Genomic DNA, 72,089 nt, shown 5'->3' on the forward strand with positions numbered 1-72,089 from the left:
TCCCGACCAGATGTTGCGAATGTCACTTAGGTGGGAGTGGCTCAACGCGCGTTAGACGTTAGGAATCAAAGCAAACCACGAAAATAAAATTAAAATTCATTTTATGAGATAAAAATTAACCCAAAGCAAGGCCATATCTATTTATACATTCATTCATTAAAATGCTTTACAATCAGTTCAAGGCACTACTGGCCCACAAAACAAAGCTACAAAACATCTGAGCGGCACAGCCACTAAACACCTACTATGAAAAACTTCTACAGGATCCTTTCTCCAAGACTCACATGTTAGGCATGCAAGCCCGCTGTCCGTCCTTCAGATCAAAACTATCACTCTACAATCATGGGAATAAAAATGGAATGAGCTAACAACCCAGTCAGCAGATCTACACCTTTGTGAAACTGTTAACTGTTAATCTTACTGTCTGCTTAAAATGAAATGATTTATGATTTATGCACTGCATGTTCTTGATTATTGAACTATATTTATCTTTATACTGTGAGAGTATTAAAGAGCATAATAAGATGAACTTTCTTGATATCTCTATAAATTAGTAGGCACTGTTAACTGCTATAACCATTTATAACGTAGTGAGAGCTAGAGAAGCCTACTCCTGAAATAGAAGTTCCATCGATCAGGTCAAGTCAATCCTGTAGCATGGAACCTCTACCCTCATTCAAGAGGGAGGACAATGACAAGTAGGTATCCCACTTCGTAATGTCCTCACACACACACATGTCCCCAGCGCGTTTTGAGGATATTCGATAGGTAGTGGCCTTGCATGACACGATCATCTCCTTATGCCCTTCTGGCGAGAGAGCGTTACACTATCATTGGGTGTCCCAATGCGTAGTGCCCATAACATTTGGGGGGAACGACCCACCCTATTATCCAGTTTCACTTCCCGACCCCATTCCTATCATTGAGGTCGAGGTATAGTCAATCAGTTGCCGGCAAAGTAGTATCCAACCACCAATGGGTGTCCCATTGTGTGGTGGTCAGTGGCACAATATCTCACAGTATAAAATAGCAACACATTACCCACTACCAATGGGTGGCCCATTGCGTAGTGGTCAGAGTCAGTATCAGTTTCATAGTTACAGTATAACAATATCCACTACCAATGGGTGACCCATTGCGTAGTGGTCAGTATCATCTCGGCTTATCAGTATCACAGAATGATAGTATCAGTATCACAAAATAACAATATCAATTTCATAGCTCACATTTTCTGCAATTTCAGGCAGTGACGTCCGATCATAAATACGGTCATAACTTTTGATTCGTTTAGAATTTAGAGATGGTTCCAAAACTAATTTTACACTAGACACGTGCATTTTTCAAATGGTGGTGGTTTAAAAGCAATTGGACCCCATTTTACCCTGCAAAAGTGTAATGCAATGGGGGGTTCACTATCTGTTTCCTACCATGCACTTAAGATAATGACATGTCTCACTTAACGCAGTTCTAACTTTCAATTCATAAGGAATTTCAAAGTGGTCCCAAAACCAAAGGTCGAATATAAATACATATATTTCTAACAAGGGTAGTTTAAAATCATTTGGACTCCATTTGGCTACTCAAAAGTTACCGAAAACCAAAGTGATGCTTTTGAGCTTTAGTAAAATCTGTCCACAGTGACATACCTTCACAACCAATGTCATAACTTTCAATCTAGAAGGAATTTCGAAATGTATTCAATATTGATTTCAAGCATACTCGGAAATCTTTCAAATGGCAGTGGTTAGGAAAAAACGGACTCCATTTGACTTAGACATACATAGGCACATTTCCATAGATTTTTGTGAGCAATATACCCATTCTTAACATCAAAACTAACCATACAACAGAGGCATCAGTTTAGTAGACTGATACATAAAATCATTGTACACATTTGTTCTTTATCACATATTTCGTGCTTGTAGGCATTCAATTTCATGCTTCTATAAACTTGATGCAGGGGTGGTAGATCCACTTACTCAATCAACAATGATGCATTCAATTCCTTTTTTACAATCCTCCTCAAGCTTCTTACAAGGCTCCAACAGTGAGATAGCAGTGAGCTTCTAATGACTCTTAACTGTTTACTCTTAGGGAGAGAGAGAGAGAGAGAGAGAGAGAGAGAGATAGAGAGAGAAAAAATGAATGGCGTGATGGGGAAGAGGGCTTAAGTACCCTATTAGTTGGGTGGCAGTCTAAGGCTGGACAAATGGCAAGCACCACACATGCACAAGGATAAGTGGTGTGTGTGGCAGCATGCATCTGGCAAGTGGCAGTGACACGCACGGCGCTAGTCCATTTTGCTCTATCTTACTGCCGCTTGTGAAAATTCCTCTTCTTCTTCTTATACACTCACAGAGTTGCCTCTTTCTCCCCCTTTCATGCTCTACGTTACACCCGCGGCATTGCTCCTTTTCTCTCTTCACAGATGGCGATGCCCCTCTCTTCATAGACGGCAACGCCCTAGAGGGTGCTGACCTTTCACCTCTTCACGAGTGGTGCTGACCTTTCACGCGCGACGTTGGTCTTCTCTCTCTTCACACACATCATTACCTTTCATGGACGGCGATACTCCCTTGACACGCACGGCGGTAAGCTTCCCCTTTTACTGTGGCACGTGCATCATTCCTATCAAACTCATGCTGCCGTATGTGCTTCCGTGGCCGAGAAATCATGGTCCTTACATCATCCCCCCCTTAAAAAAAATATTATGTCCTCAAAATCGTAACTTAGTTAACTAAACAAATGGGGGTGCTTATCCCGGATTTTATCCTCTCATTCCCAAGTCGATCTTCTTGTGAATGATACTGCCATAGAACCCGGACCAGGGGAATCTCTTTATTACGCAATACTTGAACCCTCATGTCCAATACCTCAATTGGTTGTTCAACATAAGTCAAATCTTCCCTGATCGGGATCGGTTCATACTTCAAAACATGGGACGGGTCAGGCTGATACTTTTTCAATAGTGACACATGAAATACATCATGAATATGGGTCAACTTAGGCGGCAAGGCCAGTTGATATGCCACGACTACAATTCTTTCTAAAATCTCAAAAGGTCCAATAAATCGTGGACTCAGTTTCCCTTTCATAATGCCCTTAGTTCGTGATACCTTCAAAAAGATCATATCGCTTACTTCAAATTCGAGATCTCTTCTCCGATTGTCAGTATAACTCTTCGGCCAACTCTGAGTTGTCTTAAGCCTTTCCCGAATTAAAACAATCTTCTTCGATGTTATCTGGACAATCTCTGGCCCTAGCAGTCTCCTTTCACCAAGTTCCTCCCAACATATGGGTGATCTGCACTTCCTCCCATACAATGCATCAAAAGGTGTCATCTGGATACTGGCCTGGAAACTGTTGTTATAAGAAAATTCTATCAGAGGCAAATGATCATCCCAATTCCCTTTAAAATCTGTAATACAGGCCCTCAACATATCTTCTAGGATCTGAATAGTCCTTTCTGAATGTCCATTAGTCTGAGGGTGGAAAGCAGTTCTGAAAGTAAGTTCGGCTCCCAAAGCTGACTACAGAGTGTTCCAAAATCTTGAAGTAAATCTAGGATCTCTATCAGACACAATACTAACAGGTACTCCATGCAGTCTTATTATCTCTTTGATGTATAGCTGGGCTAATATGTCCAGAGTATAGGTGGTGCAGACTAGTAAGAAATGAGCGATTTTAGTTAGCCGGTCCACAATGACCCAAACATTATCGTGCCTAATGCCCAATTTAGGCAGGCCAGACACAAACTCCATGGCGATGTGTTCCTACTTCTACTCTAGTATTAGTAAGGGTTGTAACAGTCTGGCAGGCTTCTGATGTTCAGCTTTCACTTGCTGACAAATCAAGCATTTGGAAACAAACTGTGCCTACTTGTCTCTTCATATTGTTCCACCAGAAGACCTTCTTTAGATCCTGATACATTTTCATACTCCCTGGATGCACCGTGTAATGGGAGCAATGAGAGTGGTGCAACGAGAGTGGTGCACTTCTTCCAAAATGACCTTTTTTACATTCTCGTTGCTAGGAACACATACCCTATTTTTAAATCTTAACATTCCTTCACTGCGTATAGAAAAATCCTCCATTTCTTGCAATTTCATTTCCTCGGAAATTTTCATGAGTTAAGGATCTTCCTTTTGTGCCACTTGGATTCGCTGAAAGAGTTGGGGCTCCATCCTTATATATGAAATTGTCCCCACGTTATTACTAATGGACAGAGTTGGGTGCCATTCTAGTGTATTTTCTAATAATTTCATCTCTTGGACCATCATGTGAGCTACTAACACCACAGGTTTCCTACTCAAGGCATCTGCTACGATGTTTGTTTTACTCGGGTGGTAATTAATGGTACAATCATAATCATTCAGCAGATCCATCCATCTTTTTTGCCTCATGTTCAACAATTTTTGAGAGAATAAGTACTTAAGGCTCTTATGGTCAGTAAAGACCTTAAATTGGGTCCCATAGAGGTAATGCCTCCAAATTTCTAGGGCAAAGACCACAACTGCTAATTCCAAATCATGGGTGGGGTATTTTTGTTCATATGGCTTTAACTGCTTAAAGGCATAAGCTATGACCTTGCCCTGCTACATTAACACACACGCAAGCCCTTTGAGCGAGGCATCAGTGTAGACTACAAAATCTTCATTCCCCTCAGCAAAGTCAATATCGGGGCCATAGTCTCTTTTTCAGTTCTTGAAACTTCTCTTGCAGTCATCTGACCATACAAAATTTACTTCCTTCTGGGTTAGGCGAGTCGAGGGAAGTGCTATCTTTGAAAAACCTCTACAAAACGTCTATAGGACCTTGCTAGACCTAGAAAACTACAGATTTCAGACACATTTGTTGGTCTTCCCCACTTAATTACGGCCTCAATTTTACAAGGGTCAACGACAACTCCGTCCTTGGAAACAATATGCTCCAGGAAAGCTACGCTTGGGAGCCAGAATTCACTCTTACTTAGCTTGACATATAGTTTTTTAGATTTTAAGGTCTAGAGGACCATCCTTAGGTGTTGTTCATACTCATTCAAACTCTTCGAATACACCAGGATATCATCGATAAAAACCACTACAAAGTCATCCAGGAAGGGTCTAAAAACTTGGTTCAACAAATTCATAAAGACAGCTAATGCGTTGGTTAACCCAAACGGCATCACCAAGAATTCGTAATGCCACACCAGGTTCTAAATGCAGTCTTGGGAACATCATCTTCCAGTAGCTGATGGTGACTCGACCGGAGGTCAATTTTAGAAAATACTTGGGCCTCTTGAAGTTGATCAAATAAGTCATCAATTCTGGGCAAGGGATACTTATTCTTTATCATCACATGATTTAGCTATCTATAATCAATGCATAGCTTCAAAGACCCATCTTTGTTCTTTACAAACAAAATTGGTGCACCCCATGGTGATACACTAGGCCGGATGAACCCTTTATTTAATAATTTCTGCAATTGCTCTTTTAATTCTTTTAACTTAGCTTGGGTCATCCTATAAGGGGCTTTAGAAAAGAGAGCAGTACCAGGGGTTACTTCTATTTCAAACTTGATCTTTCTCACCCGTGGCAGAGAAGTTAATTTTTCTGGAAAGACCATTGGATATTCTCTTACCACCGGTATTTCTTCTAACTTGGACTGGACATCCCGATTTTCTACTATATATACCAAGTATCCCACACATCTTTTAGCCAACAGATGGGAAGCCCGAACGGCTGAGATGATGTGAGGGGAAGCATATTTGATACCCATAAAACTCAACTCTAGTTGATTCGGCCATCTAAAAGTTATAGTCTTGTCATAGCAGCTTACGGTGGCATAGTGGGTGGACAACCAATCCATACATAAGATAATGTCAAAGTCTTGGATATCTAGGAGTATCAGGTTTGTAGGTAACATATGCCCCTCAAGTATAACCCCACAATGTTTTTACATTGTCAGTTTCTATAGATTCTCCCATGTGTGTGCATACTACCAAAGTTCAATCAAGTAATGCAGGTTTAGCATTCAGGTGGCATGCAACGTGTGGTGCAAGAAAAGAACGCGAAGATCCTGGATCAATTAAAATTCTTGCTTCAATACCACACACATAAAGTGTACCTCGAATCACAGAGGTCGACGCTTTAGCTTCTTGCTCTGTCAGGGCGAAGACCCGACCTTGTGTCCTTGGTCGGTCCTCAGGTCCTTTGACTGGGCAGTCTTTAACAAGATGGCATGGCTTGCCACACCGAAAATAGACCCTGGTCTTCTTGAAGCACTCCGTTGCCGTATGATTACTTAGACCACAGTGAGGGCAAACTGGGAACCGATTGCCCCGTACATCACTTGAAAAAGTCCTCTGAATCTTGATACTGCCCTAGTCATTCCTACCCTTCAATTCTCTTCTTGGAGGTGGTCAGGTTTTCCTCTTAAATTTCTAAACTGCGTGACACCCAATCTCCCTTCTTTCCTCAAGCAAAAATCTTCGCAATCCCTTTCTATTTTTAGGGCAAGATCTTCAGTGGAGAGAAAGTCTTGAGATTTGCTGAAATGATCCTTCCTCGTATATCGGGTCTTAGACCCCTCTCAAATTTACTTGCTTTTCACACCTCAGTATCAATAATATGCGGCGCATATCTTGAGAGTTCAACAAATTTTGCTGCGTATTGGTCCACAGACATCTTTCCCTGTTGCAGCTCTATGAATTCCACTTCTTTTCTTTCCCTTACAGAGTGAGAAAAATACTTTTCGTAAAAAGCCTCCAGAAAATCTACAGTTCCTGATCTCTCCCAAGACTGCTTTACTGAGCTCCACCAGTGCTCAGCTTCTCCTTCAAGCATGAAAGTGTCCAGTCTCACTTTCTGTTCATCTTTACAATTTAAGACTTCAAAGATCTTCTCCACATGTCTTCTCCATCTCTCTACTTTTTCTACTCCCCCTTGTCCCACAAAGGTCGGAGGTGCCAGTCTCCTAAACCTCTCTATCAAGCCACTATCACTCTGGTTAGTGGTAGGGGTAGATGGGGTAGGCATCGATTCCCATTTCATTTGTGTCATGCCCCTAGAGTTCTAAAGAATTCACCGAAGGCCTCGGTGTTCTCGTTGCTTGAACTCGCATTGTTGGCACGAGTCCTCCGCATCTTCAACCTAAAACACAAGCACCTAGTCACAAGCGTATTTAAGAACTATCCTAAAAAGACACTTTTAAAACTTTCTAAGCCAAGAATCCTATCCTGTCTGCTTTGATACCATAACTATCACGACCCCTCCCATGGCCCCTACCGTACCCTATCGGAGGGCGACAAAGTATGAGATCGCGACCAGAGGTTGCGAACGTCACTCAGATGGGAGTGACTCAACGCGTGTTAGAAGTGTGGACTCAAAACAAACCACGAAAATAAAACTAAAATTCATTTCATTGGACAAAAATTAACCTAAAGCAAAGCCATATCTATTTATACATTCATTCATCAAAATTCTTTACAATCAGTTTAAGGCACTACTGGCCCACAAAACAGAGCTACAAAAACATCTCAGCGGCATAGCCACTAAACACCTACTATGAAAAACTTTTGTAGGATCCTTTCTCCAAGACTCCAAGCTTCACACGTTTAGCACGCAAGCCCGCTGTCCGTCCTTCAGATTAAGACTATCACTCTACAATCATGGGAATAAAAATGGAATGAGCTAACAGCCCAGTAAGCAGATCTACACCCTTGTATTTCAACTCTATAAAAGGTGATAGCAGTTAACAATGCTCACTAATTTATTGAGATATCAAGAAAGTTCCTCTTATTATGCTCTTTAATACTCTCACTGTATAAAGATAAACACAGTTCAATAATCAAGAACATGCAATGCTTAAATCATAAATCATTTCATTTTAAGCAGACAATAAGATTAACAGTTCACAGTTTCACGTAGTGAGAACTAGAGAAGGCCACTTCTGAAATAGAAGTTACATCGATCAGGTCAGGCCAATCTTGTAGCATGGAACCTCTACCCTTGTTAAGGAGGGAGGACAACGACAAGTGGGTGTCCCACATCGTAATGTCCTTACACCCACACACGTCCCCAGCGCGCTTTGGGGATATTCGATGTGTCCCAATGCGTTACACTACCATTGGGTGTCCCAATGCGTAGTGCCGATAACATTTTAAGGGGGGGAGAGGGGAGCAACGCATCCTATTATCTAGTTTCACTTCCCGACCCCATTCTTATCATTGGGGTCGAGATACAGTTAATAAGTTGCTGGCAAAGTAGTATCCAACCACCAATGGGTGTCCCATTGCGTGGTGGTTAGTGGCACAGTATCGCACAGTATAAAACAGTAACACATTACCCACTACCAATAGGTGACCCATTACATAGTGGTCAGAGTCAGTATCAGTTTCATAGTCCAGTATAACAGTATCCACTACCAATGGGTGACCCATTGCATAGTGGTCAGTATGCAAGTTGGTTTATCAGTATCACAAAATGACAGTATCAGTATCACAGAATGACAGTATCAGTATCACAACACACATTTCCTGCAATTTCAAACAGTGACGTCCGATCATAAATAGAGTCATAACTTTCAATTTGTTTAGAATTCGGAGATGGTTCTCAAACTAGTTTTACACTAGACACACACATCTTTCAAATGGGGGTGGTTTGAAAGCAATTGGACCCGTTTGGCCCTTCAAAAGTGTACTGCAATATGGGTTCACCATCCTTTTCCTGCTATGCACCTGAGATAGTGACATGTCTCACTTAACGCAGTTGTAACTTTCAAATCATAAGGCATTTCAAAGTGGTTCCAAAACCAAAATTCGAGTATAAATGCATATCTTTCCAACAAGGGCAGTTTGAAATCATTTGGATTTCATTTAGTTACTCAAAAGTTCTTGACAACCAAAGTGATGGCTTTGAGCTTTAGTAAAATCTATTCACAGTGACATACCTTCACAACGAATGACATATCTTTCAATCTAGGAGGAGTTTTGAAATGTATTCAACATGTGATTTCAAGCATACTCAGAGATCTTTCAAATAGTAGTAGTTTAGGAGAAAACATACTCTATTTGATTTAGACATACATATGCATGTTTTTATAGATTTTTGTGAGCAATAACGCATTCTTAACATCAAAACTAACCATACAACAGAGGCATTAGTTAAGTAGACATGTACATAAAATCGTTATACACATTTATTCTTTATCACATATTTCATGCTTGTAGGGATTTAATTTCATGCTTCCATAAACTTGATGAAGGAGTGGTAGATCCACTTAGTCAATCAACAATGATGCGTTCAATTTCTCTGTTACAATCCTCCTCAAGCTTCTTACAAGGCTCAAACAGTGAGATAGCAGTGAGCTTCTAATGGCTCTAACTGTTGGCTCTTAAAGAGAGAGAGAGAGTGAAAATAAATGGTGTGAGGGAGAAGAGAGCTTAATACCTTGTTGGCTGGGTGGCAGTCCAAGGCTGGATAAGTGGCAAGCACCACACATGCACAAGGATAAGTGGCGTATGTGGCAACATGCATCTGGCAAGTGGTAGTGACACGCACGACGCTAGTCCATTTTGCTCCATCTTACTGTCGCTTGTGAAAATTCTTCTTCTTCTTCTTCTTCTTATACACTCACGGAGCTGCCTCTTTCTCCCCCTTTCACGTGCAGCGTTACGCTCGCGCGTTGCTTCTTTTCTCTCTTCACACACGGTGATGCCCCTCTCTTCACAGACGAAATGCCCCAAACGGTGCTGACCATTCACCTCTTCACGAGCAACGCTGGTATTCTCTCTCTTCACACGCAGCGATACCTTTCGTGGACATCGATACTCCCTTGACACGCACAGCGGTAAGCTTCCCCTTTTACTGCCGCGCGCGCTTCGTTCCTATCAAACTCCTACCGTCGTATGTGCTTCTGTGGCCAGGAAATCGTGGTCCTTACACTTTTAATATTGAAAACCCTCTAATTGATCGTCTCGACACCGAGATGTCTATCTATGAAAAAACAGAAAAAGTTTTTAAGTCTCAAAAATAGTGCATCTTGCAACACATTATCTAGACCGTCCATTTTCATGATTTACATATGTTTATAGATTTACTCGATTTTAACCATTTGTAGGGTTTAAAATTCTATAATTAGATATGAAAATAGATTTTCAGATAATCCAAAGACGTGTTTTATACAAAAATTACATGTTATGATAAAATTTGGAGGTGCACCTTAATTAGATTGTTTAAGGTTGCAACCTTATGGAAACCACATCCCATATATAATATTATGTTTTATATATATTAAATGTGGGTGCGGTTTGTATAGAGCCGAGGCTCTAAACACTCAAATTAGAGCCCACCTTCAAATAGTGTCCAGAAATATGATTTTAATCCTGGAAAGTTTTGTGATAGCCTCAAATTATATTTTCATCTTTAGTTATAAAATTTAAATCTTCAAAAATAGTGTAGATCAAGTAGGTCTATGAAAACATGAAAATCTTGAAAAATGACAGTCCAACAATGCATTACATGATGCACTATTCCAAAACTTGAAATCCATTTTTTTCTCATGTCCATGTCCATGTATCTTGATGTCGAGATGATCAATTTGATGATATTTGGGTATCAAAACAACCTCTTCTAGTGAAAATTTTTATGTGGGCTCTAATTTGATTTTTTAGAGCCTAGGCTCTATATAAGCTTTTCCCCTTATATATTTATATTTAAATTATTAATATATATTTGTATTACATTAATACATTTTAGCATATAATAATAATATTTTAATTACATTTAAATAGTATTTACTTAAGGGTGCACTTGGCATACGGATGCATCCGTAACTGTAGAGGTAAGGTGCGCCTTCAAATTTTATCATGGTATATAATTTTGATGTAAAATGTTATTAGGATTATCTCAAAATCTATTTTTCTATGTAATTATAAAATTTTAAATTTAAAAAATGGTTAAAATCAAGTAGATCTATAAACATATGAAAATCTTGAAAATGGACGGTGTAGATAATATGTTGTAAAATGCACTATTTCTGAGACTTAAAATCTTTTTAAATGTCATGGTCATACATCTTGATGTTGAGATGATCAATCAAAGGGTTTTTCAACATTAAAACTACTTTTTCTGATGGATTTTTGAGGTGCATCCGTAGTTCTACATTATAAGGTTGCAACCTTATATAAACTTTTTCTTTTAATTAAATATAACTATATATTCGAATAGGTTGTCGACACAAGTACCTAGAACTTCTTTAACATTTGAGCAAGTTATCAAACACATAGACTTAGAACTTCTTTATGAGATCCTCTTTCTTCCCGACGAAGAAGAACTTTCAATTTTCAAGTGTACCTTCCCATTATCAAGCCGGCATTAAAATGGATTAGATGAGTTGGCCAACTCCTAAAAACCTCTCCTTAGGAAAAAAAAAAAAAAGAGGTGCCATTGTTAAAAAATTAAACCTATCTTAGAAACTAGCCAAGGCCGGTAACCACTAAACCGGTAAGTTCAACCGGCATAATTGGACATGTCCAGGTCGGTCCAAAAATTATTTAAAAATAAAAAAATACAAAAATATAAAAAACATATTTAAAACATGATTAAACAAAACACATACAAAACCCATTCCACTCTTTGCCAAAATGATAAAAAATATATTAAAAAACACCTTACGAACCATTTTCATATTTTTTGACATTTTTATATATATATTTTTAATTTTCTTTTTGAAAGTATCTTGCCGAACCACCAAATCCGGCCAAAAACCGATTCAGCGAGTGCCTGATTCGAGTTTGACCGGCCTGAGTTTGCAAAACACTGGGGTGCTCCATCAATTTGCAGGCGTAATTGTACACGATTTAAAAATAAATGAAATGTGTCATGTTCAAAAGGACAAACTAAAAAGGATAGGGAAAAGGAGATGGAGCTGAAATCTTTAAAAAAAAAAAAAACAATTCTGAGAAAATTAATGGAGAGAAACATACATGGTTGATGCGTGATGTCTGAGAGAGACTGAACACAACAGAGAGAGAGAGTGTTCAATTGGTCAATGGAGTTCCTAAACCCACCCCTGTTCTTGTTTCTCTGTTTCCTTCTCTCTTCTTCCTACCCATTATGCTCTGCAACTCCCCACCTTTCAGTTTCTAATGAAGCAGCCATTGATTACCAGGGATTCCTGAATTGGGCTAGAGAAGACGAGTTGTTTGAATGGATTAAGAGGGTTAGGAGACATATACATATGAACCCTGAGCTTGCTTTCAATGAGTACAAAACCAGTAAATTTATCAGAGAAGAGCTTGATGAAATGGGAATCGAATATTCATGGCCTTATGCTAAGACAGGGATAGTTGCAACTATTGGGTCAGGGGGGCGCCCCATTTTAGCGCTTAGAGCTGACATGGATGCTCTTCCTATCCAGGTACTCTCCTCTCGTACACATCATAACACACTCTTGTGTATGAATGAAATAATAACAGAGAGAGAGAGAGAGAGAGAGAGAGAGAGAGAGAGAGAGAGAGAGAGAGAGAGAGAGAGAGACTCTTGTGTATGAATGAAATAATAACAGAGAGAGAGAGAGCAATCCTCTGAGCGAAGGTCTCTCCATCACTTTCTGGACAAGAAATAATTTATATGAATAATAAACTGACTTTTTGATCGATTTATGTTGCAAAACTATTGGTTTTGGCCTTTTTAACCTTCTTTTTACAAAATAAAGGGTAATCATTAGTGCTTACTATTCTCCAAAATGAAGGGTAATCATTAGTGCTGACTATTCTTGAAAAGTGTTTGTGTCCAATGCTTTGTGACAAACATGAAGGCTTTGGGCTTTAGTGGGTTTTCCCCCACTCTAGAGAGAACTTGAGTGTAGTATCCTTTAGAATTCCTAGGTTTATAATTATCAGAAGATAAAAGAGAATCAGATTCATATCCATTGATGAAATGGTAAGTTTCCTGCCTAACCCAGCTTACCTCCAAATTATTTAAATAAATAGATGAAAAAATAAAATCCATGGTATTTTTTATCCGCTTTACATAGTTTATGATCAAAGAAGTGGATTTTTTTGACTTTTCAAGGTTTGGGCTTCTTTTCTTTCAGTTTACCATGTTCCTATAATTTCACTGTTAGTTTCCTTTGTGATTTAGCAGCATATACTGTTTCTCAACAAACTAATGTAGTTGCACCCTTTTGAATAGTTATCTTTTATAACCTACTTAATATTTAAAAGCCTTTTTTCTTTTTTCCCCTTATATTTAGGTTTTGATCATTTTCTGCTGTGATTTCTGATTAGGTTTTGATTGTTTTGGTCAGGAGCTGGTGGACTGGGAGTATAAGAGCAGATTGGATGGCAAAATGCATGCATGTGGTCATGATGCTCATGTAACTATGGTTCTTGGGGCAGCTAAACTACTTCAGAAGGCAAAGGATCAATTAAAGGTTAATCGTTAAAATCCTCTTCTTATATTCAATTCTGAACAAGTTAATCAAATCAACATTGTTTGATTACTGTTTTTCAATTACTCATACAAGACTTGGTTTTTTGCCATAAAAGTTGTTAGACTAGTCTCTTTTCTGCTCAATTCTTTTCTGAATCCCAGTACTTAAAATTAGAAACTTACAGGTATTTTTCCTGTTGTTTCTTAATGGGATTAGGACATCATATGTCATGTGCCTTCTTTATAATCTTCTATAGAATCAGAAGAGGTAAGTGTGCTGATCCTGTTTATGCATGATTTAATAAATGAATGGAACATCCATATCTTTCCAACACTCATGATAAGATTAGTGAACACGCAGGAAACATTATTAGGACCCACCCTCATAAGGTTTTGAGGAAGAATGGTAAACTCTTGTCTCTTTCATTTCCCACTTTTTGGATACGTAAAGGAGCCCATTTTTGGAATGTATGAGGATACCCTTGAACAAATCATCAATGCCAAAAATAATAATTTATCTACTTACATCAAAGGCATGTTAAGTAATCCTAAGCCTCCCCCTCAAGCTGACATAGTGACATGGTAACATGGGAATCTTGTCTTTGTTATGAGAGAATTTCTTCCATGTGATTTAGCCTTGGTCATAATCTGCCACTTCGTTAGAAATGTATATATATTTTACAAGGATTTCATCATCATGAATCATATCTTTTTTATAGTGGTGATCCACACCCAGATGTTTGGTCTTCCCATGCTCTAAGAGATTATTTGAGATCTTGATAGCACTTTGGTTATGCCAGCAGTGCACCATCTTTGTTGGCATCTCCAGGTGAATTCACATTTTTTATAATAGATTGGATAAGGATGTAACTTCAAGAAGCTGCAAGGGGCATATCTATACCATGTTCCGGTGCTTGATTTGTCTACAGTTCTCAACTTTTTGCTACTCCATGATACAAGATTCTTTGTAAGAATCTCCAAAGGTGGCATCAGATCTTCTATCATTAGGACAACATGCTAGTCAGCATCAGAGAAATGTGTTAGTTCTAGGCCACCTTGTGGGACATACAGAAGATCAGAGTTAAGTGTTCCAGTAATGTACCTCAATATTCTCTTTTCAGCCTCAAGGTGCGTTTTTTGGATTTTGCATATGTTGACACATTGTATTGACTTCATGAGCAATGTATGGTATTATGAAGGGCAAGTTTTCGAAGCCCTCTAACTAGATTTCTCTATTGAGTAGTGTTTGGAAGCAACTCCCCTTCATTGACTAGTAATTTTAGATTCACTTGGGCTGGGGTTCCTATTGGTTGTCAGTCCAACATGCTGAATTTCTCAAGTAACTCCATTGCATATTTTGTTGAGCTAGAATCAAACCTATTTAGAATCTATGTACTTTGCCAAGGAAATGTTTAACCTTCCACGGTCCTTTAGTCCAAAGGATGTTTGCAATTTTGCTTTTAGATTCTCAATATCCAATTTTTTTTTGGGTAAATCAGTGACTCAATATCCAACTTGTTGCTTCCAGTATTGATCTTGTCATCTACGTACAAGAGTGTGAGGGTTATACCTAAGCTCCCTTTGTTGATGAAAGAGAGATATTTGCATAATTTTAAATGAACCCCTCCATTTTGATGACTCGTAAGAATCTGTCAAACCATACTCTTGGAGCTTGTTTCAGTCCATATAATGCTTTCCTAGGTTGACATATATTTCGAGGGAGTTTGTTGTCAACAAAACTTGAATGTTGTGCAATACTAACTTCTTTCTATAATGTTCCATGGAGAAATGTATTTTTGACATCCATTTGATTGAGCTCTCATCCATTCATGATCCCGAGAGCAAGAATAGCTGTTATGGTTGTAGCTTTGACAGGGAACAAAATTTCTTCATAGTCTAATCCATACTCTTGATTGTATCATTTGGCCACTATGTGTATTTTCAATCTCTCTACCCTTCCATCTTGTTTAAGTCACCAGGTTTTTATTTTGAGGTAGTGAACGACCTACCATGTTTGACTTCGATGAAAAGCACCAATTCCTTCCTCCATAACTTTTTTCCATTGCTGATCTTTAATTGCTTCTTTGTATGATGTTATTTCTTTTACTTTTCCCTTAAAATTCCATGCTTATTCAAGAAATTAGTAAAGGAGGCATATTAATCCATTGAATAACGTTAGCTTGGATTTCAAGTATAGTCTGATCTCCTGAGATGGGGAGTTGTGAGGAGATCATACAATGTTATCTGAGATAGGAACTTGTCGAAGATCTTGACTCCCTATGTGTCTGTTTTGATATTTAAATCAAATAGGAGTAGGACGAGGAGATCACTTTCGTCGTGCATGGCTTGCATTGGAAGAAACTGTTAAGGCATCCAAATCAAACCTCTCAATTGGAGATGCACTTGCCTCATTACGCAATGGTTGCAGTCCTTGTAATCAGAAGAAGTTGAAGAGGCGGTGAAGCACTTGTCTTTACATGTTCTCCCCCTTGCACAGACACATCTATACTTTGAAATCGATCATGTTAATATTATAACAAGAGTAGTATGGGTTAGCCTCACCAAAGGTAACATAGCGAGAAGTAATCACTCAACTTTGTTGCGGGAATATAACATCTATTAGCCTCATGTCAGGACTGTAACAAATGAGTACTCCTTGCTATGCTTTGGATAGAAATTTATTGCAAGAATTGATATGTACAAAACGTGTGCAACCACATACAGAAATCGAGAGTAGTCAACAATGATTCCATAAAGGTTATAATAAGGGAGTGGCTTTTGAAAGTATTGGTGAAGGATGGTGAGTAATAACGTCGTCTGCTGTTAGGAAAGGCTCTCCCAGCAAGAAAGAAGAGATATGAGCATCAAGCATCATAGATAATGCAGTCTCCACAATGTATCGATTTTTTTGTTCAATAAGTATATGTACATGAAAATTGATGCTGAATTCTATTATAATTCAGAAACTGTTGAAAAAACGTCATGTGACCTATATTCTTCCCTATGGTCAGATCTGGAAACTTTAATGTGTTTCCTAAAGTAATCTCCAACCGTGGGCTGAAATATTTTAAAACAATCCAAAACTTTTGCCTAATAAAGAAGGTCCAAGTATATCTACTGCAGTCATCAGTAAAAGAGGCATAATAACAATAACCATACATAGAATCACAGTGTAAGGTCCCAAAACATGAGAATGTATTAAGTCAAAAGCTTCATGTGTAATATTTTCATCATGGCCATCACAAAAGAAGCTCAGTTGTGCAGGCTTGCCCAATTGACAACTAATACATGATGAACTAAACCAAATGGTACTAAATGAAATTGGGCCCTCATTTTCCAAGTTCTTGTACCTTCAAGCTAGGATTCCAAGTTATCGATGCCAAAATTCCATGGAAGACTTAGTTGAGAGATCACATTGGGTGGCCATTGTAAGAGTAAAAACATGTTAATTCTCCCAAACTTAAAGCCCTTTTTTCTACACCCATTGAGCAATCAGCTTCCCATATCGTGATCCTTAACAACAGAAAGATTTGGAAAGAATTCAGATTTGCATTTAAGGTCAGATGTAAGTTCACATACAAATATTAAATTCCTTTTAATTTTGGGAATTGCAAGAACATTCCGTATTTGCAAGCACATTCCATATTTAAGAAGTTGATCTTGAAGCTCTTACTTTGAAGGCAGATGCAAGAGCAAATATATCGTTTTCTAATTTTACCTCTCGTAATTATGAAAGATAGGTCTCAAATATTCAAAGAAAGGATAAGGATGTTGTTAGGTAAGAGAACTAACAATCATTTTGTCTCTATTAGGTACAACCTTCTATGTGATTGCTAGATCATCACAAATGGCCTTAAGAAATAGATGAAGACCCATACTTACAGTTTTGTAGGTCCATATGGGGTTGCGCTTCTCTGGCCTTTGATTTTCAGCAAATAGTTTCCTAAAGCAACCCAAATGTCTTGAGCAGTTGAGTGATCAGCGACATCCATCAGTACGTCTGAGGATGTGGAAGCAAATAGCAAACTAACCACAAGCTGATCTTGCCTTATACATGTTTCATATTCTAGATTAAGTTATCGTGCTTCTTAGGTTTGGTCAGTCATTGATTTTTCTAAGAGATACGATGGATGATGAGGCCCCAGACCCATCAAGAAATCCAACAATATTTTGGCTATGCGTAACTCGGAAAAACTGGTTTTGTCATAGAAAATAGTTTGAGTTGTTCAATTGGATAGGAGGGCAGTCACATTTGATGATACCATGATGGATAACAGAAAGATGACAAGAATTCTAGGGTTTGTGCAAGAAGGGATAAAGAGAATTTCAACTGGTTAGGGGTTTCAAGGTTTCAAATAGACAAAGAAGATATTTAGAGAGAGAAAGAGGGAACTTAGAAGTGAGGGATTGTATATGTTAGGAATCAAGCCCCTTAGTCCTACATCATGTGAGCCGTGAGATAAAATGGCTAATCTAAAGCAAGGTTTCTCTCTCTAACTCACACATCATCATCATTATCATTCGAGCCCATGAATCCTAGTCCGCCAGGGTCGGCTACATGAATCTTAGTCCGCCATTTTGCTCTATCAAGGGCCATTACCCTCAATGAGATCATAAGTCTTCATATCTCTTCTTACTACTTCCAACCATATCCTTTCGAGCCTATCCCTTGCTTTTTTTGAGCCTTCCACTTGAAGCAACTCGTATCTCCTAATAGGCCGCCTATATCTACTTTCTCTCCTCTTATCACCTATTGGAGCCACACCTAAGTTCTCTGGAATGTATTCATTTCAAATTCTATTCCAATTTGTCTTGCCACTCATCCATCTCAACATCCTCATCTCAACTACCTATAGGTATGTTGTTTCTTGACCGCCCAACATTCCACCCTATAAAGTAAAGCTAATCGCACAGCTGCCCCAAAGAAGTTTCCCTTCAGCTTCATTGATCTGCGGTGGTCTCATAAAACTCTGGTTGCACATCTCCACTTTGTCCACCCAGCTCTAATTCTATGTGCGACATCTTCCTCAATCTCTCCATATTCCTGGATTATCGACCCAAAAGATATCAAAAGTATACTCTTTTTGGTATTTCTTGGCTGTCAATTTTAACTACTCCTTCTAACTCACACCTAAAGTGACAATTATTATATAGTTTGCACAATTATATCAATAGACCGTCTAAGAAACTCTATGTTCAAAAAGAAAAATGAAAAACGACTTATGTGGCATATTTTTAAACTTTGTTACGACAAATTTCAGAATATGTTTTTATTTTTCTATTTTCGCATATCTTTTCATAACATGAAAGTTTTCTCTAATATTTATCTCTACAAACTACAAAGTTTCTATATAAATACTTGTATAAACATGTAAAGCCGTATTGGCTTTTTGGCCCAAATTATTGGGATACCTTAGACATGTTCACCCATCGCAGGGTTCACCCACATGAATAGCTTTATGTTTCACCCACATGAAAAAAACAAGATATTATCATTGGGAAAACCCATTACGTGAATTTGTAAATATTGAAGAAGTCAGCACAGTTAGGACTCAACAATCAAGAGAAACAACCTGGTAAGAACATGAGTAGAAGTTAAAATGTCGAATGGCTCCTTCCTGTCACTATAAACCACATGGAAAACCATGTCGGTTAGGGCATGCATAGATGCTTATCATATGCCAATACACTTGGTAAATGATAGCGACAAGACTTTTTATGCAAATTATTGATACTCCTGGAGATAAATAATCACAGCCACAAGCACCAAACACATGGTGGCACTGGAGATGAAGTTTAACAATGAGGAGTTGACAAGGACACATGACTGGGGTACCAAAATGTTGGAATGGCAGTCAATCTCTATACGGGACACGGAAAAGCAGTTGGAGATACAACTGCTTTTCACATCTAAAACTGCTTTATCCTAATAGATCCTGTTAATTATTCTATATTTAATCAAACCAGATGATCATGAACAATATAATGGCAGTAAATGTTTTCGAGCGGATGCAGTTGCGTGTCCGACAAAAATGGACAGCATAAGACGCACCAACACTGACATGGTGACAGTGCATCTTCTGCTGCCTGTTTCAATTGGACGGCACAAAAGGCTACAGCTACATGCAAATGCAGATGTGCTGGATCCCCGTTTTATACTGAACTGGCTCCTACCAATTAAAACTGATGACATATAAAACATCCATGAAATTCAGCACGTAAAGGGATTCCAGATGACTCTGGGAAACATGGATCAATAAGAAGTTGGGCATTCAAAGAAAGCAGTAGTTTACTTGTGTCACATCTGGTCCTTTTTCAGGTTCAACACCCAATGACAACGCTTTCTCCTGACGCCTACTTTCTAGAGCGGCTTCTTTCTCAGCAGCCTCTCGGGCTGCCTCGGCCAAGGTTTCTTCTTCTTCCTTATTTCTCTCAGCTTCGGCAGCCTCTCTTTCCAATCTTTCTTGCTCTTCTTTTCTTTGGCGCTCCCTAGCCTGAGGCTCAAGAAGATATCAACATCATACGCAGCAATGAAAATTATGTTTGTAAAATAATATATGTCGAGAGAGGAGAGAGACAAAAAATAGTTAAAAAGACACAGCATACTTGGTCAGCTTCGTGCTGCACGATATGCAGCATCCTGCTCTTCCCTTAAACTTCTGTTGTGTCTCCTTTCTTCTTCCTCAATCCTAGCGGCAACAAGCACTGTGCCACTCTCTTCAACTACTTTCTAAAGAATGGGAATAAATTCCTCTATGGATTTTGTTCCCTCAATCTACATAGCCAACGCACATTATAAGAATCTATCATCTGAAAAAACAGAATAACAGGGTATCTGCATGTGTGAAATAATTGGAGTATTAGACCATGGTGCAGTTACTCTCTTCTCGACATGGATAGCAAATGATAAGTCATTTGATCTTGACAACTTGATATCACTCTAAGATACATATGTTTCCAGACTAACAGTGAATGCAGAAATATCCTTCTTTTTCCTTTTTTTCTTTTGTTTGCTTGGAAACATCAGAAATGTCTATTTTTTGACTAGTAAGGTTTTGTTATTGGTGTGAGTATCGAAACTGATACTTTGGATCATTATATGTACAAATTAATGCCAGCCCCATGCTTCAAGCTGCATTTCATCTTGAATTTCCCACATCCAAGAGTGGAAATGTTGCTTGCATAGAAAGTGCTCACATGGATGTTGCACAACAAATTGTTGTCACAATCAATTCCACAACCATAAGCTTTACTTTTCATTTTTAATCAGTATCCTTAACATATGTATTTTGCCAAGAAGTAACTAAAAGATACTATTTTCAATATATGGGGTTGATAATCCACAAGAATGGAGAGATTGAGGAAGATGTCGCATATAAAATTATAGTAGGGTGGGCAAAGTGGAGATGTGCTTCTAGAGTTTTATGTGATCACCACATATTAATGAAACTAAAGGACAAGTTTTATGGGATGGATGTAAGGCCAGCCATGTTTGATGCGTCGGAATGTTAGGTGGTCAAGAAGCAACATATCCATAAAATGAGTGTAGCTGAGATGGATGCGTGACAAGACAAGAAAGGATAAAATTCAGAATGAATACATCCGAGGGAACTTAAGGTAGCTCCATTTGGCGATAAGATGAGTGAAAGTGATTTTGGTGGGCTGGCCATGTATAGTGTCGACCTAGAACAATACCAGTGAGAAGGGGCAATTTGGTCTAAGTGAAAGGCTCTAAAAGGGCAAGTGCAAGACCCAAAAAGACATGGATAGTGAGAAGAGATATGATGACTTGTGGTCTAATTGAGGAGATGGCCCTTGATAGAGTGGAATGGTGGAACAAGATTCGTGTCGCCAACACCAAATAGTTGGGATAATGCTTAGATGATGTGCATTATTGCAGCTGTCTTACCCAAACATTGATACGAATGTCCATTTTCACACATACCGTTTAGATATGCTGCCTAAAAATTAAGACATTAGACAAGTCCACACATAAATAAAATCAAAATAAAGAAAAAGAAACCACTGATATGTTAAAAAAGAGCATGTCCACTATGCTCTCATGGGAGCAAATTGTACATTTGCTCCCTCGGCCCCATCCATGATTCGTTGAAATGAATGGTGGATCGAGCTTTGATTCAAAAACAATAAAACCAATACTACCAGTTACCTCATTGTAAATAAAAATTTAGGGAAAGCATACCTACACAACTGCGAACACCATACACCTACACTCCTGCCCTTCTCTCTCTCTCTCACACGCACACATCACCCACAACACCATTTATGCCCTCTCTTCTCTTCATCATCCCCCACAACCCTTCCTCCCCTCTTACCTGAACCTTATTTCCATTCTCTTACAAATCCTGTAATGATACATTCCCAACCACCCAATTTCAAATCTAACGGTCAATAATGATTGTGACCTCATTGTATTAAATGTAAATGGTCTCATTGTATACAATTCTGGAAAATATACCTCCCAATATTTTTTTTAAAAAACCAATAATAAGGACTGACAACAGTGAATGAAACAATCACATGAAAAAGGCGTTAAACATGGATGGGAGCAGGATAGGTCAATGCATGTCTCCATAATCCACGACGAAAACTACAAGGCTATTCAGAAGACACAGTTTCATTAAAAAAAATTATACATGAAACAAATTTCAGCTCTCTTATTTACTAGCATTCGATGAAAGTCGTCTTGATCTGGATTGGTGCAATTCATTCCCACCCATACCAGCATTTACATTTAATCCACTAGAAATGGTATTAGTCCTGGCTAAGAAATTGAAATATGGGCCTTTTATCTGATCCCAGCATTAAATAAGAGCTATGAAAATGGCTTCGTGGTGCACACTTCTTTTAGAAACTCATTTCGGTACATTAAAAATAGACAAGTCTCTTGAAGACCAAGGACGAGAAAGTAAAGTTGCAGGATAAAATAGACCACAGCGAGAAGATGACTAATGCAGATTAAGGCATTGAATTCATGTTGATCCATACAACTCACCTCGGGCTCAAACTTGTGGCTTCTACCTTAGTCACAGCTAATTTTTCTCATATAAATGAGAATGAGATGATTGCGTGCTTAAATTTGGTAGGTCCGTAACTTTAGGAGTCCTCAACCTGAACATACAAACTAACCTGTGGGTGCAAACCTGCCACTTTCAATGACAAGTCGAAGTAATCTGGACCATACACAACACTGGGGAAATTTGTAACGAGGATGTATTTCTCGGCATTTAAGCTGTTCAATGAATCAGCGTAGTCATAAAGAGAGTGGATTGTTGCAGAGCTATGGAACCTCCGCTCTTTGCGCTCTCCAGTTGGGAACCGTACAAGAACCTGGGAGTGATTATTGAAATTTGCATCAATTATCAGTTTTTCTACGAACTTGATCTCGAAGGTGAATCAAAACAGAAAGATGAACAATATCAATCAATACCTCAAAGAACATATAGAGCATACTATTTCCAAGCACTGATACAAACAGCATTTTCACTCCTTAGATGTGTGTGTGTGTGTGTGTGTGTGTGTGTGTGTGTGTGTGTGAGAGAGAGAGAGAGAGAGAGAGAGAGAGAGAGAGAGAACTGGATCGAGACATGCTTCTTTAGTAGTCACTAGACAGTCTTTGGTCCCTTCACTTTCCAATCTTTATTTTGAAAAAACCAAATCACCCTGATCATATTAATTTTCCCACCATGAAAACTTTCACACCCAACCTTTAGATATAACATGAAATACCGACTATAATCTCCTCGTCTTCTTTAAAGATGAACATGGAAAGCCTGAATCTTTTCAAGAAAGGACTTTTTTTTCCTTTTCTGATAATTAAAAAGGACCATTCTTTTGTATTTGAAAAATGAATGCAGTCTCTAAATAAAGTGATTCAGAAATCTCTAGAAATTTAAAATATGAGAGGTTACACAATTGCAAGGTTCTTGGCAACCAACCAGGCAATTACTTCAACCCCTCGTTATGGATTGAAATCCCTAATTTAATATTTGGCAGAAAGAAAGGTATTGGAAGGGCCGAGGTGCATGATGAAGAATATGGCATGGCTAATTCAGCAGAAGGGGCAAGAATACAGGTGGAGTTGAAGCCAATTTGAATTCTCTGTTGCAGTATTTACTTGACCTCTCCAGTAAATTCATCCTTCTCAACGTAAAATAACAAGCCTCTTGTTGCATCAGATGGGGATTAGGCTAAAGGGTGTAAACTGAGGTAGAAGAATGCGGAGCAGTCAGGAGTTGGTAATTTGCAATCTATGTTGAACTTGAACTTTGGGCTTAACTGAAAGGTGTAACCAAACCATAAGGGGATTCGGGACCAAAGATGGAAGAGATCTATGTGACGCAGTGGGTTGGGATTAAAATGCATCCCCTGTATATTATCCAGAAATCATGTGAGTCCTCCTATACCTTGAAGAAACTCCAATATAATAGGAGAATATGATATGTGGGCATGACCTATTTCTCTTTCTCAGAGTTTTTGGTTATTTTTAAAAAGGCGAATTCTTAATGTTGTTTAAAAATTATGGGAGCTTAGCAGCGGATTTCTTTGTCCTTTGTCCTTAGTTCCACAACTATCTCCCATAGAGTAGGTATTCATATATTTTATGACTTCATACAAATATTTCTCCCATTCTCCAAATGAACGTCACCTATATGTAAGATAGTATTATTAACTGACAGTTGATATTCTATTGAAATAAAATGACAGTTGACATTAAACAGGAAAGCTAAAAAATAATCAGAGGCTCCATAGCATGAAGATTTGGGAGGGATATATATTTAGGTGATAATGGCCACTTGTCGCACCCAAGGATTGTCTAGAGGGTCCACGCTCTGCCCCAGGTCTTAGCTTTTGGATGGTTGGCATGCCATGGTGTAAGGACGATTGATCGCCTTCAAAGGAGAGATGCAGATTCCGTATTTTATGTCGAGCTGAGGAGAAAATAGCAAGCCTCCTTATTCATTATTGGTAAACTATGACCATATAGACCTATTTTCTGTCGTGCAGTACCAATTTCAGCTTCTGTGGACGACCTTATGGTGATGGGTCTAAGGGAATCCCACCTAAGTCCAGGTGCTTTGGTAATAAGCATTACGGCTATTATTTGGTGCATTTGAATTGAACGGAATTATCATATTTCCTCGGATCAAAAGGGTGCACTAGTTGGTCCTTCGGGAGACAATTAGGAATGTGGAGACTTTGTGGGTGTTGCTTCTACCAGACTTCGAGGATTCAAGGCACTTCATCAAGGATCGGAAGATTTCGCCTTATCAGGTCCACCCTTGCTTCAGTCTAGGGCAGTTTGGGTTGCTCTGGTGGAGGGTCATATGAAGCTGAGTTTTGATGGATATTCATGAGGTAACCTGGGAGTAGCAGGTGAGTGGGATTCATAGAGATTAAGGTGGGAAGCATAAAAGACATCTGGACCCACTGGGAACATGTGATTCTACATAAGCACAGGCCCGGGCAATTGAAAGTCTGCAAATCTGTCACTTAGACGTCAATTGGTAGTAAGAAAGTGATATCATGATATCATAAGATGGGCCAGAAAAGAGTCCTCTGTGATATTTGTGAGATCTTCAACATTCGTAACACTCATAATGTGACGTGCACATTCTTTGGGGAGCTAAACCAAGAGGCAGATACTCTTGCCATTGAAGGAGTTATTCAAGAATCATTCTATGTTGACACAAGTTCAATTTTGTAATCCTAAGATGTTGTCGTGACATCTCTTGGCCTTTGTTTTATGTTATTGATTTTCTTTATAATTTTATTTTAATAATAAAGTTTATTGCTATAAAGAATAATATTAATCATCCCTCCTTCAAATACTTTTTTTTGGTTGAATACCTCCCTCGAATACTTATTTTTTGAAAAGTTCATCCCTCCCTCAAATTAATATATGAACAATTTTGATGTAGATGTACAATATTATCTTCCTTTTAGTTGGACTTTTTATGTATTTATTTTCAAAGTGTTAAAATTATTTTTTACGAGATAAAATTATCTTAAATGTTCAAAATTTCTATATTTGACCTGCCAATTGCGCCACCTAGTCTTACGTCGACTTGACTCAGTGACTAACCAAGTCAGGATTTAGGTCTGGGGTTATGAAATATGGTTAAGATGCACAAGGAACCATTCCCACACAACCACCTGAGATCCTAACATACAAGTATGGCCATGCAAAGCTTTGCCACAAATACCTCTTTGATCCCCAACGACTGCTGTCAATGTCAAGTAGACACCTTGCTTTTTCTGTGCCTCGTGTTAGAACTCCAATACATGTCAACATTGATCATACCATAGTTGTTGGAAACGCTTGGGAACCCGAATCGTTTTAGGAACCAGAATTGCGGCTGGCTAGAAGATTCATGTCTTGGGAATCATTGTCTGTACAATAGGAATCGCTAGGAACAAGATTCCTAGTTTTTGAGAATCGTGTTTCGACTGAAATAGATTCAAGTTTCATCCACATATGGAATCGAGATTCTGTCGTCTTTGGAATCAAGATTCCCATACCCTGAAATTGACACTCAAGGAGTAAAGATTCATTAATATACAAAATCGAGTTTCCGACATCTATGGAATCGAGTTTCTGACATATGTGGAACTGAGATATGTTGCTGTTTCGAATCGTGATTCTAACATATTTGGAATGAAGTTTTTGAAGTATATGGATAAGAGATCCATGCCAGTTTGAGATCGAGATTTACAATAATATTGACTATGGAATGCGTTTGACTACCCCTACTAGGAATCGAGATTTCATTTTTATGGAGAAGGGAGCCACATGCACATCTTGAGCCTCATCAACTTTAGAACCTATATTGGATGTCTCTTATTAGAAGGTTTCCTAAATTTTAAAGTGACTGTGTTGACTATTGAACTTAAAGTCATTATATACAAAAGACAAGTATTACTAAATTGTGATTTTGACTTCATTATTATAAAAACAAAATAGGATTATGTCTACGCCATGGTTTTACTTTTACTTGTATGTGTTGTATTTATCAGCTATATTTTAAATTTAAAGGCCATCCAGGGTGGTACAAGTAAAATAATGAAATCTTGCTACCACTAGAAGCATTCGAAAGAAGATTTCGACTCCAATTGATGTGGAATCAAGTTTTAATCCTCGCTAGAATCCAGATTCGATATATTTGAGAACCTCTACCCACAATTAATGAGTCCAAGTTTCTAAAGATGTGTGGGATCGACATTTCGAAATTAAGGAATCGAGTTTCCTGGGTTCCGATAAATGGTTTCTAAAGATGTGTTGGATCGAGATTTTGAAATTAAGAATCGAATTTCCTTGGTTTCGAAAAATGGTTTCTAAAGATGTGTCGAATCGAGATTTTGAAATTAAGGAATTGAGTTTCTGTGATTCCGAAAAACGGTTTTCGTGGAGATTCCTTAACGGAAACGCAGAATCGGGTTTCAGAACTGGAAACACAAGGTCGGGGGAGAGATTTTAGTAACTATGATTGTACCTTTTGAAAGCCAATCTTGGGTTTGTATTTCTTGCTGAAATTTTACATATCAGGACTGCCAAATCTCTTCTTTTTGGGGATGATTCTTTAAAATGAAACAATTTGGGGCTATTGCTTCTTGCTTGGAGAGTATTTCAATCTTCCTGTGAACGTGTTTCAAACTTTTGTAAAATGGATAGAAAAGTAGGGATTTTGATCTTCCTAGTAGATGGTTGATAATGGAGATTGGAAGGTTGAGGATTCAGCTGCCCCCACTACTTGGGGCTTCAATTCACCCCTTTCTCTAACATCATCTTAAGGTTTTGGGTGAGAATAGGAAACTGTTGTCACTTTTATTACATCACCTTCTGGATATACAATGGAGCCCATTATGGGAATGTACAATGATACCCTTGAACAAATCATACAATGCCAAATAATATCTCAAATGTATGTACATTAAAAAACAAATAATCTCAAATGTATTTTTAAATATCTCCAAACAGGACTCCCCTATAATTAACCAAGACAGAAGGGATAGTAAATTTAGACTTTTATAATGAAATGCCCAAAGATTTGATTGAGAAAACTTTCATTTTCCAGTGCAAATCTCCTCTTATTTGATGAAGTATCATATTTTTGCATTAAAAAATGTGTCGGTCTTTTCATTACTTGGGTTTCTTGACTTTTTACTTTGATCCCTTATTCATGTAATATTAATAGATCTCCAATTTGTGTACCGAGAATTTGTCAAGTCTAGGCTTTTATTACATGTTAGTGAAACAAAAGAGCCTTTTATTACATGCTAATTATAGCAATGTTTTGTGTCGCTTACAGGGCACTGTGAAGCTTGTTTTCCAGCCAGCCGAAGAGGGTGGTGCTGGGGCGTACCATATGATACAAGAGGGTGCCATCGAGAACATAGAAGCCATTTTTGGGTTACACGTTGATAATCAACTAAGAACTGGTGCAATAGCGTCAAAACCAGGCCCACTTTTGGCTGCATCCGGTCGCTTTGTTGCCATAATCCAAGGTCAAGGTGGCCATGCAGTCAAACCCCATAAAGCCATTGACCCTGTTCTTGCTGCATCTCATGCTATCCTCAGCCTACAACAGCTTGTATCTCGAGAAACTGATCCTGTTGATAGCAGTGTAATCCTCCTAGCTCATCTGATTGTTTTCTCATCTTCCTATTTATTTGGAGTTGCTTATTAACCATGTTATTTGGATGTGAACAATCAGTTTGTTTAAATATATTAATGCCTTTTATATTTTTGTTTCATTTGGTTTGAAGTGCTTTGGATCCATGAGCATTCTTTTAACAATCATTGATTTCCTTCTTGTATATTGACACTTGAGGTATTGATGATGATTGGCCACATTGTCACCCCGCATTCGCAGTTCTTTTCCTTGATTGATATCTCATCTCCGTCTCTATCTGTCTCTGACAATCTTAGCTCCTCATATTTTTCATCTAACCCTGGTCATCTCCAGTCATAATCCATCCTGGTCCCCTTATGATCAAGCCTTTCCTTGTTCTTGTTTTGACATGCTTGATAAGATCATGTGTGAGGACATGGCTACCTATAGGTATAAGTAATCTATAAGAGAGCTGATAGTAGAACCATTGGGTAGCTATCAGTGGTTATGGGCAATGCTATGTTGTACAATGTTGATTATGGACATTTGCCTCAAGAATGAAGGTAATCACCATTAAATCTCCTTTTCACAATGGTGGTGTGGTGTAGATAAAATTAATATACTTACAATGGTATTTAGGGTATCATGATGCTGTGCAGCATCTTGAGGATCCTTTTCTTTTGAACATCAAGTGTCATTTTGCTACTTTTGAGGACTTGCAATTGCGTAATCTTCTTGCGCATTATGTTATTTGTCTAAGCATTCCAAGGATCTTGTTGCTCAAATCTATCTATTAAACAACAAAATATATATCACTGTCCTTGAGCGTGATGTACTCTTCAGACATGGATGATCATGCTACTAGGGCTACTCATTCATTACACAGTCAAACAGTGATCTTCTCTATGTTACCATTTATTTCTTAATTAGTGTGCATTCTTTAAACATTTTAGTCCATGAAAACTCCATAAAAGCTACCTTTTGTCGAGGTTCATAGTATCATTCTTTTCAGAATGCGTAATGTTTACACCACTTTCAGGTTGCCATTGTCTATTAAGTGAATTTGTCTTTCTTTCTATATTTTATTGTTCATTATTGGTTATACATAGACCTATGAAGGTATTTGTATTAAGGGGATTCATCATTGTTAAGTGATGAAATGATAATTGTCGGCAAGATTATTGACAACACTAAAAAACTTGGACATATTCACCAGTTGAAAAAATGGAACTCTCTCCATCTATTGGTTATATTCTCTTGCTTAATATTCTCTTTCATCTTTATCAACAAATGTAATCCTTCGGTAGTTCCTTCACTTGCCTGAACTTTAAATTCGGCCAGTAGGGACATAGTTGCAGGAACCTTGGGGTTAAGGCCATGGTCCAGCTTAGGAACTCGATCCCCGATTCTTTAGAGGGATTTGGGTTTAGAGAAATAGGGATCTCTCCCCCTATAGGTGGGATATCAGTCTATATGATTTTGTAGGATCCCTCCAAGAAGAGGAACTATACTATTAATTGAACTACTGCTCATCTCTTTGGTATTATGGATTTATTCTTTTAGTATATTTTAAATTGTGGTGCATAATACTAGAATCATGGTATTAAAAAACTACAATTTAATATCCTAGTAAGCTAATTTGTGATATTATTAAACTGTATTATTGTAGTAAAGTTGAGTAGTATAATTATGGGATTAGTAATAAGCTAAAGTGGAGTTGTCTCTTGAATGGCCCTGTTTGACACAACCACCCCCTCCCCCTTCCCTCCCCTAGACCAAAACTACATCCACTGGTTCTGACCCACCCCTTCCTTTCCCCAAGCTCCACAGCATGCACTCCCTGACTCTCTCTCACCCTCTTCATTCGATCCCCATCCAATCAATCTTTCTTTGTCTGTTGCTTCCTCTACATTTGTCCTTCCCCCTTATTCTAACCCCCGTTTTCCTCCCTCCTACACCCTCGCTAGATCCACAAAACGTGTCATTCAGGTGGCCGACAAACCATTTTTCTGAGCTAAAGCAAAAGCTTTGTTCATCCTAGTGGGCCGTTTCAGTCCTAGAAGAGACAATATCCGGGGCATAGAGATTGGGACCAAACCTTTTGGAAGGAGCTAGACATCTCTTGTTGCCACCTCATAAATGTTTCTCTTCTTCTTAATTTCCCCTCCAAGAAAGCGGCTACCAAAGCTCTGAACTCTCACCCCTGTCTTTTTAAAGGAGCCTCTCTTTTTGTTGAATCCTGGTCCCACTTGCTGGGAGCTTTCGCAAAACAAAAAGTCTGGCTTACGGCCTCTAACATCCCTTTGCATGCTTGGCATCCCTCCACCTTCAAGCTCATCGGTGACAGTTGCGGCACCTTCTCTTGACTCATTGGAAGCCCTCCGAAGTTTTACCTTTGGGCTCCATCCAATTGCTCATCGAGGTCCTTGACCCCAAATCCATTCCCTACAAGCTCTGGTTATCTCTTGATGGTAACTTTTACTCCCACACCCCTCCTTCCTCTTCGCATCCCAAGCTCTGTCTCTCCCTCATCGTCGATTTAATCCTACCACCTCCCTCCGTTGCTCCTCCCCAACTCCTCAACCCTATATCTCCTCCACCTTCCTTGCCAAAGTATAGCGCCCCTTCCTTCTGTTTGTGTCCTGATCTTTCCTCTCCCCTCGTTCTGCCCTCCCCCTTCTTCAGCTTCCTCCTCCCACCCCTCTCCATCCTGATGGCCTCCCACTTGTACCTAAAGACCTCGGCCTACCCCCTCCCTGGTGCCTCCCTTCCTCTTACCCCTTCTCCGCCCTCACTTATCGGATCTCATCCCCTCTTCGCTTCTGAACCCCATGACTGGCTCCATCCCCCTTCTTCTCACCCCTTCCTACCTTATCGCACCAACCCTTCGACAGTGCCTTCTTCTTCTTGTACCTCCACTCCTCCAACCCTTACCCTTCCCTCTTCCCCCCCTCCCCCAAATCCCCCACTCCCCACGTTCCTTCAATCCACCCCCTTGGCTGCCATTCTGACCCCCGTTACCTCTTGCCTTCCCCTCGCTTCCCTTCCTCTGTCCTCTCCCTCCCCCTCCCATTACCACTCCACCCTCACCCTCTTACCCCTCTGAACCCACTCCTCCCTCACCCTTAACCCTTTCCCCCAATCTCTTAGCTGCCTGGGATAGCCACAACTCCCTCAAACCAGCCATCACCCCTTCCACCTCAATCGACTCTTGCCCCCTGCGTCTCTTCCTTTTAACTCCATCAACACTCCTCTGTCTCCTCCCTTTGTGGGTTCCAATTTTGTCAAAAATATGGACAATGCACAAGGTGACATCGACCACATCCTGAGGATTATGGATTTCAAGTCCGACTGCTCTAAAGAAGATTGCGAGGCCTTTTTCCATCCTGTTGCCCAGACCTGTTTCCAAGTAAGAAAAAGGACAGAGGGAACTCTCCAACCTCAACTTTGGGGTGAACTATGACACAAGCACAACCTCCTCTTCTTGTGCTCGGCGGTGGCCAAAGTCTCAGTGGTCCACCCCACCGCCAGATGCTCCTTGACGCATCTCCCCTTTCTTAATCACTATGAAGCTACATGTCTGGAACATCAGGGGCCTCAGACAACCCTTAAGATAAATTACACTCGCTCTTTCTGCTCCACTCACACTCGCTTGAACCTTGCCCTTATCGAAACTAAGCTCGCATCCCCTTCTCTCATTTTCGTTCGACAAGTTTGGGGCAGACAGCCCTTTCAATCGTTAGGGCTCGAGGCCAATGGAGCTTCGGGAGGCATCTGGGTCATCTGGGACCCCGCCGCTCATTCCCTCTCACCCTCCCATATCGCCTCTTTCTCTATTATAGTGGTTCTCTCTAGGGTCTCTGACGACCTCTTCTAGGAACTTATTGCTGTTTTCGGATCAAATTCTGATCAATCCAGAAGTGCCTTGTGGGAGGAATTGGATGACATTGCTTCTCGCCCTCCTTTGAGGTCGTGCTTGGCGGGAATTCAGTGTTACCAAATGGTCATTCGATAGGAACTCAAACTTCAGAGTCTAACAACCCATTCTTCTGTGATTTTATTTTGCATAGTGAGCTCATTGACATCCTAACCAAGGGGCTACTTTCGCTCGCTCCAACCGTTCATCTTCTCTCTCCCCCTCTAAGATCTATCACTTCCTATGCATCCTCGGCCATCGAGTGAGACTCCACTTTCCCTGACACCCATGTCTCAGCCCTCCCCAAACCCACCTTCGACCATAAGCCTCTCCTTCTTGATACCCTTCGTACATTAGTGGCCCCAAACCATTCAGGTTCGAGTTGGGCTTGGTTCAAAGTACTAGGCGTCCTTCTCTGATCTCCTCTTGGTAGGCGTCCTTCTCTGATCTCCTCTTGGTAGGCGTCCTTCTCTGTCAACAGATGGGTCGGTTTTCTCCTCCAAAAGAAACTTCAGCTTCTCAGGGATTCTCTTTAGGATCTGGAGCCGCCACCTCCACGGGAACTTTCAAAACCGGAAAGCAACGCTTTTGCATTCCATTCATGAGTTGGATCTCATTGAGGATGCTCACCCCCTAAGTCCAGCAAACCTCTTCTCAGATTCCAACTCAAATTCCACCATCACGGTCTTCTCAGAATAGCAGAGATATTGTGGGCTCAATAGTCCAAAGTCAAATGGTTGAAACAAGGGGACCTCAACGCGGCTTTCTTTCACATAATAGCCAATTGCAAGAGAAGGGGCAATACCATCACCCAAAGCAAGATCCAAGATACGGTCCTTGACCAACGCCCAGTTGATTGATCTTAAATTTTTTTCACAGCTTTTCTAGGCTTAAGCGAAACCTATTCTTAGAATGGCTCACTTATCATTCCCTATCATTCCCTCAGATTAGGTCCTTTAATTGGAATATCCTTTCTCTGAAGATGAGATCTTTAAAGCTATCAATGAGCTGGGTCAAGACTGTACTCCAAGCCCTAATGGCTTCCCTATAACTTTGTTCAAATATTTTTGGGAACTTCTTCGCCCGAACCTTCCGTCCTTCTTCGAAGAGCTCCACAATAAAGGAGTGATACGCTACATTCATTACCCTCATCCCCAATGTCTTGCATTGGGTCAACCCTCCTCACCAAGGTGCTTTCGTCAAAGATCTCCAAGTCTTGGATGGAGCCCTTATTGCTCACGAGTGCATTCACTCTAGAATCACCTCGAAAGCCCTGAGCCTCACTATCAAATTGGATTGGAAATGGTCGTATTGGTCGATTTTGGAAGGGACCCTATCCAAAATGGGTTTCAGAGGATGTTGGAGAAATACAATCAATGGTTGCATTCAACAACCTTTTTTCTCCATCCTCATTAACGACTCACCAAGGGGTTGTTTTGCCTTGTTTAGGGGCCTCTGTCAGGGAGATCCTCTCTCCCACTTCCTCTTCGTGTTTAGCAGATCGATTGCCAGGATGTACCTCAACTGCGTGTCGGAGGGCTTCGAGATCTGCAACTCTGGCCCCACCATTTCTCACCTCGCATATGCTGACGACACCCTACGCTTTTGTGGCTCATTGTTGCAACAAGTGGACTGCCTTCTCTTACTCAAATGCTTTCAATTGGCCGTTGGCTTTAAGGTCAACATGGTGAATTGCAAAATGATTGGCATAACAGTTGACCCTCTCATCACCCGGGCTTTCACCAACAGGTGGGGTTGCAAGGTGAACTCCATTCCATCTACATACCTTGGCCTACCACTTTGCCCTGGCAAACCCAAACTCAGTCAATGGTGTCATATCATCGATAAGTTCGACCTCAAACTAGCTGTGTGGAAGGCGAGATTTCTCTCTCCTACAGACAAAATCACCCTTATCAAAGCCACGCTATCAAATGTCCCCATCTTTCAAATGTCCCTCTTTCACATGCCTGTTTCGGTAGGTAATCGTCTCTAGAAACTGATGCACAACCTCCTCTGGTCTAGGTTTGTGGAATCCAATAAATATCACCTTGTTTCATGGCATACAAGTTTGCGAACCGTAAGCCTTCGGTGGCTTGGGGATAAGCAATCTCCAAACGAACAACTTGGCCCTACTTGACAAGTGGTGGTGCCACCTTGCTACCCAGGAGGGTCACCTACGGCAACACGTATTCTGCCCCAAGTATCATCTTGAGAACTCGTCTTGGTTGCCCCCAAGTAGTAATTATAGCTCATCTTCTAGGGCTTGGAGGTCAATTCTCCGTTGCCTAGACTCCTTCCAATCCCACGTTCACTATCATCCAAGTTCAAAGTTCAAGGATGAAGATGGATCTCGAAAAAAGGGGGTTATGTTGAGCTCTAGGTGGCTCTCTCTTTGTCTCTCTAACTTTGAAAATGAAGTGCTTGACAATTAGGGTTGAATTGAACATTTAAGTGGTATTTATATTAAGTGATGAGATGTGATTAGATCTTAGCCCTTGGTGCTCCTTATCTATGGTACATGAGAGTCTATAATCCTAGCCACTCATCACTCCCTATCCAATTAAGTCCATAGTTGTGTTTCCTTAATTTCCCATGGTTTTAAATAAAACTATTAGTTTACTTTATGGACATGGGCATTGTTATTTTGGTAATTGGTAAGAATCACGTATGAATAAATATATTATGACTAACATCTAATGAAATTTAAACAACCCATACTCTTCACATGCTTGACACCAATGGAACAAATCCACATGATACTGTCACACATGCTAAGGAATCCCATGTGGATAATAATATTAATTCAAATTATTTTTCAAAATTCATTGGCTTCACACGTGCAAAGCTGGACACATGTGAGTGAATTAATGTGACAAAATTCTCACTTAAAACGTAACAAAACATAACACAATATAACATGAAATAACGTAACACAACAAATGACATAATTCCAAAACAGTCCCCACATGGAAATGATGTTATCATGGCATCATCAAGATGGTGGGGCCTGGGGGGGTGCCACGTGGCATCTCCATGTGATGTCCTTGATTGGAATTTAGGTGAAACAAATTTGAAAATGGCTTTTTGTGCGTTTGAAAACTTTTAAACAATTCTCAAAATGATTTCTCATCATTATTACACCTTTTTCTCATCAAAATTAAATAAATAGACCAGGGGGTAAATGAGATCTCTAGGCTTAACATTAGTTATCGGAGTACTCCCTTGAGCTAGTCCCGAATGATGTTCCACCGTTGTCTCAAGTTGACCTAACGGACCTATGCTCCACAGTTTATAACAATGACACATATATGGCCACATCAAAGTCATTGAGCCAGAACTTCCCATCATCGGGTTCTCAATGGATTACGGGTGCTCTCCTATAGGACATATTATTACTCCAATATAGGGGTCCTTTCAAGGCATATGTGCACTGGCTCTTCTAAGTCGGATTATACTACAAAAAAGTGGCTTCCCATGCAACTGTAAGGAGACATACCATGGAGTGGTCTCGTGTCAGGGTACGGACTCATGTCCCATAAGTCATGATCATTCCATACAGGGCCGATACTCTCAATTTACTCGAGTTCTATTGTACTCGATTGGTTCTCCTAGCACTGGCCAACCATCACAACCATGAGGCATCTTAATCAATATAGCCCTGACTTGGAAGTGACCCTAACACCTCCTTGAGAGATCACTCTCTTAAAACATAAACATTCATTACCTTATATACTTGGGGTATATGAATTTGGGCCCCAGTGAGCCAAGCACCCATATTGAATCTCTTTATCTTACTCCTGCTAAGTGAAAGACTCTTTGCCTTAAGCCCTTGAAAAGCCATGTGGGTAACATTCTCCCACTTGGCCTTTTGAGGCCCTATAAACAATTCTCTCTCATTCTTATATACAAAGAATAATTAAAGCATACTCAAAACCAAGGTACTCATGTTCATAAAAGTAATGCTTATATCATGCAAGGAAGTAAGTATGAATATCTACGTCAACCTCCATAATATTCTCAAACACTCTTAAGCATATTCAAGCATATCCACAGTTTCAATATCGTCATCATGCAAACATGCTCATGATGATTTCATTGACGCTCGAGATAAATTATCATAAACTATGATCGAAATATTCACATCTTGCACACACTTAATCACATATAAATCACGTGTTGTCCATATGCCATCATTCCATATCATACTCATACTAATGCCTCATATAAAAGTTTTTAGACACTATTCGTAAAGAAATCTCTATTTTCAATACATATGTGCTCATATCTATCTTCTTTTATGCTCTCTCAATATTCATTCATGTATTCAAATACTCACTAGTTCAAATCTCAAGCAACACTTGTTTGTACTCATACAAATGCTCATTAAATTCTCATCATATTTTGTTACTTCTGCATTGTTCTCAAATCTTTCTTAGTCATGGATCGGTACCTTGTCCATTTAAAGGACTTTCATGGGCCAATTTTAACAATTCAAACCTCAAGGTCAAAGAGGTTTACTTACAGGCAACAAAGTAACCAAGCACATTTTAGGTTTGAAACATTTAGGACAATATCTCATACAATGTGGGGCTTAACAATGTTTAATGGATTTGTCTTATATTTTAATCTCATGAACCATCCTTTTGGTAAATACTCAATTGCATCAAAATGAGGTGTCCTAGCCCACATAATGAGGTGTCCTAACATCACTTGGTCATATTATAGTCCATATACAAATATGCAACCCTACGTAAGGTCTCACATGCTAAATAAAAGATTTTCAAGTAAGAAACCGGTAGAGGCTATCCAATGGATCACTCATGTGAAAGTGAATGCATATGATCTCCATGGCATGAAATATATGGACAAGAGAGAATTCTATGTGTTAATCTTATGCAATTAACTATTGAAAAACCAAAAGTCCAACATATAGATGCCTAGCAATTCTCAAAGTTGGCATCTCTTCATGTGACTCAAGTTTTTCAATTTGCAAAAAATCGAAACAAGAATATTTATAATGCAGCGAAATAATATGGCTCCTAGGTTCATAAAAGATAAATTTCAAATAAGAGACCAAACACTCCATTTGGTTTTTCCATAAATAATTCTCATATGATGCCTCTTCTAAAGCTTCTTATAAGTAAAATTGATTTGAGAAATACATTTTCAAAAATTAAAACCAAGGTTCTCCTTTTGAGGATGGTTTTCCCATCTAACTTATCGACTATGCTCCCACTCAAACTAAGAATGTTGGTTTTCAAAACAACTTTGAATTTTGGTTTTGGAAATACAAGTTCCTTTTTAAGAAATACTTTAAAAATCTCAAAAATAAAACTATTCAAATATTGGTGACTATGAGTCACCCCACATAATAATGTGGTCATGACATAATGCTAAAAGATCCTCTATGATCATCTAGATTGAATCTGGGCCCCAGTGCGTCAAGTACTCGAGTTATATGAATCTGGGCCCCAGTGCGCCAAGTACCTAGATTGAATCTCTCTCTTACTTCCACTGAGCGAAAGACTCTTGGCTTTAAAGCGATATAGCCCATACGAACATCCCACACAGGTCTCCTCCACCTATGCCATACGGGATTGAGGCCTTTTAACCTTGTCTCACAATAAGGGAAGCCTAGGAAAAACCCTACTCAAGATATGAGAGCATGAGATAGCATGGGATAGGGCCTGTCTTCATAACTTAGGGTTACTATGGCCTAGGGCATGCCACCCTTTACGGGCCCCACACCCTCTAGTAATTTTAGAAATTAATAAAATGATTTTTAGAGCACAATAAGTATTTTTATTTTCCCTTTGAATGAATTAAATCGAGAAAGTTCAATTTGAGCTGCATAAAAGAGAATTAGCTAAAAATAAAATATCTAGAGGGTTTTAAAAATTCATTTCATATTCTAAGATTCAAATAAGACATATTAAAATATTACAATGAAGTTTTATGGGAATTGGATCTAAAGAGTTAAGGATAACATAAATATACTAAGGCACTCCATCCCTTCTAGAAACTGCATCCCACTATCATCTTCTCAAGCTGACCCAATGGAACCATGACCCATAGCCTATCGCAGGGGTTCATAATTAGTCCATCAAAGCCATCCAAAAAATGAAGGAACACGGTCCTAGCCCATGGATTGCAACTTCCTCCCTGAGGATAAGTCTAGGTCCCATTTAGCGCACACACTCTCTCATAGGACCGTCCAACACAACAGTATTACAAGGAGATATCTCTTTCACATATGTGCACGACATGCTCCTAAGGGTTACTTATTGGACGGCTATCTAATTTACATGCGATGACAATGTTGAGGATTTTGACCCTTCTCCTCTCCGGCCAACCACTGCACACAAGGGTTACATCTAGTCCCCTGGCCAACCACCCTGGACATCTCTCTGACCTCATCAAGGCATGACTCTACAAACTTTTATTGGTTGTGCCATATGCCTAGGGCTAAGGGTTTTAGACATTAACCCGAGCCTAGCCCGTTGAAACTCTGGTGAGTTACGACATTAATAATGCCACACAGTCCATCCAAACCACGCTCCTACTGAAGCCATCATATCAATATATGAAAATTTCAGTACATGGCCTTTTAAGGCCTTTAGGTTGCCACAGAACCCCAACATCCACTTCCCTAACCTCTTTCGGATCACCAGAGATCCCAAATCTTTTTGAAACTAATGGCCATATTCGCTCATGGAACCCAGCTTTCGCGGACCCCTCCGCGATAGAAAGGTCCATTGCTTCCTCGAACTTCCAGCCATCCTTCACCCCCACTACCTCCACCCAAGGAGAGGACAAAATCATTTTGACTCCTCCTTTTGGAATCTTCTCAATGGCCTCCGTTTACCATAAACTAGACTCTTGTAGGTCATCCCATCATTGCTAAGGCTTGGTTAAGTTTTATTCCTCCCAAAATCTAGATCGCCTTGTTGGAGAGAGCACTAACGGCTGACCAACTCCAAAGGAGACGCATGATCCCCAATTGTTGCTCCATGTGCATGGACGATGAGGAAACCAACTCGCACCATTTTGTCCACTGCAACATCGCTCGCCAATTCTGGGACGACGTCCTACACCTGTTCAATTGGACCTGGGCGACCCCTAAGTCTGTACCCCACCTTTTCCAACAGATGCAATTCCTTTTGTGGCCCAAATCAGGCACCATGCTATGGAAGGCCTTTGTGGTTGCAACTCTTTGGACCATTTGGAAATAATACAACCAAAGGATCTTCCAAGTTCAATCCACACATCCTCGGGCCCTATGGGGCTCCATTAAGTCCCCGGTGATATTTTGGCCTATCAACCGTAGTAGATTATAACGTGTACATCTTTTCACTGAATACAAATGTTAATGTGTTCAATAAACTAAGCTAAGGTGTACGATAACGGATTGAGCGAGCATTGGCTCGATCCTAATTTTATCATATGCTAATAATTGACCTCGTTTTATGTATAGTGTAACTTTGATCCCTCCAAGTCTAAACTTCGATCTCAGTAGCATGGGATCTCACTCCCAGGTATTCTATGATCTAGCTCCTTAACTTGTTGAATGTACAGATGTCGATCCTAACCCTAGGACGCTTCCCACCCTATAATGGTTCAATATTCCCCAAACTGATACCGCTCCCGAGCCCGCTCTCCCCTCCAACAACTATGGTAGGGAGCTGTGTAGTGACAATAAAAGCTTTTTTGTTATTTAATTTCTGTTGAAATTTTGCCTTTCTTTTTTTTTGAATGGTAACCTGGAATACAGTGTAAATGGAACTCTAGACATCATCTTGTGACACTTGCCACCTTAACTACCTTTGCCTGAGCCAATTCTTTATTGAAAATTTCAATTATTTTTTATTGCAATTTTCATTTATTTTATTCTTTAAACTTCAAAAACAAATTTATCTAAGAACGTCTTTTTATCCAAGATAAGAAGAGTCTTCCATGTAATAGATGTGCCTTATCCTACAGGAATCTTGTTTTACATATAAATCTTTATTCCTATATACTCCCATGTTCTGCTACAAGGTTGATCTTATGGTCGAAAACCAGTGGTTTTTTAATGCAATTTTGAGAGGTGAAGCTACAATATGAGAAGGCAATCTGCCACTCAGTCGAACTATGCTTTTCAACTGACTAATATGGTTTTCCAATTGAAGGTGGTGTCTGTTACCTTCATTAGTGCTGCTCATGGTCATGCGATCATCCCCGACAAAGTGACATTTGGAGGGACACTCAGGAGTATGACATCTGAAGGACTTTCTAATTTGGCAAGAAGGATCAAAGAGGTAACCAGCACAAAATACAGAAGACTGGCACATTTACGCACTTAAATATCTTAGTATACATACATATATACATATAGCATTTCTAACATGCACACACCATGGGAGACACATAACATGCATTTGAGAAGTAGTCCGTTAATTGTAGGCTCAGCTGCAATATATTTGGTGATTCCTATTACACCTGTATGTGTATGCACTCACACTCAAACACGCATATATCGATGTATATTTCAAATATAGATACTTGCAATATATATGCACCTTAATATATTCTTTCAGTCACATATAGTTTGCATATATATGTAGCTATCTGCTTCCATGTATTTTTAAACAAACTCTTACTTTCATGCATGATGCACACAGGCAAGCTCACATACAAGTATGCTTACATGCATATGAATGTGTGCACATTTCCTTTTTGGGTACAATTCAAACTCAGGACATTGTGTTGCCATTCTTTTTGGGGTAGTTAAGTTGTAGGATATAAACTCCAAGCATTGTGTTACAATTGGCAGCACCTTGACCAATCAAGCTTGAAACTGGATTCCTATACATGCATGTGTACTAATGGATCATTCTTTATGAAGAGTACATAATACATGCATAAGTACCTATGCAAATGCATTCACATATACATCCATACAAACGTACATATGCATATACCTACATTCATAGAGTACATAGCTGCACAAATGATGGATAATTCTCCAATGACAGGTGATAGAGGCCCAATCTGTGGTGCACAGGTGCAGTGCATCCATTGATTTCATGGAGAAGATTGGGAGACCCTATCCTGAAACACTGAATGATGACGGGATGTACATGCATGTGAAGCGGGTTGGGGAGAGCTTGCTTGGTGAGCACAATGTTCACTTGAGCCCACCAGTTATGGGTGCTGAAGACTTTGGCTTTTATTCACAAATTATCCCTAGTGCAATGTTTTGGTTGGGTATAAGGAATGTGAGTGTTGGGTCCTATCACTCCCTCCATTCTCCACACTTTTTCTTGGATGAAAATGCCCTTCCTATAGGTGCAGCGTTGCATGCTGCAGTGGCAGTGGCTTATTTGGAAAGTCAGGCTTCGCGCTTTCACTAGGCGAGGGACATTTTGTCTTTTGGACCTCCTTGGTGAGAGAGCATAGGTTATGTGGTTGGAGGAGATCGATGTGGTTTCAGATGGTTTGGTCATTCTAATGTAATGGCATTTTCATCAGTTTCTAAAAATTATTGACATTTTCATAATGCTCAAGCAAGTTATTTTGATTTTGGGCAAAAAGTGTGGAAGAATTTGGGACTCTTATGATAATTGGGATCATTTGATAGAAGCTAACAAGCCACATCGTCAATTGCAAGGCCTAAATTTGGGTTGTTTCCATCAATTGTAAAGTATGTTTTCAGATCATGTAAAAGCAAAATTGTTCTCAGTTTACAAGTAGGGAATTTGTTTCTAAAAGTTGATTTAGCAATATAAGCCTGCTACTGTACTTCGCGGTACTCTCTTCCAAATTAAACAGTAGACTGATGCAGCTGGACTAAGGGTTCAGTTTGTTTCCCAGGAAAAACTCTCTGAGAAAGTTTTTCCTCGGTAGATTTTTGCTCTCGAGTGTTGGTTTCATGTGAAACCTCTTGGCAGTATAGCGACTAGTGCAAAATATTCCTTCTTTCTTCTTTCTTGGTCGTTAGTAGAAAGTTGTCTGGGAACAAACTCTCCCAGAGACCCCAGAAAGTGCTTCCTGCAAGCACACCCTAAAACTCAAGATAGCTCTCTACATGTGGAGTTGTGGACATCCACACAATCTATTCAGGTTAAATCTGATTGTCCAAATATCAATGCCAAATCACAAATCCAGTCTAGGCTATTGGTTATCATGCTCAGCACCCTATTAGATGGCGAACATCAATGAGGAATTTCTCACATTAGAAGCTAGTACTTTTAAGGACTTTGCAAACCTCCATCAGCTGCTGCACAAAACATGAACACCAACACTGCTACATATACTATAACAGTCACCAAGAGATATCTAGAATTTGGTTTTCCTATTTTCGTTCTCTTTGTTTCTTTTTTTTATTATCCAATGTTGTTTTCGGGTGTTTAAGTTTCTTGATACTAACGTTTCTAGGATAGGTAAGTTGGTTTTGAGGTATTGGATTGGTTGCAATGCGAGGCTGTTTATTAGAATATTCTAATTATTATAAAATAAAAATTTTCATCAAGGAAAGATCTGCCCTTCGAGGCTCAAGGGATAAAAAATAAATAAATTTCTGGTCCGGTTGGATCAAAAAAACTTCTCAAGCTATCAGAGAAAATTCTTTAGATTCTTCAACTTCGATGAAATTGAAATAAAAATAATAAATTAAAAAATATAGTATGATATACTACTCAATTTGATTGAATAAAATTTAAATATTGAAATTCAATCCATTATGAGTCAAAGATTTCCTATCTATCCTTGTTCAAAAGAACCAATTTAAGTGAAAGGTCCACCTTTTTTGTTTTGTTTTATTTTAAAATTTGTTTGTTTTTATGTCATGTCATTCATAATGTACAATTCCTTTGTTTGTGGGATCAGTTTCTTCGAGGAGAAATGAGAAGAATTATAAAGTAAAGGGGATTGCTAGATATGCCTAGATCTCGGATAAATGGCAATTTTATCGATAAGACCTGCAAGACAAATTTAGTAGTATTTTTTATTTTTCTTTGTTTAATTTAAGATTGTATTTTTGGAGTTTTGGGTTTATTTTTAGTTTTTTAATAATTTGGAAGATTTTAGGGGCTATTCGGTTAGGTTTGTTATTGTTATTAGGCATTATTTATTTTGTTAGAGCATAAATTTATCATAACAAATTATGCTATAATTAGGAGCTCTATTTCAATTAAAATTAGGGTTTTTAAGGTTTTTATGGTGAGTTTAGTCTATAAATAGAGGTTTAAGGTTTTAGTTTGAAAGTTTGGATAGTATTTGGTTCGTGACACCTAGTTTAACCAAAGAGTTAGAAGCTTGGCTTATAAGCTTCTTTAAATTTTCAATCAATTCATTAGATATTTGGCTTTGTTTTTCGTGTGTGGTATCGGAGCTCAAGGGTTTGCCATCATTAGTTGGTATTAGAGCAATACTCATTCTCAGAGTGCTTGTGCGTGATAGTTGTTAGAGGATGTTGAGTTTGTGGTAGTGGTGACAAAGTTACATAAGAGGAATTCAATGATCTAAGAAGGAGAATTGAGAAATTCGCGTGTAAGTTATGCATAAAGCATTCGAAGTAGAACGGGAGAGAGAGAGAGAGAGAGAGAGAGATTTGTATTTCTGCTTCTTTTATTGGAATGAAAGAGACATTTTTTTTTTTTGAAAGGAATGAGACATTGGCTAACAATGTCATCATCATCGTCAAAGTCTTTCCCAACTAAATGGGGTCGGCTATATGAATCTTGGTTCGTCATTCTGCTTTATTAAGGGTCATACCTCAGTGAGGTCACAAGTCCCCATATCTTTTCTCACTACTTCCAACCATGTCTTTTTGGGGTACCCAACCTTCCACTTGAACTAACTCACACCTCGTAACAGGTGTTGTATTGGGTATGCGCCACACATGGCTAGCCTACCCAAGTCTATTCTCTCATCTTATCATGTATTAGTGCAACACCTAAATTTTTTCGAATGTATTCATTTCCAATTCTATCCCTTCTTGTCTTGCCACTCATCCATCTCAACATCCTCATCTCTGCTACACTCATTCTATGGGTATATTATTTTTTACCCTCCCAACATTCCGCCCCATAGAGCATATCTTATAGAACTTGCCCTTGAGCTTCATTGGTATGCAGCGATCACATAAAATTCTTGTTGCACATCTCTACTTTATCCATCCACTTCTAATTCTATATGCGACATCTTCCCAAATCTCTCTGTTTTCTTAAATTATCGACCCAATATATCGAAAGTGTGCACTTTTTGGTATTTCATAGCCGTCATTCTTAACTACTTCCTCGTCTCTCTACTCTTATTATTACTAAATTTGCATTCCATATACTCTGTCTTAGTTCGGCTGATTTTAAAACCTTTAGATTCTAGAGCATCCCTCCAAAGTTCTAGCAATATACACCTGCTAATATCATTTATAACACTCACTTCAATATAGTAGCCACTTAAACTCTGGACAGCTATCAACAATGTGAATGTCCACTACAATCTCTTTGCGGTTACATTGACGCCCTGATAGTCTAAATTGCGACGCAAAACAAAATGTCAAATCTAGACCATTGGTTTACATGCCTATCTGTCTTTTGGGCGGCTAGCATCAGCCATGATTTTTTGACATCTCAAGAGTAGATGAGGACCACACAAACCTCCATTATCTACTGAGTAAAAGAAGCAAATACTGCCACAAAAACTATTGCGATTTGCCAAGACCTAAAATTTTGTGTGTGTGTGGGTGCGCAGGTATTTAACTCTCACAGCAAAATGGTAGATAAGAACCTTCCAAACCTGTACGACCTCATAAGCTAAAGAATGAAGTAAAGCAACTCTGCCACCAAAACCACAGCAATCAGTAAAAGAAACTTAGACTTAGGTTCTTTCTCCTACAATTTCCTTCAATTTCTCTCTGCCTCCTGTTAACAACACCAGTCTGTTCATGTATTTGTAACCCAATTTTCCTAAATGCAGTACCCTGAAAAGAATGCATTCAAGTAGGCTTTCACCCATGATGTCAAAGAAGTAATTGTTATCGAACTCGTTATATGGTGATGTGAGTTGTGCAGAAACATCTCGGTTTATTTTACTTCCTTGATAGTCATGGCTGGCTGTTCCTTGAGTGAAATTGATCGGATATGAATGCAATGTTGTGATAGGTCTAGTCCAATTGAAGGAAGGGCACTTTCCATGATGGATTGCTTTGAGAACAACTGGAATAAGCATGAAATAAGAGAGAGAGAGAGTCAAGATACATATCCACTTCATAATTGAACTTTAGCACCACTGCAGTTTCCATCAGGTAATCCATTTGTTTAGACAGCACAAGCAGACGGCTTTCCTTGGAGTCAAGGCATGACTACATGGGATTGTCAAGAAACAATCCGATGTTGGCAGTTTGGTCAGATACATTGTTCTTTATCGCTTTCATCTCTTCTTCTATTTCTCTCTCCAACTGCTTTGCCATGATGCTGATTTGTGTATTGTCTTATGGTGAAGGATGAGCATTGGCAGGATATAAGGCCCTGCAACTTTGATTATGGTTCACCAAATTGCAATCTATCATAGATACCCCTCTTAAAAAGGAAATAGAGGACGAAACAATCCTGTATAAATCATATAGCAAATCACTAATCACTTAATGCTGAACTTGCATCTGAGAAAGGATCCTATATAATTTAGAGGACTACAGGAGGACAATTGGATCATCACCGTCCACCACATGGAATGGTAATGACTCCATAGGATTATGGGTCTACAGGATCAATTGGATATATCATACTTCTGTTTGCAATCACCGTGGTTATAACAAGTAATTACATGAATAAATGATTCAATAATGGATTATTAGTTCTGAGGCCAAAATTTTGCGTGGTGATGGAAGCATGAGATAGAAACCAGAATCATGACAGGTTATAATCGGGGACTTCCTAAGCTAGCACTTCAATTCTTTGGGCTCCTATGTCTATAGTATGTTTTATTTATTCCAATTTCCTCAACGATATTCTCAACACCTTTTTGACTATTTCCTCAAGACTTTCTGTTTTGTGCTTGGAATGATTCCTCTTATTGACACATAGAAAGGGGCCTTGTCTTCTTGTTGCATCTCCCCTTCTCATTCTTCTTTCATGTCTTATTTAGTGTTGCCTTCTTCATCTCCCTACCATTCATAGATTTCATTTCAAGGGATCATCGGAGTAATTTCATGGCTCCACCTCTTTAAATGGGGTTGAGATACTATTGAAGTGGCTTCCTCACTTTAAAACAATTGTTGAAGAGTTCCCCAAGTGAAGTAAGGGAGAGTGCAGTTTTGGATGATGAGCCAATGGTCACCTTCAATTTGGTAGCATATCTATGTTTGTGAGTGAGAAAAGATATGGGGACTTATGGCCTCACTGAAAGTATAGCCCTTAATAGAGCAGAGTGTCAGACCAGGATTCGTGTAGCTGACCCCAATTAATTGGGAAAAGGCTTTGACAATGATAATGATCTATGTTTCTGAGTGCTCTTTGTGGTTTTCGGACACAATGTCCTAGGCTTTCCTTTGATTCTCAAACTCAAGCTGTAATAATCAAGGACAGAAAGACGCACAATAGGGGAGGAGTAGAACCGCAAAATCAAGTCCCTGATAACAAAGAGTTTCAAGATGGAAATTTGGAATGGATTGCTAGCCTTCTATGTGATGTTAAACATTTCCAAGATGGGGCAAAGAGAATTGGGCTAAAAACTTCCTCAACATAATGATGAAATAATGGCATCCATCATGACTATAATGCCTGTCATTCGAGCACACACCGACAGTGCTCTTGGTATCATTTATGATTTATGTATTATTCTACTTTATGTGGGATACTCATTGAACTTTGGTAGTGCATCCCTCGTTTCTTTTGTGCTTGTTTTCTTCTTTTAGTAATTTAGAGTTCATGAACTACATATAAGCAGTATCCAGTTGAATTTAGCATTTGAAATAGTGGTTCTCATCGACGTATATAAATTGAGCAAACTCGGAGCTGAACAATAGTTAGTTTCATTGAGGCAACCGATCTAATTCACACTTCATGGCACTATTGTGTTATGCATAAAACATTGTTCTTCCATGTTGTCTGCCAAAACTAGAAAGTTGTTTAAATTTAGTATTTAAATTCAAGTTATATATGAACTATGTACAGCATATCTAAATTCCTTGCCAGAAACGTAGGAAAAGGTTATTAGATGCTCACAAATGGGAACAAAAAGGCCTCATCCAGCTGAATCAATGAACAACTCTGATGCAAATATGAAATTACCTATAGTCTAAATTAGGTTACAAAGTGAAAAATAAGATAATACTCAATAAGAAATTTAGCATGTAAACCCTAGCATGTCCCTCTATTGGTTTACTAGTTTGTCTTTTGAGGACGAGAAAAATCTTAGCAGCAAGCAAAATTAGAGCTCCAAAGCTGCTTTCTACAATGACAGCATTTACTTATCCAAAACAACCCTATATGCCAACAAGTTCTCATTCTCCATTCTCATCTCAATTCTTTTTCTGGCTCATAGATATTGAGCAGGAAGCCAGTGTTCAATGCCCTTAAAAGACCTCACTTCAATTCAACTATAAGATTTCAAATATACGTTATTTGTGATAAAGAAAAAGAATTTCTAAACCATGTTAAAGAAACTCTAAAGTCAAACCACAGATTTCTATGCAGTCAGAAATAACATTGTCTGATGCAAGTTAACCCCTTGAAAAATGAAAAATAACATCGTCTGATGCAAATTATGCAACCTAAATGGTCACACATCTTAGGATGCAGGGAGCAAAATACTGTTATCGATTGCAATTTCAAAAGAATAATAAAATCATGTTGACTGTATCTTTATTGAAGTATCAGAATCATCTTAGGATCAACTCCTTACATAAGAAGAATTTTTGGGCATCTCAAAATCCATTAGAACATCAGCTGGCTTTATTTGCTTCTTTTTTGTTTCTCTTATTTTTCAAAAGAAAGGTCTGGGTGAATTTGTACTTCGGATCCCTCAAGCTCCATCTCATTGAGAAAGTATTCGTGCATTATCCAATAACCAGACTCAGTAGCCCAAAACGACACCCATTTGGATACTTCCTTGAATGAGGTGAAAAGAAGAACCATTCGGGATCACCCATTTGAATAAGAGACATGGCTGCACACATTAAGAGAGCAAGCAATTAGCCATTTCGAACTAGTTTTCCTTCTTCTTTTATCATATCTAACTAGTTTGGCTTGTTATTTTCTTGAAAATACAGCATATTTTACGACACAAAGGACATGGTACACAATTGAATGAGCACTGAATATATTTTAAACAAGTTTGCCTTCTCTTGTTGTCCAATATTATGCTGACCAAATTGTATACTACAAAAGACCCAAGGCTGGGGAACTGTTGGGCTAGTTTTGGTGGACCAAAGTTCAGAACAAAAGGCCAAACTTTTCTATATTATAATAACTAATTTGTGAATTTTTTTCAGCAAAAATATGTGTTCAAACTGGCTCATTTGTAAGAAACATAACCGTTATACTTAAGCCTCATTGGAATTGAGTTGGAAATTGTGCCTGGAGGGTCGCACGGATCAGAAAATGGGCCCTGTTTTGCATACATCTCAGGGACAATTTCAACCCAGGCCCAATAGCCTTTAAAATCCTTGTACATATTAACCCCGTCTATCTCACTGCCTAATTCAAAGAGTAAAAAATAAAAATGGCCAAACACAAAATTGGCTAAAAACTTCTTTTTAAAAGGAAGTTTCTGGTCAAATTCCGGGCATTTGCATTTGGAAATTATTTATATAAGGTTGCAACCATATAATATTGAAGAAAGGTACACCTAAAAAATCCTATAGAAGAGAGCGTTTCAATTTTGGAGAAACCTCTAATTGATGGACATGAAAAAAAAGAAAAAATTCAAATTACAAAACATAGTATATCTTGCAGCAAGTTATTTGGACCGTCTATTTTTCAAGATTTTCAAATATTTATCGATCCAACTAAATTTTATAACTAGAGATGACAATAAATTTTCAACCCATCATGAAGTTATCCGCTGTAAACAAATTTTAGATGTACGCCTTACTTCTACATTGTCAGGAGGCAATCTTAAACCTCACCTTTTGCGTGGCTGTAGAAATTTTTACAAGGGTTCAAATTGTTTGCTTAGTTTTGAAACCAGAGAGAGAGAGAGATATGAGCAGAGTGGTAGAGAGAGAGACAAAAATTTAAACCAACCATTTTGGACAGTCAAATCTAGGTATTAATTTTATTTTATTTTTTGAAAACAATCCTCTAGTTATTTGTTTGTAAGTCCCAAAATTTTAAATCCAAAAATATATTGTAGGTTTTCACCGGGGGTAGCAAGTAGACAGTTTGCTATAGCAGGAGCATAGCATAAGCGCTCCCGAGGAAAAAGTACACCATACGAACACACCGTTCGATTACACCTGTCTTTTTGGAAGACGGTCCCGGTAAAATACAGACGAAAAAAATTAACCTAGTAGTTAAGATGAAAACAAGAAGCTATCAAGTAAGAAATTTGTTTTATTAACATCAAAGAACTTAATTTTCTTCCTTTCTAGGTTTTATATTTCTCTCCTTGGAATTATTTTCAAGTATTTTCATTTTATTTGTTAGGGTTTTCTAATTTTTATTGACTTTTAAGAAATTGGATCCACCTGTATTATGGGGAAAAAAAAAACAAGGCATTAGTAGAATTAATAATGGGCAAGGAAAGTGGAGATAAATTGAGTTATATATGTGCAAAATTGAGTTCAAGATGTGAACCGAATTAAAGAGAGAATCACCAAGAAATAATCACATAGGAATTCATAACTATTCGGGAAATTTTATGTATTTATTTATATTTTTATAACAAAATATAGAAAATTTCTCGAAATAGACGTAAGTTATAAACTATTTAACGTTTCAGACCCGATTTTCAACTATTCTACTTGAAATTACATCAAAAGAACTAGAGGTGGCAACGGGTCGGGTACGACCCAGACCCAAATCCGACGTGTCGAGTCCAAAAATTGGACCCCTGCCTATACCCGTCGGGTCCCGCATCTGGTCGGATCTATTGCCACCTTATGACTATGAGCTTTTTTTTTTTGCCCTTTTTTTACGATCATATACCGATATTATTGGCAATAAGGTCACAATCACCTACCATTAGATCTCAAACCATCTGATTTGTCATTTAATAACTAAAGATGACTACGAGTTCTTATTGTATATAATCCTTAATACACCCAAACGAATAGGGTATAAAGTAAAGTATTCCATCTTCAATGGTTTATAGGTATGGGTTGGTACAGATCGGGTCTGACTACACTCGAAGACCCAAATAGTGTTTGAATCCAGGTTTTGGATCCGGACCACACTTGTTGGATCCCAGGTCTGGTCAGGTCCAATGCCACCCCCAAAAACAGAATGTGTAAATGTTAAACAATTCATCCCTTAAAGTGCATGCAATAAATTTCCCTATAATATATAACGTAAATCTCCCTTGAGAATTTGATTGTACAAGTCTTTTGTTGTAAGGCATTCGAGAGCTTATCAATTAAGACCCGATGAGAATGGACTGATAAATGTCACATGGTGGCACCCAACACCCTGACCAGCTCTGTCTAGAGTCCATGAATTAAAGTAGGATGAAGTTTCTATGGGGCCCAAGCTTTTTCAAAAGAAAATAAAGCCTCACCTCAAATCCACATTCGAAAAGCACTTTCAGCATTGGAAATCTTTACAATGGCTCTAAAATTAATTTTCAACACTGACAATAAAATTTGAAATTCAAAAACTAGTATAGATCTTGCGGATCTGTAACCATTTAGTTTTAAGGAAAAATGAATGGTCTAGAATATACACTATTTTTAGAATTTAGAATCCTAAATTTTTTGCACAACCATAATTTTCAAGCTGAGATGATAGATTTAAAGGTTTTTCAACACTTGAATTGCATTTTTTGATAAGTCATAGAGTGTGTGGCTTTACTTATTTTGATAGGGTTCCAGCCCTATGAAACCATTTTCCATTAAAGTATACTATTGTTTATATAGTGCAATGCAACTACAAACTATGGACTAAATCACCATCCAACAAAATGATTGGATAATGATGGGAGAAAATCAGTAACCCTTGTTTTGTTGATACTGGAGCTTACAACTGTGGATATTCCAATTCAGAATTCGAAAATGAGAAGAAGAATTTTGAGCAGTAAAGGTGCCTATCCTTTTTCTTTAGGTAGTTTTGGATCCTTTCCAACTTTGGGTGAGATGGTATTGACAAATATAGTTGATTTATTATTACTTCTCAAAGTTGTTAAATGATCCAAAAGTGATCGAATCTTTTCCATATAAAGCCTTATACCAATTTTCCTACAAAGCACATTTCCTCACAATAAGGTGAAAAAAGGAAAGAAAAAAGAAACAAACAAAGGAGTAAAAAGGAGCATAGAGGCAAGGGAGAAATTTGTATAAAATTTCAGGTTTGCTACCATATTATGTGAACCATGAAGTGCGTAGTAAATCAATAAATAATACTAATAACAAAATAAATAAAAGAGCTCCACATATATAATATATTGGTCTCTAGTCTCAGCCATTAGATCTAAGTAGGTGACTAAGCTTGCTTGAGTCACAATGTCATAAATTGGTTTTTAATCATCAGATCTTGATTGGATGGCTCAGAGTTTTTTATTTTAAATTTTATTTTATGACTCATTTTCAAATAAAATTTGGGGTATACATAGATCTGATAGGGACGCACATGTTACAAAGAATAATAAAATATTTTTGATGATGAATAATTATCAGAATACCCCTAAAAATTTCAAGGGCATTTTGATCATTTATTTTTACAGAAAATATTTATTTTTTATTTTTCCCAAGTTTACTCTAATTTTTGATGGGATGCCCAAAATTTCATCCAAAAATATTTTGTAGAGAAAAAATGAAAAATAAAACAGTGTTTGGTATGACATTAGGCTATGAACAATCATAGCTGTTCGATTAAGATCGAATCGAAAGGCTAAGAAACACATTAACTTATATGTTGTTGGGACCACATAGAAACATTTCCCAATAAAAAATGCTTACTTTAATTCTAAAATGAAAAGGAAGAAGAAGAGCAAGAATTTTGGTCTGAATTTTTCTCGTTATTCGTAAGTTTGTATTAACCTTTGTAAAATAGAGAGGAGAGAACGACAAGAAGAAGAAAAGTAAGAAAAGGTCTTTTACATAGAAGATCCCACATTTCATATTTGCATATGCTAACCTCAGGGATGACGAAGAGATCGAGAGGCGTCGATCTTTCCCTTGATATAGTAAGAGAGCAGCTCATGACCAATGGGTCGAAACTTGAAGCCAAAAGGGAGAGAATCACCTCCCCTCCATATTGTCACTTCTTATGTTCTCTCTCATTTTGGCTGCACAGGGTCCCCAAAATCCAACTTAGTTGGACGGTGGTGATTGCATAGAAAGTATATCCTTCTTTAGTTTGGAAAAAGTTTATATAGAGCCTAAGCTCTAAACAATCAAATTAGAGCCTACCTCAAAACTTTCACTAGATGAGGTTGTTTTGATGGCCAAAAATCATCAAATTGATCATCTCGACATCAAGATGCATGGACATGAGAAAAAAATGGATTTCAAGTTTTGGAAATGGTGCATCTCCTAACGCATTTTTAGACCATCAATTTTCAATATTTTCAAGTTTTCATAGATCTGTTCAATCTACATTAGTTTTGAAGCTTTTAAATTTATAACTAAAGATGGAAATATAATTCAAGGCTATCACAAAACTTTCTAGTAGTGAAACCATATTTCTCAACACTATTTGAAGGTATGCTCTAACTTTATTGTTTAGAGCCTTGGCTCTATACAAACCGCACCCTTTTAGTTTTAGTGTATCATACATAATGGTAATTTTCTCTCTTGTGTTTTTCTTCTTTTGGCTTGTTAAACCTACTGTTTATAATACAATTAATAGATAAACAACCCAATACCCTAATCTGCTTTTTAAAACACTAATGAAACTGTTATCAAGTTTAAATAGGTTGCAAATGAATACTCAAAGAAAGATTAGGGCAAGGATATGGAGTCCATAGGAAAAGGGGATGGGAGGCCACCAATAGAAAGAACTGACAGACTGAATTTTAAATGGAACTTAAATGTATAAAGGAGGAAAAGGGATTCAAGGGGTTACATTCATCTCACTTACACTTACTCGGCTCCTGGCAAAACAACTTCTAATTAGGCTTAAGCTAGAGCTATACTACAAGGATTAAGACCCACTTAGAATAGAAACTTTAAAGGGGATAAGGAAACTAAGGGTGACTTTTGAAATGTGTTCCAAATGGTGTACTCGAGAGGCTTCAACTCCAAGGAGGCTTGCTACCACAGTAGTCGAAATCCGAGATATCTCTGAAATCAATCAAATTAGGATCAACCACCATCATGGGAAGCTAATACGGAATCAGATGGTTTGTCTTAAGGAGGTGTTAACCATACCGAATGTAAAAACGAAATAACAATCCACGAAGCAAAAAAGAAGAAATAAACATCAAAAGAAAGAGACAATCAACCACAATACAAAGATATATGTGGTTTGGCAGCATACCTACGTCCACGGGGAGATGAGATTCTTTACTGGCAATGGAGAATAGCGTTACAAAAGCTCTCTTCCTCACGCCCCTCTCTGCTTCCATATTACAAAGAAATCTCCGTTTTTCCTTAACCCTAAAAGAACCATCATCGCAACAATATATATAGTCACAGGTAGATGGTACAAATTACCTAAATACCACATATACGGATACAAACCCTTTAGACTTTTAACGGCCATCCGGAGTCGTCTCTTGACTCTACTGTGGCAGATCTATTTCCTCAGAATATAAGACATCAATCCTCAACACTAAAATAATGGTAAGAGGTCCATGTTCACTATAGTTCAATTTTACTTGAGGACTAGCTTTTACAAATTATCTAATCTGTAATTTTTATAGTACATATAAAAACCAAGTATTTTATAGTAAATGAAAGAACCAAGTTTATATTCAAACAGAAATACAATGACCATGACAAGGGTGAGTAATAAGTGTGTTATCCATAATTCTTTTATTAAAGAAACTGAATTTATCATGAAGAAATGGAAGATGCAACTAGAGCTTAAGAATTAATTATCTCTCATTGGTATCGGACAATTACAATTAACAGTTGGGGAAAAAAAAAAAAGGGCTACCCAAGAAGCCTTCCATGGCTTCTCTGTTGAATAAGTTTGCGAACCTCAGACAATTGATTTATGGCCATTGTGCTCTTAATCAAGGGGCGAAGAGGTTGAACATTTACAGAAGATCTTTTTCATTCACAAAAAGGATGAGTGGTCCAGATCAAGTTTACCTTCACCTAATTGCTGAGATAGTGTCCCTTAGTTTAATATAGGCCCTCCATTTTATGAAGTTTGAATGGACAGCTCAGATACTAGCAAGCCTGTACCATCTTAAATATGGCCCGCTTTCTAAATCCAAGTCCAAACTTACTACTCTAAGCGCTTCCGGCGTACTCTGTGCCACTATAGAAGTGCAAATCTCTCTCTCTCTCTCTCGTTAACCATAACTTACATTCGGCTGCACCACAGGATCTCTCTCTCTCTCAACAATCAATCCTACTATACATTCAAAGCCACCACATGTTTTTTTCCTCCTCTCTCTTCTTTGGATCAACCTCACAATATATCATGAAACACACACTATATCCAACTACAGTAAGGGATCTTTCTCAACCCTCTTTCTCTCATCATCTCCCTCACATGCACAACCAAACACTCGTAGATTGGGGTAGCATGCACAACCAAACACTTGTAGAAATGAATAATCTGGTGGATCTTAAACAACTTGTCAATGGGTGTTTCATTTCCAATAAAGGGAGAAGGGAGTCTATTTATTAGAAAAACCGTACATTCAAAAGCATGATTCTAGTAATTAAATGGTACTGATTCATGGACAAGTAAGGACATGCCTGTTTTGACAATATGCATGTGTTTTCGTTCAGCAGAACTATTCTGCTCATGAGTATGTGGGCAAGTAGATAATGCTCTATCCTACAAGAAGCTAAATATGGAGATAGATGACGATATTCTCCACCTCAATCTGTTTGTAAACACTTGATACGTTTTTCAAATAAATTTTCAACCAAAGCCTTAAATTTTAGAAAAGTGTCATAAGCATCTTACTTTTAAAGAAGAGAAAATATCCATGTAAATCGACTAAAGCTATCCAAGAGATGAACATAGTAGCGGTAGCCTTCTATAGATGCAACTGGTGCAAGTCTCCATACATCAGAAAATATTAAACCCAATGGCTTAGTACAAATAGTGGATGAGTGCAAAAAAGGGGGTTTATGACTTTTCCCTTTCTGACATGCTTCATAAACATAGCGAATCGATTATGCCATTCCGTTATGGCAATTTTTCTCCAAAGAATGTTGAACCTGTACTCTTATTATTCCTCTTCTTTGCTACCTCCAGTTGGTATAAACCATCCTTAGTCGGCCTGTGTAATAGACCTCGCCCCGTTGATCGATCCTTTACAACAAAATGAGAAGGGTGAATTTCAAGCACAACATCATTATCCTTCGTAAACTGATTAACTGATAATAAATGGTGGCAAATGGAAGGCATATGTAGAATATTATGAAAAGCAAATGTAGCATTGTTTTTAATGAGTTTTGAGGAACCAATATTTTTTATGCTCAAACTTGTACCATTGCCAATCTTTATCTATTCTGGCCCCATATATTTTGAGTGGAGAGAAAGATTGGAGAGATTAGAAATAATGTAGTTAGAAGCTCCTGAGTCTGGATGCTGGAATGCTAGAATGGTCCACGTGTAAAGCATTTAGGTTTACACCCGAATCAGGTTGAAATGCATGGTTAAAGCATTGCCGACATTGGAGGTCTGACTTGGCCCACAAGATATTAGGGGACGATTACCTTGTTGATTTCCAAAGTGGGAGTTATTGTTTTGCTGCTGACCATAGCCTTGACCACGACCACGACGACGGCCACTGTGTCCATGATTTGCGAACTGACTGCCACACCCCCTTCTTGAGTTGTAGTTTGGTGTGGTTGCAAGATTGGCCGATGGAGAGCCAATGTCCAACATGCCATGTTGGTCGGAGAGTTGAATATCTTGGCTTAGCAACATACCATAGAGATCATTGAGGTTAATTGGATCAAACTTTGTAGTTATAGACATCTGAAACGAATTATACTCAGGGGGAGTCCACTAAGAATGTGAGGTATCAAGTCATCCTCAAACACTGGCTTTCCTACTGCAACGAGATGATCAGTTATGTTTTTTGCTTATTGAAAATAATCAGCAATGTTGAAGGATCCCTTCTTGGTAGTCTACAATTGGAATCGCACTTGCATTATACATGCTCGTGAGTGATTCGAAAACAAGCGTTCTAGTGTAGTCCATACTCTTTGGGAGGTGGTAAGACCCATGATTTGGGCATGGACGCCCTCTATGAGGGTCGAGATAATCCAGCTAAGTAATAACTGGTCTTGTCGCTTCCAATTGAGAAATGCATGGCTGATCTTGGGCTCCTCATTATTTTCAGCTGGAAGAACTTCAGCAGGGAAATGGAGGGAGCTATCCACGTAGTCAAGAAGATCATACCATCGAAGAATGGGCATGAATTGAGATTTTCAAAGGAAGTAATTGGTAGTTGTGAGTTTGTGGGGAAGAAAGTGATGGAGGTTATTAATGGGAGGGTTGGGTTAATCGTCAACAAGTGTAGGTGCACTGCTAGTAGGTGTGGTCATTGTTGAGTTTAAGGAAAATGGTAAAAAAAATATAATATCCAGACATTCACAAAAATTCAAATAATCAATCTAAAAATCATATATCATCAAAATAATTAAAACTAAATAATTTTGATGGGAATCAGATCCGTATAGGTCTAGGAATTATAAAATCGCTGGAGCACTCCACCTTCTACTCTGGACTGTAGTTCACACTTGCTTTCTAAGACTGACCCTACAGTTCTCATGACCCACAAACCACTGCAGGAATTCATGATTGGGCCACCATTGTTAGCCAATAGGTAAGGGGACACAATCCCTGTTTATGGACTACAAGTTCTAACCTAGAGATGAACCAAGGTCACATAGACCTGATGCAACCACAACTCCATGGTGCATAGGGGTAATCTCTCACACATATACATGCTTCACCCTGAAAGGTCATTCGCTTTCCCAATACGGCTATCATATGTACATGCCGTGTGATGGTTCAGTGATGAGGCTTTGGCCCTCGTCTCTAAAGGCCAACCATTACACATAAGGGTCACATAGTATCTCGGCTCACTCATCCAGGCAACTCTGATCATATCAAGGGATGACCCATGAAGCCGTCATCGGTTTAATTCCATGCCCAGGTAACATGGGTTTTCCAACTCGACTTGCCTAGCACGTCAAGCCAAGTTGGAGTATTGGCAAATAGCATTTGCCTCATATGGTCTATTAAGGACCACACTCCTACAAAGCTTATGTTCTACGATGTAAAATGTTTATATACCAGCTCTCATAAGGCCGTTAATGGCCACAAAAACTCAATAAAAAGGCCTTATACAAGGTTTAGGCAAGAAACATATAATAGAAATGCTCACAAGTATTTCATTACTCACGAAAACTTATTGGTACATAAGTAAGTCACATATAGGTCTAACTCATATTTTTCTGTTTACAGATGGATAACTCAGACTAGGACTTATAGATGCAGAACTATTTTACCAAACTTTCTTAGATTCACACTTTGACTTCCACTGCCTTCAATTGATTTCTATCATCCTTTACATAGACCTCATCCACCGACACCAGTTATTTAGCTTGGAAGCAAAGCAAGTTTGATTGTTGCTTGGAGTAGAAGGAAAACATAAAGTGGGCTTCGTACAATATCATCATTGCATCGACATTGCTTTTAGTAAAATATCTTTCTTTTTCCACCGACGTATCTTTTCGTACAAAATCTTTCTTTTCAGTCTTCCATCATATTGTCAAGATTGGACAATCCCACATCATCTAGGCTTTCATAAAAATATTCTCCATCATCATCTCTTCCTTCAGTTATTCTTCGTCCTTTCATTTCTTAATTAAGAAGTCTTCTAGTTTCGAGATTTCCTTTCACTTGAGCCATTTCAATAGTATCAAGATATACTACTGAACTTTCGAACATATTATCCTATTATTTTGGGATTAAATTAACCCATCCCTTAGGTATAATAATTGGCATTCTCTCTTGATGGAAAATTTTCAGTCATTGTCAAAATGCTCTTCTATTTTATAGATATTGAAGAAACCTTTTACCTGGCTTTTGAAATACTATTTTCTCTATAGAATAGGCCTCAAGAGTTTGGAAACCGGAACACTCTTCTTTCTCCATGGTTAATAATGAATACGTGACATAACGTTCCTTGATAAATTTTTGGCAATGCGTTATTGCATGTCACAAAGAGTGGCTTTGGTAATTTTTAAGGAAACTTGAGAGCATATTGGGGATTCCTTTTTTGCTATCTTTGGTGTAGAAGCTAAGAATTAACCCTGTCGTCATTAATAATTCCTCATTTTCTCCTTGATGGAGATGTAGCTCTGGAAGCCCTTCTCTCCAAATAACTCTTTTTCCTTGAAAATACAGTTCATTTTGAAAATGTCACTAGATTTCTACAAGGAAATTCTTTTTGTGCCTTTTTGCTCATTTCTTTAGAAATTTCAGTTGGAAGTTCAATAGGATTGGAGTTGTCACCTTTTTCTCTTATCATTCTCTTGTCTCGATCGGTAGTTTCTATTACTTCTTTCTCGTACTTCTTTTGTTGGCGGCCACCTTAGATATTTTGCAAGATGTTCCAAAGCTTCTTGAACAACAAAATTTTTTGTTAGTAAGACATGATCATAAATTTCCTGAAATTCGTTTGAGAGAAGGACCTCAGTGAGTTCCTCTACAAGTCTTCTTACTTTTCCAAGTATCGAGATACCCTTGTACTTCGATAATTCTTCAATAATTTTTTCTGTGTTTCTGAATCTCAGTTAGTAGTTTTATTATTCTCCCTCCATATCCATGATGGATTAATCAAAAACCCTAATCAAACCAGCAAGTCTAGATTTCTTCAGCTGCAAGACGTAACCGTGATCTCCTTTGCCTTTTCCTTCGTTCTCTCTAAATGTATGAAACCCTTGTTGGGCCGAAAATATTAGCTATTGTCGACATGAGGGTACATCTCTAGTGTGAGGGTACACCCAAGTGGACCACACCCCTTTCATGTTTGACTTACGTTACTATATGAAGGGAGGTGAGGTGAGGTTGCACCTCTTCATGAGGGGGTTACCTTCTCATGAATGACATGCATTATGGACCATAAGGGTGCCCATTCATGAGGAGGTTACTCCCACATGAATGAGAGGGTACTTTCTCTCATTATAAAAGGGGGAGGGGTGGAGGCCTTTACACACTACAACTCATACACGAGAAAGGTGTGAGAGCTCTTATTGTGAGAGAGAAAGTGTTAGAGAGAGTGAGTTAAATCCCTCTCCCATTCGAGTTCTAAGGATAAAACTAGCCCTGAGAGATCGAGTTGTGAGTGAGAATCGAGCTAGGGCAGCTCCTATCGCATTTTGTGAGAGTGTTTGTGAGCTTCCACCTCGCTTGGGATTTACGGTGTGGAACAGATTTCGGGAGCTCTTGTAGCTGTCGAACATGCCTACGTGAGTTGATCGTTTATCTCCACATTCGTTCGTCAAAATTGTTGTGCGAACACTCAGGTATGATACCCGGATTTCGATTGTTTTATTTTGCTTCCGCTTCAGCCGTTGGACTGTGTTTTTTTTTTCCAACATTGGTATCAGAGCCATCGTAGAACTGGGTTCTCGATTGTGCCTACATTATCGTTCCCACCTTATTTGTGAAGGCTTGGCTATGATTGTTCTATGATGTGCAAAGTACACATGATGGTTATATTAAGACCATAGGAATGTGCACTATGTAACCTTATGTACTGATCACATAGTCGTGTTGGCCTTATGCATGGGCTATGCAAGTTAAGGCATCCTATACCATGAGAATCATGACTAACTAATCTTGATAGGCGTCATATGCTAAGTCGTGCATGGTGGACCCTACTAAAGGGCATTGTTTTTGTAGGAGTGCATTTTTTGAGAATTTTAATTGGTGCAATTTTGTTGTTTTCACTTAGAATGACTTCTAAAAATGTGATCGCGGATCTCACTTAAGGTGAAAAGTTGAGTGGGAGCAATTTTCCTATATAACATAGGAAAATGCAATACCTTTTAAATGAGCAAAGTACACTTGAACACCTAACTACCATTAAGCAAAAACCTGAACAAGGTGTCGTTGAAGAACTTGTCCGTGAGTATGAGGCATGGGACAATGCTAATCGTAGCACTCGTTTTACTTTGTTAAGTGCTATGGTTGATGACCTCATTCGTAAATTCGAGGGATTCACCCCGTCAAAGGCCATGTGGGATGCGCTTCAGCAGAAGTATGTTGGCAATTCTGCTGCTCGGTTACGAGCCTGGTCTATGGCTTTTGAGACGTACAAATGCCTCCAAATGTGTTGGTGGCAGACCATGTCCGAAAAATGTCCTAAATGATATGTGACTTGGAAGCAACTGGAAACAAACTCAGTCACGAGCAACAGATGCTCAGATTGCTTAGGTCTCTTGGAAAACATAAAGTCATCGATGCTGCATAATGAAGCTGTAACAACTTTTTCTTAACTTTCTCATCACCTTGAGATAGAGGCTGAGTTTCGCTCATCTTTTGGAGCTAGAATTGCTCTAGTTGCCCAATCATAGACGCGGGAGGCGCGCAAGGTACAAATCTAAAATAACTTGCAACAATTGCGAGAAGAAAGGCCATTATGCACACGAATGTCTTGAACCTAGAAAGGTACGAACTGATTTTCCTAGCTATACAAATGTTTGCACTCAGGTGCTCGTTGCTCATTCATAATTTACTGGGTGGATTGTGGATTCAGGAGCGACAAGGCATATAGCAAGGGATCTAGAAGGGTTTGTTGAACTCCAAACTTTGCCGGTTAGAAGTCAAAAGATCTTCATGAGGAATTGTGCATCAGAGGATGTGTTAGGGGTTGGAACTTACCAATTCCGATTTCGAAGTAGCTGGACCCTTCTTCTCCACGACGTCCTCTATGCTCCCGGAATGAGAAAAAAGTTTGCTTTCAGTTCTATGTCTAGTTAGAGACGGTTGTTTTATCAGTTTCATGTTTAATTATGCTACCTTTACATTTCCATATGGTTTTCACTGTTATGGCCAGATTATGAATGACTTGTTTATTTTGGATAATGATGATGTTAATTTTTCACTGCCTTCTACTTATATGATATTATCATCCTTTTCCACCTCTTCTATTACACACAACTCCATAATGTGGCATTCTAGGCTTGCCCATATAGGAAAAGATAGGATAATCTGATTAGCCAAAGAAGGATTGTTGCCTTTATCCAAAATAGACCTGCCTATCTGTGAACCATGTATAGCTGGAAAATCAACTAGAAAGCCATTTCCTAAAGTAAAGAAAGCAACCGGTCTTCTAGATATAATACATTCCGACATTTGTGGTCCACTTATTGGTTTGTGACGGTTCCCTTTATTTTATCATAGTTATCGATGATTATTCTTGCTACGGGTATGTATACCTAATCCCGCATAAATCGCAAGCAATAGATTGCTTTAGCCGTTTTATGCTAGAGGTTGAAAATTAGTTGGATAGAAGAATTAAGGTTCTTTGCACTGATCGAGAGCGAGAATACTTATCTGATCAATTTAAGAGCTTAGTTCTATGGAGTAGAATCAAATCTGGGAACTTGTGGATTTGCTGCCTAATAGAAGATCAATTGGAAACAAGTGGGTCTTGAAAATCAAGAGGAAGACAGATAGAGCTATAGATAAGTATAAAACCCGCTTAGTAGCGAAAGGGTTCATCCAAATTGAGGGAGTAAACTATGATGAGACATTCTGCCCGGTGGTGAGAATGATCTCGATTCGCTTAATCCTAGCAATCGTCACATATATGGTCCTGGAACTCTTCCAAATGGATGTGAAGATTGCTTTTCTGAATGGTGACTTGATGGAAGAGATTTACAAGGAGCAACCTAAAGGTTTTGTAGCCTTTGGTCTTGTGCGCAAAGTGTGCAAGCTCAAGAAGTCCATATATGGTCTCAGACAGTCATCAAGACCGTAGTATATCAAATTCCACAAGGCTATAATGACTTATGGTTTTAAAATGCTTCAAGAAGACCATTGTTTATACATTAAGAAGTATAAGAAAAACATCCAGATACTGTCTTTGTATGATGACGATATTTTATTAGCTGGGAATGAACTGAAGCAACTTGTTGCCGCGAAGGAGTGGTTGTCCTCTAAATTTGAGATGAAGGACATGGGTGAGGCGAGTTACATACTCGGTGTTAAGGTACATCGAAATGGCTTTCAAAGGTTTCTTACTATGTCACAAGAAACATATATCCAAAAGATTCTTGAGCGATTCCATATGCAAGACTTGAAACCCATAGATACTCCAGTTGAGAAAGGGCATACTATAAGTCTTGACATGTGTCCGCAGATAGAAGCTGAGAGGAACAAAATGTCATGTGTTCCATATGCAAGTGCAGTTGGTAGTTTGATGTACGCGATGCTATGCACGCGTCCAGATATTGCCTATACAGTGGTCTCGTTAGCCGATATCAGAGTAATCCAGGACAAGGTCATTGACAAGCAGTGAAGAGGATTTTTCGATACCTTCGGGGAACCTTGAGTCAAATGCTATGTTTCCAAGGAAACGACTTAGATGAGCGTAAATCGACTTTAGGTTATGTCTTCTTACTAAGAGGCGGTGTAGTCTCATGGTGTAGCAAGAAGCAGTCCTGTGTCTCTCTCTCCACTATGGAGTCTGAATACATTGCTTGTAGTGGAGCAGTACAAGAAGCCGTATGGTTGAGAAGATTCCTAAGGAACTTGGGTGTTGTCGCGACTGGTAATGAGCCTGTCACTGTATTTTGTGATAATACAGCAGCACTTGCTTTTGCAAAAGACCCAAAGTACTATGGAAAGTCAAAACATATTGATATTAGATATCACTATATTTGAGACATTATTGCACATAAATAGGTGGTGTTAACTCATATTCCTACAACTGAAATGGTGGCGGATCTCTTGACTAAAGCATTTGTTAGGGTCGCACATCAGATTCATGTAAGAACTATGGGCCTCAGGATCCTATCAGTTTAGAGGATCTTGGTACACCATTTTAAGAAATATGGATGTTATTTTGTGTTGTGATGGATTGTTTGTGTACTTTAATTCACACACAGCAAAGGTTATCATTTAATTCGTCGGCAGTCTAAAGCTCACTACTCGCACGAGCTATGCTCAATATCTGGGATATTGGAGGATGAGATATACACATGGTGCATGTATCGCCTCAACTAAGGTTTCGAGATGAGATTCCATAAGGGAATTGACATGATATATTTAAATTGACGTCATGAAGATCATGTAGCCTGCAAGTAGCAGGGATGAACATCAAGGATGTTCAAGTTGACACATGGATGTGATTGTAGAGGGCTAGATGACAAGCGGTTGCATGGCTGCGAAAAGACTATAACCTGTATGGTGTGGATTCTAACGCACATTTGATGTGATCTATCATGACGTGTGATTCATATCACACGTATTATATTAGTGACCAAAACACCTACTTGTGTGGAAAAAGATGTTCATGTTCTTTTTTTCCATTGTGCGAGGCTAATAAGTAGGTAACCCATAATGCCCTCATAAACCCTAGACGGCATTAGGAAACTTTACTTCGATCATTCACTTTGACATGCACTCATTAGGATCAAGTATGAGACTCGTCTGGAACAGTGCTGAGACAATGGTCTGGGTCATAATAGAATAATGTATGCTGTAACGGAAGACCATTTGATATCACACTCTGTTTTGGTACCACAAAAAAACAGTACACATTACGCTCGTATTGAAAGTAATTGTGTACGAATGGGCTAAGTAATCTTCTGAGCTGGGCTCATGATGGATTAGTTGAGAACTTAGTCCGGTGTGGTCAAATAAGGTCTAGAGCAGGTGGAGCAGTTTTTATTTTGCAAGTATTCGAGAGATGAGGTGTTCCACGGAAGTTGGTTGGAAACTTGGTATGGTTCTCTCTAACAGAATGTTTGCTCGGTAGGTCGTACACTGCATTTTCCCTTTGTATGAAAGAATACTCATGATGTACGATAATGAACAACAACTCTTATTTGGGCATGTAATCCCTCCCACATACGGGACAAGTGAGAGATGTAAACATGATGGTGCATCTCTAGTGTGAAGGTACACCCAAGTGGACCACACCCCCTTCATGTTTGACTTACGTTACTACATGAAAGGAGGTGAGGAGAGGTTGCACCTCTTCATGAGGGGGTTACCCTCCCATGAATGGCATGCATCATGCACCATAAGGGTGCCCATTCATGAGGAGGTTACTCCAACATGAATAAGAGGGCCCTTTCTCTCATTATAAAAGGGGGAGGGGTGGAGGTCTCTACACACTACAACTCACGCACGAGAAAGGTGTGAGAGCTCCTATTATGAGAGAGAAAGTGTGAGAGAGAGTGAGTGAAATTCCTTTCCCATTTGAGTTCTAAGGATGGAACCAGCCCTGAGAGATAGAGTTGTGCGTGAGAGTAGAGCTAGGACAGCTCCTATCGCATTTTGTGAGAGTGTTTGTTAGCTTCCACCTCGTTCGGGATTTGCGGTGTGGAACAAATTTCGACAACTGTAGTAGTTGTTGAACGTGCCTACGTGAGTTGATCGTTTATGTTCACATTCGATCATCAAAATTGTTGTGCGAGCGCTCAGGTATGATACCCGGTTTCCGATTGTTTTATTTTGCTTCCGCTTCGGCCATTGGATCGTATTTTTTTTTTCCAACTGCTACTTTTGCAAATCCAATGTTCTTTCTTAGTGAGAAAGTGGAGAAGACACCCTTTTCTTCGTCCTTTCACAAGGGTCTCTTTGTGCCCCAATATATTGTAGAATGCTGCAAAAGCGTAGCGAAGGGGTAGACAATTTTGTCATTGATCTCACAACCTATGGCGATCTATAGAATGGGCATTTCAAAGTCGACATTTATCTTCCCATCTTGCCATGTCAGTTATATTTATTTTATTGCAATGAATCCTGAAATCCATTTAGTTTGTTATGTTAATTTCAAAAAGAAGAAAAAGAAAAAAAAGCAGTGAGAAAAATAAGACATCATAATATAGATGGGGCTTTTATATGCTGATTATTCTTACCAAATAGATGAATTTTGATATGAGTATTTAGCTTATCTGAAAAATGAAACTTCAGAAAATAATTTGAAGGTTAGATAGAAAATTAAATAACGATAGAAAAGATTTTTCTCTCTTTTTATACACATTTTAAAATGATGGCAAGTAAAAATCTCATAACCATTTATGACCTATGTTGGACCCATTTGGTGTTGTACTAAATGCAGATTCTTGGGCATTATATCTAAAGCTTAATCTTTAAGTTGATGAAATAGGAATTTGAAAAGTTATTGCCTTCTTTTTATTACTATGCAGTTATTGCTTCCTTTTTTTATGGATAGGCATCAATATTTTAAAACATGGCTATGACAAGATACTTGAGCCTCTGCCGAGCCGAGTGACTACCACGAGCCCAAGGCGACTCACTCGAGTCTAGCTCGAAGCCCTCGAATTCCCAAAAAAAGGAAGAAACCTTGAAACAAAAACTAGTAAAAATCCAAAAAAGTCATACAAAAAAAAAGGAGAGTATAAAAAACATGAAATGTGGAAAATTTTGATGTTATTGGCTTGAAAAAGGTTAGAAAATCAAAAAATATGTGAAAGTAGAAATGATAGAGGAATACAAATCATAATAAGTTGCAAAAAAATTTAAAAGTATATCCAAAATCTAAAACATAAATTATATGAATATGAATTAATGAATTGAAAAAAAAAGGGTTATAGTTTTAACCCCACCCAAACTTCTCCACCCCTTCTTAGGGGCAAAGAACTAAAATACCTTGTTCGTTGTCTCTATTTCTGCCCATGCGTAGGGTGGAAAAATTGCGCTGTTTAGACTGCCTTATCCATCCCATAGTAGGGAGTCACTCCTGCCCCGGAAGCTTGATCTCTTGCTCCAAGACACTGGATATCAATTCCAGGCATTTCCTTGTTTTAGGGATCTTGATCTAGGAAATGGGGAAACTACATGCCCATTTATTGGGATCCACATGCCTATGCCCAAAAGTCATGGTTCTATGAGTAATTGGAACTGCGATTCACCAACTCGGAATTGAGTATCTTCTACTTCGGGAACGAGTTTTACCAGCACATTTTCAGGTTCATAAACAATGGTATGTGGATCTCCAATTTTTATGACCCGCAAACTTTAAAAAACCAGAGGTTGCTATATATTTTTCAATTTACAACTTCGTACACCTTGGGAATTAAGACCTGTGACTAGCTTAAAAAAAAAGCAATAAGAGATGGCGGGGATAGAGAAGGAAGAAGATGGTTACGTGTCAACTGTGTATGAGTTCTATCTTTGTCATTGGTTCCTCTTTTGTTTCTTGAAATTTTTGTAAAAGGGGACGCTCATGGTTTCAACTCCATCATTGATCAATTATTAACTGGCCACCATTCGCATGATGCTTTTCTTCCATTTCAAAGATGAGAAAAAAAATGATGGCCAAAAACGATGTCTGAAAAATTGCCTGAACTAATGGTGGAAGGATTTTAGCATCCTTAGTCTTATAAAAACACCAAAATTCCATGAATTTCTCTAATGTTGTGGATAGTTATCATGTTTATTTAGATTTTGATACCAACTTCCTCAAGATCTGTTTGGCGGCCTTGGAAGCAGAAATGACTTGACCTGATGATCAATGACTAAGTGTACTCAGAATAGTTAATTAACATATTTGATATAACCTGGTTTTGTAGTTCCATATTGACTATAGATACCCCTAAAATACTTTCCTCTCTCATCTGTGTCACTAGTATCTCATTACATGTTAATCCGATTTTGTTATATTTTCTTACTTACGCCATATTCTAATCTTATTGTGAATTCGGAATTTCTGATAGATTTTGTTTGTCTTTCTCCCTCTGGGATTGATTTTGTGGGAATGAAAAAATCAGAAACCTTTCATTGTTTTTTTCCTCACTTGATAAAGACATACAAGTATAACATTTAGAAGAAAAAGAAATCAAATGATGAAATCAAGGTTTGATGTGGCTTGCCTCATATCACCGTGCTATAATATTCCAGTGAACCATACTGGTTCAATTTTGTCCATGGTTTCTGTCTTTATACATATTATATAATTCCGTCCTTTATTTTTTCGCTTTTCTGATCATATATGGAAAGGGAAATGTGTTGTTGAACTTTTGAATTCCATCGGAATAATTTTGTAATCTTTCTTTTTTTACTTGCGCATTCTAATGATAAATTTTTCTTGGATGCATTGTCTGCTCTGATGGTTTCCCCCTCTTCTTTTTTGTGTTAATTCTTGCAAACTTTTATTGTACAGTTCCCTTTTAATGACTGGTTTGGGCTGGAATATTATTCTTTTTTTGCCATTTTATTACTACTATAGTTACAAAACCTTTGCAAGTATCCTGATGCTTAGTCTTGCTGTTTTCTTTATATTCTATTTTGCATTTTGCTATTCTTCCATCTTGGGATAGATAAGCTTAGTGGATCCTATTTGTTGCGAAGTTCTGTCCGATTCTGTTTTTATCTTATGATATCTTCATTCAAATTTTTTTGCTTACCTCAGTCAGTGAGTGAACTGACAAATTATAAAGATTCTCCATTTCTGTTTGTAAACTAAACTTTGTACCTATTACCTGCATTTTTCTGATGTGGTTCATCATAGTTTAGGAAATAAGCTGGTGTGATTTGCAAAATTTGAAGCTTAACCACTTGTTTGGCTGCTGCATGCGTCTGTTTAATTTCCCTTTGGAGTTTCATCGCTGCTTTTGTGCTTTGGGGGAAAATTGGTATTTTCTAGTTCTTTCCATTCACAAATCGTAGGCCTCCACCCATGAAGATCTTCTCTATCGTGTTCCTCAGTTCAACTTGGTTTTTAGTTTTCTTGATGTACGATTGTTTTCTTGCAAAGAAATAAATGAAATGCTTAACAGATATATCCATTTTATTTCTTTGGTTTCTTTTCTTCTCTATGTTCATTGGACTTTAGCATGAATATTTACAGTTCAAATAAAGGCCAAACTCTTTTGCATTATGTGATATTACATTGTAACTTTTATCCAATACTTGTAATTCATGTGTTAGGTCCTGAAGCTGAGAGATTGGCAGGATTGGCTGGTAAATATAAAGTTCATCTTGTAATGGGTGTGATCGAAAGGGAAGGATATACACTTTATTGCACTGTTCTTTTCTTTGATTCCCAAGGCCAATACATGGGAAAACATCGGAAGCTCATGCCTACAGCTCTAGAGCGTGTCATATGGGGCTTTGGAGATGGGTCGACGATTCCTGTTTTTGAGACTCCTATTGGAAAATTGGGCTCCCTCATTTGCTGGGAAAACAGAATGCCTCTCTTACGAACTGCAATGTATGGTAAAGGTAATTTCCCCCTTCTAATCTTTTGCTTAGGAATGGTGACTTCTTTGACATTGTTTTTCTCTAGATGGAGTCAAATCACTTTTGTTGAGATGTTCTATTCGCTTTTATCTTTATTTCTTGACTGATAAAAATATAAGTTGATTAACAAGCCTTAGCTCAGAGGCTAGTTGTCTTTCATGCTTTTTTTGTGCACAAGCAAGATAGCTGAAAAGCATTGTGGTACTCATTCTCAAAATAGTAAAATAATGATTTTATTTGCCTCTATACTTTCACACACTTCAACTAGATTGACTTGATGTATCAACACTTTTTTCTAAATTTGCGGGATGTATGTCATTCATTCCCGAATTTGTTATAATATGGGACCACGCTTTGCTTGTGTGTACCAAATGTGTTCGCTATAGGGATGCTCCTAAATGTTAAATTCATCTTGAGTGCTATCTCTACCTATACATGTTTTTTTGATTTGACACATCATGTGAATAAGGTGCTAGAACAATTGAGGGATCCTACAAATTGGTTTGTTAAATTCTGCGTTTTTTTATCAAGATCAGGGATGAAAAGAAGATTGGCAAGCGACAAATACTGAAAATGTAGACATTGTGGATACCACCAACTTGGCAGATTGACCATTGGCAAGGCACATCTATATTTTTTCAAACTTGGGCAAGTTCGTGGAATTGGCCCTATCTAGGCTGCATCAAGAGTTTCATTGGGCCTTAGAGATTAAAACCCTGCTTTGGAGGATGTAGTTGAGTGGTATATCTGTTACGGGATCTTTCTAGACTATAAACTATTTAAAATTGGGTGAAAAGGAACTATTTATATCTATGGTTTCCCAAACCCATTTCCCAGTTTTTCCTGTGTGAAATCATGACTTCCGAGTAAGTCAATATAATTATTCAAGCTGAAGGATTAATCATTTATTTTGCAGGTTTTAAACCAGGAAAAGGGCTAAAAAGACCTTGAGTCACTCATTTAAAATTTGAAAAGTTAACATGGGACTGCGCTGTTCTTTAAGTTATTACTACAACCTCAGCTACCACCATGGAACTTTACTGAAAAATTATGGGCTTTGATCCTTTCATCAAATGTTATTGCAACGGTCACTGCAACACATTTGTTTTTCCTCCCAAGAGCTGGTCCCTAATTCATGACTGCTATTTTTTTTTCTCTGAAAATTTTATTTATTTTTATCCCTATGGTAGCAAAACGTGGTTTTTTATGTTTTTTCAAGTGAGAACTGATCCTGAAATAATGTGTGATATAAATTCTACTTTGGAAATTTTATCCTTTGACTCCCCAAATTAATTTCTCTATCATTCTCTCCCTCTCTCATGATGTATTATTTTATTCAGGAGTTGAAATATATTGCGCACCTACGGCAGATGCAAGGGAAACATGGCAGTCATCCATGACCCACATTGCAATTGAAGGGGGATGCTTTGTTCTTTCCGCAAATCAATTCTGCAGAAAGAAACGATTACCCCCCTCCACCTGATTATGTTTTCGGGAACATGGAGGAGGAGCTCCCACCAGACTCTGTTGTTTGTTCAGGAGGCTGTGTGATTATTTCTCCATCTGGTGCTGTGTTGGCTGGACCCAATTATGAATCAGAGGCTCTGATCTCTGCTGATTTAGGTATGACAACCTTGATACACTTACGAGGAAGTATACTGACAATGGAGAACAATAGGTCATTCGGACCATCCCCATCCAGTGTCATGATGGATGGTGTTGGAAAGAGAAATTGGACCCTACAGAGGAAGATGAGATCCTAATGGTGGTCCCACCCTCTCTCTCACCATCCATTATATAGTGGATGGTGATGGTCCCAATAAAATATGATTATTCATAGTCCATTTATATTTTCCATACGATGGTGGAGGAATGCTCCAAATATTGCAAACTTATTATATTCACAAAATTTAAGTAACCTTGATTTTCATAATGAAAAATCTACTTCATCCTGTTTCACTGGCAAAACTGCCATGGCCTCTTTTTGGATGAAATATGTGAAGTCTTTCCTTCCCCTTATGTTTTAAGAGTGATTTCTTTTGTAAAACTGCATTATTCTAAAAAGCCACAAGGCAATCATAATTTGTTCATTTCTAGATTTGGAGGCACGGTTATTTCTTTTCTATTCACCAGTAAAACTAGGTTTCTTACTAATATTGGGGAACCAGAGAAAATTAAGATCTATCTGGACTGGAAAAACAGCAAATCACATAGAAACTATGGCTTACATGGTAAGTAACCTTATTATTTGAAAATAACTTAACATTTATCAACCTTATGCAGTTAAGTTCACATGAATCTCCTATGAGAATTTGTCTTTTAGTATAATGCAAGGTTTAACAAAACGGATTGGTGACTCGAATCGGTCACACCCATACCTGTGTCGAATCAGAGAATCGTGGATCGGATCGGAGAAACGGCGGAATCGGCAATTTTTTGTCCCAAAGTTTTTCAAAAAATCACTATAAATATCTAAAAATAGTGTTCTTTTAGTTTCTCAAATAAATTAGGAGTGATTCATTATGCACTTTTATTACTTTGTAAAAATAGGTGAATAATGAGATGATGTTTTCATGTCTGGATATTTGTATAATTATTAATTATAATATAGTATTATAATATTATATCAAAATAATTTAAAATATTAAAAAACACTTCTACATTATAAGATTAAAAAAATAATTTCCCATATAATATGAAATTAGTATCACATCAAAGTATCAAACATTTATTAATTCGCTTTACTCTTCCAAAATTATCGCAACCTAACTAACTATAATATTATATACTAAAATTGAAAGTGTTGGTTTATATTTTATTATTATTTAACATACAAATAAGAACAAATCTAAAATGTCTTATAATATCATCTAATTTAAAAAAGGACACGGTTTCTATGCGTCTAGTCCGCATATTGTAGAAATGCAGGCTTGGTAATAAATATATGTTTTAAATATAATTTGATCCCTAATTTTTAGAGAATATATAATCTTTAACATGGAGATGGTGAATATGAAAAAAAATAAAATTGAAAACTAGAAATAATAATTATATTAAGAAAACATTTGGACTGTTAGTTACACTTTTTTAGATGGACCGCCTATTTGCATCCATCTTTAAGATAGATGCTTTATACCTCTGGACCGCATATTGTAGAAATGCGGTCCAGCTCGCATGAAACAATTTTCCTTTAAAAAATATTGTTTACAAGTACAAGGGAAAAAATACATTACATAATTTATATTGCAAATAAATTAATAAATATAATCCCAGATTTGGGTGTATAATTATTATTTCTAATAAACGTGATTCAAGAATTTCTATATAACAACTTAATACATTTCAAAGTTATATGAAATTTTTATTGCTATATAAAATAAGTTATTATAATAATAAC

General features: G+C 38.2%; 1 protein-coding gene, 1 long non-coding RNA gene and 1 pseudogene across 5 annotated transcripts in view; 2 read left to right on the plus strand and 1 right to left on the minus strand.

Annotated features, from left to right (window-relative positions):
• Window positions 1–7,412: 7,412 nt before the first annotated feature.
• LOC148779746 (uncharacterized) lies at window positions 7,413–12,583 on the minus strand. 2 transcript variants are annotated; one of them, XR_016045005.1, is made up of 3 exons: window positions 11,966–12,388; window positions 9,429–9,974; window positions 7,413–7,640 (listed from the first exon to the last, which is right to left on the minus strand). It is a non-coding gene; the product is annotated as an uncharacterized LOC148779746 (long non-coding RNA). The 2 variants fall into 2 exon arrangements; XR_016045004.1 differs by lacking the exon at window positions 7,413–7,640 and having other exon boundaries at window positions 9,208–9,974; window positions 11,966–12,583.
• On the plus strand, window positions 12,357–41,536 carry LOC18444512 (IAA-amino acid hydrolase ILR1-like 7). 2 transcript variants are annotated; one of them, XM_006854679.4, is made up of 5 exons: window positions 12,357–12,399; window positions 13,291–13,416; window positions 27,746–28,060; window positions 40,133–40,261; window positions 40,979–41,536. In XM_006854679.4, the coding sequence occupies exons 1-5, from the start codon at window positions 12,379–12,381 to the stop codon at window positions 41,354–41,356; spliced, it is 969 nt and encodes a 322-aa protein (XP_006854741.2). In that variant the 5' UTR covers window positions 12,357–12,378; the 3' UTR covers window positions 41,357–41,536. The 2 variants fall into 2 exon arrangements, with proteins under 2 accessions (XP_006854741.2, XP_088708650.1); XM_088852524.1 differs by lacking the exon at window positions 12,357–12,399 and adding an exon at window positions 12,753–12,923.
• Window positions 41,537–66,122: 24,586 nt separating this feature from the next.
• LOC18444514 (bifunctional nitrilase/nitrile hydratase NIT4A-like) overlaps window positions 66,123–72,089 on the plus strand; it is an 8,115-nt pseudogene continuing 2,148 nt past the window's right edge. The window contains exons 1-3 of the transcript XR_016045006.1: window positions 66,123–66,610; window positions 68,381–68,674; window positions 70,033–70,315. The product of XR_016045006.1 is annotated as a bifunctional nitrilase/nitrile hydratase NIT4A-like (transcript). The remainder of the gene's footprint in view (window positions 66,611–68,380; window positions 68,675–70,032; window positions 70,316–72,089) is intronic.

The sequence above is a fragment of the Amborella trichopoda genome, chromosome 11 (genome assembly GCF_054954075.1).
Source record: "Amborella trichopoda isolate Santa Cruz 75 chromosome 11, AtrichopodaSantaCruz75HAP2 v2.0, whole genome shotgun sequence".
Taxonomy (NCBI): domain Eukaryota; kingdom Viridiplantae; phylum Streptophyta; class Magnoliopsida; order Amborellales; family Amborellaceae; genus Amborella; species Amborella trichopoda.

Bases quoted from the DNA above. Each gene is read 5' to 3' on its own strand.
- LOC18444512 (XM_006854679.4), top strand. From the start codon at position 12,379: ATGGATGCTCTTCCTATCCAG. The intron at 13,417-27,745 runs GTTAATCGTTAA...TGTCGCTTACAG, and splicing joins AGGCAAAGGATCAATTAAAG to GGCACTGTGAAGCTTGTTTT. The intron at 28,061-40,132 runs GTAATCCTCCTA...TTCCAATTGAAG, and splicing joins CTGATCCTGTTGATAGCAGT to GTGGTGTCTGTTACCTTCAT.